At 48.3% G+C, this 61,181-nt stretch overlaps 2 protein-coding genes across 2 annotated transcripts; both read right to left on the bottom strand.

The window, feature by feature from the left end:
- Nucleotides 1–1,118: 1,118 nt before the first annotated feature.
- LOC144612215 (E3 ubiquitin-protein ligase TRIM39-like) lies at nt 1,119–14,731 on the bottom strand. The gene is made up of 5 exons (XM_078431773.1): nt 14,570–14,731; nt 12,417–12,737; nt 12,233–12,328; nt 8,101–8,236; nt 1,119–2,012 (listed from the first exon to the last, which is right to left on the bottom strand). The coding sequence occupies exons 1-5, from the start codon at nt 14,729–14,731 to the stop codon at nt 1,480–1,482; spliced, it is 1,248 nt and encodes a 415-aa protein (XP_078287899.1). The 3' UTR covers nt 1,119–1,479.
- A 2,954-nt stretch (nt 14,732–17,685) lies between these two features.
- LOC144612214 (zinc-binding protein A33-like) lies at nt 17,686–48,315 on the bottom strand. The gene is made up of 13 exons (XM_078431772.1): nt 48,249–48,315; nt 45,354–45,577; nt 45,169–45,264; nt 44,445–44,672; nt 43,729–43,751; nt 40,356–40,471; nt 37,266–37,563; nt 28,957–29,200; nt 28,773–28,868; nt 27,014–27,247; nt 25,798–25,820; nt 24,649–24,767; nt 17,686–18,562 (listed from the first exon to the last, which is right to left on the bottom strand). Exons 1-13 carry the CDS (start codon nt 48,313–48,315, stop codon nt 18,030–18,032), a joined length of 2,301 nt encoding a protein of 766 aa, XP_078287898.1. The 3' UTR covers nt 17,686–18,029.
- Between the last annotated feature and the right edge of the window lie 12,866 nt (nt 48,316–61,181).

Genomic DNA, 61,181 nt, shown 5'->3' with positions numbered 1-61,181 from the left:
AGGGAAGGGGAGGTGGGGCGGGTCTGTACGAAGGGAAGGGGAGCAGTCTTGCCCGGGGTAGAGATCAGTCCACAGCGAGGGGGAGAGAATCCCTGTACATGGGGAGGGAGAGAAAACGAGAGAGAGAGAGAGAGTTAACATTGACACACACCCTCCCTCCGCACCGTCCCCTCCACAATCCCCCAGTCACACATACGCACAAACAAACAAACACACGTAGAAAAAAAATCCAGTAGATTAGCCAAGCACGATTTCCCCTTCGTAAATCCACGCTGACTCGGAACGATCCTGTTACTGTGATCCAAACGCTCCGCAATTTCGTCTTTTATAATTCACTCCAGCATCTTCCCACCACTGATGTCAGACTAACTGGTCTTTAATTTCCCATTTTTCTCTCCCTCCTTTCTTGAAAAGTGGGATAACATTAGCTACCCTCCAATCCACAGGATCTATAGAACATTGGAAAATAATCACTAATGCGTCCACATCAGGCCCTGGGGATTTATCAGCCTTCAGTCCCATCAGTCTACCCAAAACTTTTTCCTGCCTAATGTGGATTTCCTCCAGTTCCTCTGTCACTCTAGGATCTCTGGCCACTAGAACATCTGCTTGTATCTTCCTTAGTGAAGACCCCACACCTTTCAGTCTGAAGATGCGTCCCGACCCGAAACGTCACCTATCCATGTTCTCCACAGATGCTGCCTGACCCGCTGAGTTACTCCAGCACTCTGTGAAACGTCAACTATCCATGTTCTCCAGAGATGCTGCCTGACCCGCTGAGTTACTCCAGCACTCTGTGAAACGTCACCTATCTGCGTTCTCCACAGACGCTGCCCGACCCGCTGAGTTACTCCAGCACTCTGTGAAACGTCACCTATCCATGTTCTCCACAGATGCTGCCTGACCCGCTGAGTTACTCCAGCACTCTGTGCGTCTTTTTCCTTTTGTAAACCCAGTATCCACGGAGCCTCGTGTCTGCTGTTTGAAGAGATCTCTGTACCGTGACGCGGGGACGCGGAGAGAACTCAAACGCGGGTTATTTTTTAAAGACTTTATTAAAGGTCAAGTTAAAGGTGAAGAGTTACAAACGTGAGCGGAGCCACAGCGGGTGATGTGCGCGCCGGCGGGTCGCAGACTGGAGCCCGCGATGTTGTAATGAGGTGTTGCATTTTGTGACGTGGAACAAGGGCAGGACCCACACAGTGAACGGTAGTCCTCTGGGGAGTGTTGTAGAGCAGAGGGATCTAGGAGTTCAGGGGCATGGTTCCTTGAAGGTCGAGTCGCAGGTGGATAAGGCGGTCAAAAGGCTTTTGGCACATTGGCCTTCATCAGTCAGAGTATTGAGGATGGAAGTTGGGAGGTCGTGTTGCAGTTTGGGGATTAAATGGGAGCCGTTCAGCGCCGACCTGTTGTCCACCGGGTTTCTGCCCCACAGCCCCTGAGCCCCGCTCCTGACGCCGGTCCCGGGACCCGACCCTTTTACACACCCGGAGCGGAACCGGAGCAGATTCTCACCCACTTGTCTACATCCCAAGGCCCGAAGAAAGGATAAAGTTTCCCCGTGAATTTATTCCCAGTGAAGGTGTGGAGATGGGACTTGGTGGCCGCGTCGTAAAATGAAACTGTCCCGGACTCGTAACTGAGATAAACTCCCACCCTCCCGGGGATGGGACGGGCGGGGAGAGGGGATCGAGGGGAGGTGAATGCTTCAAACTCGTCATCCACCCGCCAGATGCTCCAGACTCCAGTCTCCGGGGCCAGTGTGACCCATCCCTTCCTGTCCACAGACTCTGCGGCGACTCCCAGACTCCAGTCCTCACTCCCCGCCACCTCCACCTCCCAGTAATGTCTCCCCGATGTGAACCCCTCCGATCCCAGCACACACGGACTGTCTGTAAACCTCTTCCCGGTGTCAGGGAGACGCCTCTCTGTCCGGGTCCGTCTCACCCTCTTCCGATCCTCAGACACCTCGAGCCGCGCATGCGCTGTTTCCACATCCAGGGTGACGGAGACTGGGGGGAGAAGCAGAGAATCAGAGAGTCCCCGGGGGGGGGGGGGGGGGGTCGGGGGGAGACTCGGGCAGCGCGGCCCCGGGACCGGGGGGAGAGGCCGCTCGGCCTCAGGCACAGGCGGGCGGACAACTGAAACCCTGCCCGGGGTTTCACCCACGACCACATCGGGGGGGGGGGGACAACAGACATCTCCCCAGGAGTTTTTATCCGGGGATGGAGAGGTGAATTTCGTGAGGTGGGGGGGGGGGTGGACGGGGAGGACGGGTGCGGAGAGTGAGGAGGATTGGGAGATTGCGGTGGTGAAGGAGAAACGAAGGGGGGGGGGGGGCTACTCACATATGGAGGCAGATCGGAGCAAGAGGATATTGAGGTTAGCAGTCATTTGAGGAGTTTATAGAGGAGGTAGAGGTGCGTGGTGGGGTCATCATGATCACAGTGAAAGGGGGCAGACACGAGGGGCCAGATGACCTGCCCCCTGTTTCTATGAGTGGAGGGTGAGAGAGAGGGAGGGGTGGCTTGGACCATGGAAGGAAGCAGAGGTTGAATGATCGGGTGTTGGACAGAATGGGTGGAGACTTGTGGTTGTGGGGTCGTTGAAAGAGAGCGGATTCACGGGTGGATTTGATGGGTGTGTACAACTAACTCACTGATCTCATTGTAAACCAATATATGAACTTCACTGAGGGACTTGACAATGTTCCGCGTGCAAAGGCTGGTCCAGAAAGCCAAGGCAGGTGGGATCCAAGGCGAGCTGGTGAAATGGATCCACGTGGCTTGGCGGTTGGAGGTAGAAGGTAGCGGTAGAAGGATGATTTTTCTGCTTGGAGGTCTGTGGCTTGTGGTGTGTAGCAGAGATCGGCGCTGCAACCTTTGCTGTTCATGTTATATGATCATGGCTTCGATGTGAATGTGGGAGGTGTGATTAGTAAGTTTGTGGAGGAAGCAAAAATTGTGGATCGTGGGGAAGGTTGTCAAAGTCTGCAGCAGGATGCAGGGTAATTATCTAAACCTTATTCTCCATGCAGGGATATCAAATCACGAGAGTGCAGGTTTATATTGAGAGCAAAGAATTTTAAAGTATATCTGAGATTTAGGTTTTAATGGACCCAGGAGATTGGCTGAGAAGCTGCTGGAACTGGGGCTTTGCACCCCTCTGTGTGCCTGGGTCCTGGACTTTCTCACCGCCAGGCCCCAAGTGGTCAGGATGGGGGAACACACATCAAGCTCCCTCACCCTGAACATAGGATCCCCCCAGGGTTGCGTCCTTAGTCCCCTACTGTACTCCCTGTACACACATGACTGTGGGGCCAGGTTCAGCTCAAACTCCATCATCAATTTTGCTGATGACACTGTGGTGGTGGGCCGGATCTCCGACAATGATGAGAAGGCCTACCGGGAGGAGGTGGCTGATCTGGCACTCTGGTCACTAAAGTCACTAATGCCACTAAAACTAAAGAGCTGATTATGGACTTTAGAAGGGCTCAACATCCAAGGACGTACACGCCACTGGAGATAAATGGGTCTACTGTGGATAGGGTGAGCAGTTTTAAATACTTGGGAGTCCACATCACACAGGATCTGACATGGGCAACGCACATTGCAGCACTGGTGGGTAAGGCAAAGCAGCGCCTTTACCACCTTAGACAGCTGAGGAAATTCAGAGTGTCTCTGAGAATCCTTCAGTGCTTCTATTCTGGGGCTGTAGAGAGCATCCTGTCCGGTAACATTACAGTCTGGTTTGGGAACAGCTCTGCCCAGGACAGGATGGCCCTGCAGAGAGTAGTGCGTTCGGCAGAACGCACCGTGGGAACTACACTCGCCCCCCTGCAGGACCTGTACATCAGGAGGTGTAGATCGAGAGCAAGCAAGATTATGAGGGACCTCTACCACCCCAGCAACGGACTGTTCCAGCTGCTACGGTCAGGCAAACACAGCAGAGATCGGCGCTGCAACCTTTGCTGTTTATGTTATATGATCATAGCTTGGATGTGAATGTGGGAGGTGTGATTAGTAAGTTTGGGGAGGAAGCAAAAATTGTGGATCGTGGGGAAGGTTGTCAAAGTCTGCAGCAGAATGCAGGGTAATTATCTAAACCTTATTCGCATGCAGGGATATCAAATCACAGGTTAGTCGGGAAGTGGTGTTAGGTAAATTAAATGGATTAAAGGCAGTTAAATCCCCAGGGCCTGATAAGCTGCATACCAGAGTGCTTAAGGAAGTAGCCTCAGAAATAGTGGATGCATTAGTGATAATTTTTCAAAACTCTTTAGATTCTGGAGTAGTTCCTGAGGACTGGAGGGTAGCTAATGTAACCCCACTTTTTAAAAAGGGAGGGAGAGAGAAAACGGGGAATTATAGACCAGTTAGCCTAACATCGGTAGTGGGGAAAATGCTAGAGTCAGTTATTAAAGATGTGATAGCATTACATTTGGAAAGTGGTGAAATCATCGGACAAAGTCAGCATGGATTTACCAAAGGCAAATCATGTCTGACGAATCTTATAGAATTTTTCAAGGATGTAACTAGTAGAGTGGATAAGGGAGAACCAGTCGATGTGTTATATCTGGACTTTCAGAAGGCCTTCGACAAGGTCCCACATAGGAGATTGGTGTACAAACTTAAAGCACACGGTATTGAGGGTTCAGTGTTGAGGTGGATAGAAAATTGGTTGGCGGACAGGAAGCAAAGAGTAGGAATAAACGGGTCCTTTTCGGAATGGCAGGCAGTGACTGGTGGGGTACCGCAAGGCTCAGTGCTGGGACCCCAGTTATTTACAGTGTATATTAATGATTTGGACGAGGGAATTGAATGCAACATCTCTAAGTTTGCGGATGACACGAAGCTGGGTGGCAGTGTTAGCTGCGAGGAGGATGCTAGGAGGCTGCAGAGTGACTTGGATAGATTAGGCGAGTGGGCAAATGCATGGCAGATGCAATATAATGTGGATAAATGTGAGGTTATCCACTTTGGCGGCAAGAACAAGAAAGCAGAGTATTACCTGAATGGTGACCGATTGGGAGAAGGGGAGATGCAACGTGACCTGGGTGTCATGGTGCACCTGTCATTGAAAGCAAGCGTGCAGGTGCAGCAGGCAGTGAAGAAAGCGAATGGTATGTTGGCATTCATAGCAAGAGGATTTGAGTTTAGGAGCAGGGAGGTTCTGCTGCAGTTGTACAGGGCCTTGGTGAGACCGCACCTGGAGTATTGTGTGCAGTTTTGGTCTCCTAACCTGAGGAAAGACGTTCTTGCCTTAGAGGGAGTACAGAGAAGGTTCACCAGATTGATCCCTGGGATGGCGGGACTTACATATGAGGAAAGACTAGATAGACTGGGCTTGTACTCGCTGGAATTTAGAAGACTGAGGGGGGATCTTATAGAAACATATAAAATTCTTAAGGGGTTGGAGAGGCTAGATGCGGGAAGATTGTTCCCAATGTTGGGGGAGTCCAGAACCAGGGGTCACAGCTTAAGGATAAGGGGGAAGTCTTTTAGGACCGAGATGAGAAAACATTTCTTCACACAGAGAGTGGTGAGTCTGTGGAATTCTCTGCCACAGAAGGTAGTTGAGGCCAGTTCATTGGCTATATTTAAGAGGGAATTAGATGTGGCCCTTTTTGTTAAAGGGATCAGGGGGTATGGAGAGAAGGCAGGTACAGGCTACTGAGCTGAATGATCAGCCATGATCATATTGAATGGCGGTGCAGGCTCGAAGGGCCGAATGGCCTACTCCTGCACCTATTTTCTATGTTTCTATGTTTCTATGAGAGTGCAGGTTTCTATTGAGAGCAAAGAATTTTAAAGTATATCTGAGATTTAGGTTTTACTAGACCAAGTGGACCCGCTGGGCCCAACTTCTCCTGCATTGGTGCAGCACCTTCTCCTCCCCCCTGCCTCCCTCACTCTCCCCCCCTCTCTCCCTCCATCTACCCTACCTCCCTAGGAGATAGGTTTAAGCTTTAAAATGTGGAATAACTTTAAAATTATAACACCGATTTCAATGAAACTTCTTCCATTAGCACCAAAGGGATGACGGTGAGTAAGGTGGGCTTAAAATCGTCATGCTATCATGTACCGTTTTCGCTCTAGTTCCAGAACAAACAAACAAACGAGAGGTTTAGTACATAGATTTACACTGAGAGTGGGTGATATCTGGAACATGCTACAGAGGAGGTGGTGGAGTGAGATATCATCAATATATTGGAGGTACTTAAATAGGTGAGGTGCAGAAGAATGCCAATGGAATGTGGGCAAATCGATTCGTATAGCTGGACAAAAGATGGTCATGGACACGATGGGCCGAAGGGCCAGACTCTGTAATGTACAACCATTGCTCTCAGCTCCAAGAGCACTGAATGACTGAGTCTCCACAGCCACCGGTGCAGGGTCGTTCCCCAGCCTCTGCATGCAGTAATGTCTCCTTATCTCTGTGCTACACGGTGCAGCCCACATTCTGAGAGAGTGCCCGCTCTCCAGACACCTCTGACAGGGGAACCATCCTCCCTGCATCCAGCCCACTGAGCCCTGTAATAACTCTGTGTTTCACTGAGATCCCCTCTAATACACCCAAACACTCGAGTACACAGGCCTGGTCTACTCAATCTCACCCCGCACAGCAAACTCATTGTCCCAGGGACAAGTATTGTTAATCTTTGCTGCATTCCCTCTGTGTCAAGTATGTCAATTTATCGGTACACAGGAGGAAAGGAACACAAGAAAACAGGAGCAGGATTAGGACCCACTCCTCAGGCTTGTCCCTCCATTGAATGTGATCATGGCTGATCTAAGCTGGCACCAATTCCTCTTCTGTGTGAGTTCCCCATCATCTTATATTTTCGATCTATCAAATATTTATTTGTAGCCAAATTGCATGTATCCAACATCTCAGCTTTTTACCATCACCCTGGGCACAACATGCCAGATATTCACTGCCCTCCGAGAGATGCAACTTCTACACACCGCATGGGAGGCCGCTCTGGAAGGTTGGATCTCATGGAATCCGGGGTGAACTAGCGGATGTAACACAACATTACCTGAAGGTCGCAGAGGATGTTGGTAGAGGGTTGTTTTTCAGACTGGAGACAGAGCCCACTGTTGTCCCTTATTTATATACACGATTGTGTGTGTATGTAGGCTGCACGGTTCGTCAGTTTGCAGATGGAAGTAAAATTGGTGACATTGTGGAGAGTGAAGAATGTTACCTGAGAGTAAATGTGATCCCTGTGAACTGGACCAATGGGCTCAGGAACGGCAGGTGGGATTTATTCATGTGAAGGTGAGGCGATGCACTTTGCTGAGACAAACCAGGGCAGGACATACACAGTAAACGGGGAGCTTTATAGAACGGAAAGATGTCGGGGTGCAGGTACACAGTGCCATGGAAGATGCAACGGTGACAGGCAGGGAGGTGTAGAATGTGTTTGTCGCTCATGCTTTCACAGGTCAGGATATTAAATACAGCGTTTGACACAATGAGGTTGTGTGTAAATTGGAGAGGGTGCAAAAGGGTTTACGCCAATTTCATCAGGTCTGAAGGGAGACGTTGGACAGGCAGGGACATTTGTCTTTGGAGCCCATCAGGGTGCTTTAACAGTTGTGTATAAGATCTATATAAGGTGCACAGATGAGGTGAATAGCCACAGTATTTTAGCCAAAGGTAGGAGAGTCTAAACCTCGAGTGCATCAGTTCAAGGTGAGAGTGGAAACAGTAAAAAGGAGCAGTTTTTCCAGTCAATGCGTTGTGTAAGTATGGAACGAACTGACAGAGGAAATGGTGGAGGGAGGTACAATGACGAACATTTACAGACAGTTGGGTGGATACGTGGATCAGAAAGACTTGGAAGAATATGTGTCAAACTCAGGCAGGTGGGACAAGCTCGGTTGGGCAGATTGGTTGGCATGGTCGTGTCGAGTCAAAGGGCCTGTTTCTGTGTGACACAGCTCTCTGACTTTGTGATGCTTTTCTGTAGCTATGTTTGGTGGTAGATCAAATCTTCAATTTCCCTTCAGTCCAAAATACCATTAATGCTTGCATCTACACATTACTTAAAGATGTCAGAAACAAGAACAATGGAAAAGGTGTAAGCTTTACCTTGCTTGATGGCATCAGATGCTTCTGCCAATACCGTGTTGTACAAAAAAGGAGTTTCAAACTTTTCAAGCAGCAAGTGACCATCTACCACCAACTGTGGTTTGGCTTCAACACCAACTCTGCAAATATTTAACAGCTGGTTATAAACTGAGCGTTAGAAATATATTGGGCTGTTCAACAAAACAATAGACAATATACAATATGTGCAGCAGGAGGCCATTCGGCCCTTCGAGCCAGAACCTCCATTCAATGTGATCATGGCTGATCATTCTCAATCAGTACCCCTTTCCTGCCTTCTCCCCATACTCCCTGACTCCACTATCCTTAAGAGCTCTATCTAGCTCTCACTTGAATGCATCCAGAGAACTGCCCTCCACTGCCTTCTGAGGCAGAGAATTCCACAGATTTACAACTCTCTGACTGAAAAAGATTTCCCTCACCGCCGTTCTAAATGGCCTACCCTTATTCTTAAACTGTGGCCCCTAGTTCTGGACTCCCCCAACATTGGGAACATGTTTCCTGCCTCTAACGTGTCCAACCCCTTAATAATCTTATATGTTTCAATAAGATCCCCTCTCATCCTTCTAAATTCCAGTATATACAAGCCTAGTCGCTCTAGTCTTTCAACATATGACAGCCTCAAGCTCATCCACTTTATTTTTTATACTTCGCGCATTTAAATACAACACTTTACCTTCGGTATTCACCTCCCCTCTCACACCTGTTACAATTTGCCCTGACCTTACTCTCTTATCCCATCTAGAACTTCCCTTCCCATTTATTCAAGAGTCCTTTACAGTTTCTCATGTATTCGCTTCCCCTTTAACTCCATCTTCATATTCCCAATTTGTCAACCCCTCCCCCTCACTACTCAGTTTAAAGCCACACATGCAGCACCAGCAAACCTGCCTGCCAGAATGTTGGTCCCCCTGCTGTTAAGGTGCAATGTTACAATGAGGTGCAATGTTACAATGTTACAATGAGGTGCAATGTTACAATAAGGTGCAATGTTACAATAAGGTGCAATGTTACAATGTTACAATGAGGTGCAATGTTACAATAAGGTGCAATGTTACAATGTTACAATAAGGTGCAATGTCACAATAAGGTGCAATGTTACCAAACCTTACAATGTTTCCGTCAAGAGCATGTCCTACCTTCGCTTGCGACCAGCTTCCTCCTGAAAGAAATAAAACACAAACCTCAATTGACTGAGATGGACCGTCCTATTCCCGACAGCGGGAATTTGTCCATATTTCTACAACCCTCTGATAATTCCCATTCCCCAACTCTTATCACCGCTGTCATGCAGATAGAAAGCGGACATTACCATCGAGACGTAGAACGAAGGGGGAAAGCATAAGGAATGTTCATGAGAATGACGCCATAACTGAGAGGATGGAACTCAATGCAAAGACTGGGCAGGTTGTGGGAGTTTATCTGGGCAAGATGTCAGGAATGATGAGATAAGATTTAAGTTTATCGGTGGATTTAAATGGGTGAGGATGAAATAATATGTCTAATCGATGGGAGAGCAAAAATCAAACCTGAAATGTAACGCGGTCTTTAACAAATACCAAAAGGAATGCAGTCATGAGAACATGGACCTCACTTGCATTGGAGGGACTCAAGCCAACAGCAGAGATAATTTAAGGGCAAGTGGGATAATCACGTGAGCACTCCTGGAATTCGGGGTATTGTTACGGAGTGCGGTGAGTAGATGGGAGGGATTTTGAATGGAGCAGAAATCTTGACTGGATAGGATGGGCTGAATGGCCTGTCTATGATGTAGAATGGGAAGTCATTCTATGGTGAACAAAGGTGGGTAAAACAAACAGAGCAAATTCCCCCAAGGTGACCGCCCACTGCTGATGGGAACTGGATGTAGATGATCAATCTGCTGTGTGCGCCACGTTCTAGATTTCAATGTTAATCCCCACACTGTGGTCATGGCTGATTTAGCCCAGGACTGAACTCCTCCGCTTTGTCCCATTCCCTTTGATTTCAGTTCCCTGAACTTTCAAAAATGTATCTTCCTCTAGTGTAAATACGTCTAACAGGTTAAACCTCTCAGAGTCTCTTGGTTGGAGAGTCCCAGAGATTTACTGCCCTCTGTCCATTCAGCGATCAGATATAGGATCACCCGTCGTAGTTCTAAACTCCACAAACACCTCTCTACATTCCGGCCAGGCAGTCCTGAGATCCCATAGATTATGCGGGAGACAATTTAGTTTGGGAACAACGACAGCTGGAACAGAAAGACCATTTACCCAGTTCTCAATTACTGGTAAAGGCAGCATTTATTTCTGAAATGTCACCACCGTTTTGTGACTGTGCCCTTTCACTTCATCAGAGTGTAGTGTCACCCCTCACCTTCAGAAACACCACATTGTCCTTTTGATCCATCTGTTGCTGGAACTTAAAGAGTTCCTCCTGAATAGATTTTAAATTCTCTTCGATCTCCCCAAGATTTTTCTTCATTCTTTTCAGAATCCTCTTTTCTTCCTCCCGGATATCTGCCAGTACCCGCTGCTCTTTCTTAGTGAGAACCTGGTGCAGTTCAGCAAATTGGGATGTGATCTTGGACTGAAGGTTGTGTGACTGTTCCTGTGAAATGAAAGGTGAAGATCAATATTTCATGTCACTGATTATGGTTCCTCGCGTCTTTACTGGTGACATTTGACCTGTGCATTTTTATTTGCTTTGGCAATTCAATAGTTTTTCTAAATGCTTCTAAAATATCGTGAGGGTAATCTTACAACCCATCAATCCTCTACCCCTAATGCAATTCCCAGCTGCCTATTCCTTCTCACGTGTCCATTAATTCCCATTTATCCATCCACCACCCCCTAGTGGGGTGCCGCAAGGCTCATTGCTGGGACCGCAGTTATTTACAATATATATTAACGATTTAGACGAGGGAATTAAATGTAATATCTCCAAGTTTGCAGATGCCACAAAGCTGGGCGGCAGTGTGAGCTGCAAGGAGGATGTTGTGAGGCTGCAGGGTGAGTTGGATAGGTTGGGTGAGTGGGCAGATGATGGCAGATGCAGTAAAATATGGATAAATGTAACGTTATGCACTTTTGTGGCAAGAACAAGAAAGCAGATTATTAGATTGGGTGTCCTTGTTCATCAGTCACTTAAAGTTAGGATGCAGGTACATCAGGCAGTGAAAGTAAGCATGCAGGTAGAGCAGGCAGTGAAGAAACCTAATGGCATGTTGGCCTTCATTGTGAGAGGATTTGGGTTTTGGAGCAAGGAGGTCCTACTGCAGTTGTGCAGGGTCCTGTTGAGACCACACCTGGAATATTGTGTGCAGTTTTGGTCTCCTAAATTAAGGAAGGACATTCTTGCTATTGATGGAGTGCAGTGTAGGTTCATCAGGTTAATTACTGGGATGGCAGGACTGACACATAATGAAAGAATTGGTCGACTGGGCTTGTATTCACTGGAATTTCGAAGGATGAGAGGGGATCTTATAGAAACATGTAAAATTCTTAAGGGATTGGAGAGGCTAGATGTGGGGAAAAATGTTCCTGATGTTGGGGGAGTCCAGAACCAGGGGTTATAGTTAAAGAATAAGGGGTAGGTCATGATCATATTGAATGGTGGTGTTGGCTCGAAGGGCCAAATGGCCTACTCTTGCACCTATTTTTCTATTTTCTGTTTAGGACTGATATAATAATAATAATAATAATAATATATTCCTTTATTCGTCCCACACGGGTGAAATTTACAATGAGGTGAGGACAATTATTTCACCCAAAGAGTTGTGGATCTATGGAATTCTCTGCCTCGGAAAGCAGTGGAGGCCAATACCCTGGATGTTTTCAAGCGTTAGATGTAGCTATTTGGGCTCATGGAATCAAGGAATATGGGGGAAAAGCAGAAACGGGGTACTGAATTTGGATGATCAGCCATGATCATACTAAATGGCGGTGCTGGCTTGAAGGGCCGAATGGCCTACTCCTGCACCTATTGTCTCTGCAGCGCCGGAGGCCAGGATCGAACCCGGTCCCCAGAACTGGGAGACAGCAGCAATACGTGTGTCACTGCGCTGCCCTGTTATTACACACATCACAGGGATCAAACCTGCACAAGATCAGGAAATCGAAACTTAAAGCCTCACCAGAACTCCAGAAATCTTCTCTTTCTGTTGCTGCTCCATTTGCTGGATCCCTGATTTATCTTTTGTGAGAGACCGGATGGAAGATTTCACCTGATCCTGGAATTGTGTTTGGAATCAGAAAATTAAATGGTTGAACAGTAAAAATGGAATTAAAATGATGCGATTAAAATCGGTTTGCTTTTACCTTGTGGTTTTCAACAGCTTCTTTAACCGGCATGAAGCTGTGAGACTTGTGTTCCCGCCCAGCTGCACAAACCAGGCAGATCAGCTTCTTATCAGTTTCACAAAACAGCTTCAGTTCTTCCTGATGTTCCTCGCAGTGAAGTTTACTTTCCTTCTCTGTCTGATTCAGGCTCAGTGTTCGAGCTTTCTCAGCCAGTCTCGCCAGGGCCCGATTCACCCTGAGGGTGCGGTCTGTAAACTCCTCTCTACATTCCGGGCAGGAGTTTCTCTCCTCCCTGTCCCAACTCTGTGTGATACAGGAGCGGCAGAAGTTGTGCCCGCACTCCAGTATAACCGGATCGGTGAAGAAATCCAGGCAGATGGGACAAACTGCCTCCTCCGCTAAACTCTCGACCTGGTCTTTCGAAGCCATTGTAACTCCGCCACTTCCTGGTTCAAATTCTTTGGCGCAGCTGCTGAACCCTTGCAGTATCGGGGCACGGCTGAGGGGAGGCGGAGCTCAGCCCCGTCAATCACAGCCCTGACCAGTAAGTGGATGCTATTTGATACAAGCTGCCTGTAAATTTCATTCCCTTAAACTAAATACATCAGTGTTTCCCATTGTGAATTGTTCATTATATTAGGCTGCACAATGATATTATATCCACAGCAAACACTGTTATTTCATTTAACAGTCTCATGTGCAAACTTGTCGTATGTTGAAAGGCTGGAGCGATTGGGCTTGTATACACTGGAATTTATAAGGATGAGGGGGGATCTTATTGAAACATATAAGGTAATTAGGGGATTGGACACATTAGAGGCAGGAAACATGTTCCCAATGTTGGGGGAGTCCAGAACAAGGGGCCAAAGTTTAAGAATAAGGGGTAGGCCATTTAGAACGGAGACTAGGAAGAACTTTTTCAGTCAGCGAGTGGTGAAGGTGTGGAATTCTCTGCCTCAGAGGGCAGTGGAGGCCAGTTCGTTGGATGCTTTCAAAAGAGAGCTGGATAGAGCTCTTAAGGATAGCGGAGTGAGGGGGTATGGGGAGAAGGCAGGAACGGGGTACTGATTGAGTGATCAGCCATGATCGCATTGAATGGCGGTGCTGGCTCGAAGGGCTGAATGGACTACTCCTGCACCTATTGTCTATTGTCTATTGAATTCAACTCAATGAGCCAATTATACTCTATCGTCACATGAAACTTGCAATCCGGTAAAATACAGACCTCCCCCAGGCAGTACAGAGAGAGTCGCCACGTTTCTGGGGCCGACAAAGTTGCGGGATGTTTAAGGAACTGTCTATATTTCCCCGCAGCGGCGAACCAGGTCCCGCCGCATGAGGCAGCAGGCGACCCCGCGCCGCCCCCCTTCCCTCTCGGCTCTGATTTTTGCACAGTGGGGGTAAATTTCAAGGGTCATGTTTTATCACACAGGGTGGTGGGTGCCTGGAACGTGCTGCTGGAGTGGTGGCATTGCATAGTCTGATCTGGGCTGAAGGGACTGATCTAGTTCTTTGTGGCCATCAACTAAACCGACAGGTTCATTATAGCTCCCATTCCCAGCTCTGCCCCCACAACCATTAGGTTGTTGGACCGACCTGCAGTGCCCGCGTTTGGCCCATATCCCTCCAAACCTGTCCTATCCATGTATCTATCCAACTACTTCGTAAACGTTGTGATAGTCTCTGCCCAACTACCCCCTGCAGCAGCTCGTTCCATATACCCACCACCCATATTGTGTTACCCCTCAGTTTCCTATTAAATCTTTCCACCCTCACCTTAAACTTATGTCCTCTGGTTCTCGATTCCTCTACTCTTGGCAAGAGACTGTACATCTTCCAGATCTGTTCCTCTCGTGTTTTTTTAGTCCTCTCTAAGGTCACCCCTCATCCTCCTGCGCACCAAGGTAGAGAGTTCCAGCCTGCTCAACCTCTCCTGATAGCTCGAGCCCTTGAGTCCTGGCAACATCCTCGTAAAACCTCTTTCCCTCTGATTATGCGCACTCATTATTGCAATAACAGGACGTTGCATTGTCGATAAACCGCCGTTCATCACAGATGGGAATGTTTAGAATTGCACAACGCTCAGGTTTGTTGACTTCCCATCAGCGTCTGAAGCAATGGAAGCCTGATTGGGGCAGGCACTCCACCAGCAGGCGCAGTGGAGGACAAGCCCATGTCAGCATCAAACACCCTGATGTGGAAATGGTGAAGGGCATCAGGCTCCTTGGCGTAAATATCATCAACGATCTATGGCGGGCCAACCACACTGAAGACACAGCCAAGACGCCACACCAACACCTGTACTTCATCAGTGGACTGAGGCAATTCGGCATGTCGCCAAACATGTGGTCAGGACAAGACAGTCCGAGCTATAGGCAGAGATTGAGTAGGTTGGGACTCTATCCCTTGGAGTGCAGGAGGATGAAGGGTAACCTTATAGAGCTGTATAAGGTCATGGGAGGAATAGATTGGGTGAACAGTGTCTCTTGCCCAGAGTAGGCAATTCGAGGACTAGACGACTTAGGTTTAAGGTGAAGGGGAAAAGATTTAATAAGAACCTGAGCGGTAACTTTTTGGCACAATGAGTGGTGGATTTGTGGAACAAACTACCAGAGGATGTGGTTGAGGCAGGGACTATCCCATCATTTAAGGAGCAGTTAGACAGGTACATGGATGGGCCTGGTTTGGAGGGATATGGACCAAAAGCTGGGACTAGTGTAGCTGGGACATGTTGGCCGCTGTCTCACTCTATCATTCTATTACTCTGGCAAACCTCCAAGATTCACCATAAAATGCGCACTGTCTGTTTGCGTCACAGCTTGGTTTGGGAAAAGAGCGCAAGAAATTTCAGAGAATTGTGGATGAGGCCCTGACCAGACTCCATCTGCACTTATTTATGTCTCGGAGAAGTAGACAACATAATCAAATACGTCCCCTCCCCCGGCCATTCCCTATTCTCCCTGCTCTTGTTGGGCAGAAGGTACAGAACCATGGAAGGGCGCACTGCCAGTCTCAGGAGCAGCCTCCTCCCCTCTGTTATCGAGCTTCTGAACGGTCTTTCCATCAGCTCGTCATTAGGTGTTGAAGGGTCATTTTTTGTGCTGCACTGATCTGTATCTTGTTTTCTCTGTTGCGTGGTAGTTGGAGGTTATTTTTCTGACGAGAGAGATGTTTACAGTGGACCTTACTTTACTTTAGACATACAGCATGGAAACAGGCCCATCGGTCACCAATTCACTCCTTTTCTTGAGAGATGCTGTCAGACCCGTTGAATTCCTGCAGCTTTTTGTGTCTGTCATCAATTCACACTTATTCTCTGTTGTCCCATTTCCCCATCTACTCCCCACACACTTGGGGCTTTTACAGAAGGCCAATAAACATACAAACCGGCATGTCCTTTGATTGTGGGAGGAAACCAGAACACCCGGAGGAAATCCACGAGGCCACAAGGAGAACGTGCAAACTTAGAACAGTCAGCAGCTGAGGTCAGGATCGAACCCGGGTCCCTGGCCTTGAGGCAGCGGCTCTTCCCGCTGCTCCACAATACCTCAGAAATATTAAGCCTTCTCTTTCCAAATACCCCATACTGCCGCCAAGGCTTTCTGTTTTTTTCTCTTGGCAGTTTATGGGCAGACTCACATTCCAATCGCCCATTGAACTGGAAAAACTAAAATAAAAACCCAGATGCTGAAAATCCAAAATGAAGACGTACAGTAAGATGCAAGAAATACTCAGAAGGTTGGTTAGCGTTTGTAGAGAAAGAAACGGAATTAATGACTCAGGTTGAACACCATTCGTCATCAGTATTTGATTTGGAATGTAAGGTCTGTTTCACCTTGCTGTTGCTGCCTGACCTGCTGAGTATTTGGGCCAATTTTTGCTTCTATTGCACATTTTAAAGCCTCAACGTTTTAAGCCATGCATTTGGTTTGGGCTTCGGGTGTGGTAACAGGTGACAAAAGTCACTTTTGGGCTTCGGGTGTGGTAACAGGTGACAAAAGTCACTTATTCAACCAGATTCCCGCTGTTTCTGCAATTGTCAAAGTGAATTCTCAAAGTTACAGCTGGTCTGTGGTCGCACCGCGTGGCGTTGCTGCCATCTAGTGGCAGAACCAAGATGTGCAAACAGTCCTGTTCCCGATTAACAGAACACGGTTTGGTGCAGAGATACAGCACGGAAACAGGCCTTTCGGCCCCCCGAAGATAGACACAAAAAGCTGAATTAGGTCAGCGGGTCAGGCAGCATCTCTGGTGAACAGGATTAGGAAACGTTTCGGGTTGAGACCCTTCTTCTGATTGGGAAAGTGAAACGAGATATATCGACAGTGGTACAAAGATTGTCAACAAATGAAAGAAAGATACGTGAACAAATAATGATGATAAAAGAAGCAGGCCATTGTTGGCTGTGAGCTCGGTGAAAACGAGTTACAGGCAATGAAACTCACCAGGACGACAGTGAAACTAGTACAACGACCAGGGTGGGGGAGGGACTGAATCCACGACCACCATCGATCACCCGTTCACACCAGTTCTATGTTATCCCACTTTCTCATCCACTCTCTATACATCAGGGGCTACTTCACAGGGGCCAACTAACCTACAAACCCGCACGTCTTTGGGATGTGGGAGAAAAGCGGAGCAACTAGAGGAAACAGAGATTAGCTTGGCATTGTACTGTTCCACGTTCTATGTGGGCCGAAGAGACTGTTCTAGTTCTACATGGCCATCAACACCGAGAGACCCATTGTATCTTCCACTCCCAACATTCATCTTTATTCTTCTGCCTTCAAGTAATTTCCGATTTAATTCCTCCCTCCTATTTACACCTCCAGAGTCAGACCTTTACCGCCCTCTTCCGAAGGACATCAACACCAATTCATTCACTCTGATATAACAGACTGTAGCTCTTGGAAATCCTCCTTCAGACCAAACAAGGGTCCCGACCCTGAAGCGTGATCTGTCCATTTCCATCCACAGATGCTGCCTGACCCGCTGAGTTACTCCAGCACTTTGTGAAACGTCACCTATCTATGTTCTCCACAGATGCTGCCTGACCCGCTGAGTTACTCCAGCACTCTGTGTGTCTTTTTCCTTTTGTAAACCCAGTATCCACGGATCCTCGCGTCTGCTGTTTGAAGAGATCTCTGTACCGTGACGCGGAGACGCGGAGAGAACTCAAACGCGGGTTATTTTGTTGAAGACTTTATTAAACGTCAAGTTAAAGGTGAAGAGTTACAAACGTGAGCGGAGCCACAGCGGGTGATGTGCGCGCCGGCGGGTCGCAGACTGGAGCCCCCGATGTTGTAATGAGGTGTTGCATTTTGTGACGTGGAACAAGGGCAGGACCCACACAGTGAACGGTAGTCCTCTGGGGAGTGTTGTAGAGCAGAGGGATCTAGGAGTTCAGGGGCACGGTTCCTTGAAGGTCGAGTCGCAGGTGGATAAGGCGGTCAAAAAGGCTTTTGGCACATTGGCCTTCATCAGTCAGAGTATTGAGGATGGAAGGTGGGAGGTCATGTTGCAGTTTGGGGATTAAATGGGAGCCGTTCAGCGCCGACCTGTTGTCCACCGGGTTTCTGCCCCACAGCCCCTGAGCCCCGCTCCTGACGCCGGTCCCGGGACCCAACCCTTTTACACACCCGGAGCGGAACCGGAGCAGATTCTCACCCACTTGTCTACATCCCAAGGCCCGAAGAAAGGATAAAGTTTCCCCGTGAATTTATTCCCAGTGAAGGTGTGGAGATGGGACTTGGTGGCCGCGTCGTAAAATGAAACTGTCCCGGACTCGTAACTGAGATAAACTCCCACCCTCCCGGGGATGGGACGGGCGGGGAGAGGGGATGGAGGGGAGGTGAATGCTTCAAACTCGTCACCCCCCCGCCAGATGCTCCAGACTCCAGTCTCCGGGGCCAGTGTGACCCATCCCTTCCTGTCCACAGACTCTGCGGCGACTCCCAGACTCCAGTCCTCACTCCCCGCCACCTCCACCTCCCAGTAATGTCTCCCCGATGTGAACCCCTCCGATCCCAGCACACACGGACTGTCTGTAAACCTCTTCCCGGTGTCAGGGAGACGCCTCTCTGTCCGGGTCAGTCTCACCCTCTTCCGATCCTCAGACACCTCGAGCCGCGCATGCGCTGTTTCCACATCCAGGGTGACGGAGACTGGGGGGGAGAAGCAGAGAATCAGAGAGTCCCCGGGGGGGGGGGGGGGGGGTCGGGGGGAGACTCGGGCAGCGCGGCCCCGGGACCGGGGGGAGAGGCCGCTCGGCCTCAGGCACAGGCGGGCGGACAACTGAAACCCTGCCCGGGGTTTCACCCACGACCACATCGGGGGGGGGGACAACAGACATCTCCCCAGGAGTTTTTATCCGGGGATGGAGAGGTGAATTTCGTGAGGTGGGGGGGGGGTGGACGGGGAGGACGGGTGTGGAGAGTGAGGAGGATTGGGAGATTGCGGTGGTGAAGGAGAAACGAAGGGGGGGGGGGGGCTACTCACATATGGAGGCAGATCGGAGCAAGAGGATATTGAGGTTAGCAGTCATTTGAGGAGTTTATAGAGGAGGTAGAGGTGCGTGGTGGGGTCATCATGATCACAGTGAAAGGGGGCAGACACGAGGGGCCAGATGACCTGCCCCCTGTTTCTATGAGTGGAGGGTGAGAGAGAGGGAGGGGTGGCTTGGACCATGGAAGGAAGCAGAGGTTGAATGATCGGGTGTTGGACAGAATGGGTGGAGACTTGTGGTTGTGGGGTCGTTGAAAGAGAGCGGATTCACGGGTGGATTTGATGGGTGTGTACAACTAACTCACTGATCTCATTGTAAACCAATATATGAACTTCACTGAGGGACTTGACAATGTTCCGCGTGCAAAGGCTGGTCCAGAAAGCCAAGGCAGGTGGGATCCAAGGCGAGCTGGTGAAATGGATCCACGTGGCTTGGCGGTTGGAGGTAGAAGGTAGCGGTAGAAGGATGATTTTTCTGCTTGGAGGTCTGTGGCTTGTGGTGTGTAGCAGAGATCGGCGCTGCAACCTTTGCTGTTCATGTTATATGATCATGGCTTCGATGTGAATGTGGGAGGTGTGATTAGTAAGTTTGTGGAGGAAGCAAAAATTGTGGATCGTGGGGAAGGTTGTCAAAGTCTGCAGCAGGATGCAGGGTAATTATCTAAACCTTATTCTCCATGCAGGGATATCAAATCACGAGAGTGCAGGTTTATATTGAGAGCAAAGAATTTTAAAGTATATCTGAGATTTAGGTTTTAATGGACCCAGGAGATTGGCTGAGAAGCTGCTGGAACTGGGGCTTTGCACCCCTCTGTGTGCCTGGGTCCTGGACTTTCTCACCGCCAGGCCCCAAGTGGTCAGGATGGGGGAACACACATCAAGCTCCCTCACCCTGAACATAGGATCCCCCCAGGGTTGCGTCCTTAGTCCCCTACTGTACTCCCTGTACACACATGACTGTGGGGCCAGGTTCAGCTCAAACTCCATCATCAATTTTGCTGATGACACTGTGGTGGTGGGCCGGATCTCCGACAATGATGAGAAGGCCTACCGGGAGGAGGTGGCTGATCTGGCACTCTGGTCACTAAAGTCACTAATGCCACTAAAACTAAAGAGCTGATTATGGACTTTAGAAGGGCTCAACATCCAAGGACGTACACGCCACTGGAGATAAATGGGTCTACTGTGGATAGGGTGAGCAGTTTTAAATACTTGGGAGTCCACATCACACAGGATCTGACATGGGCAACGCACATTGCAGCACTGGTGGGTAAGGCAAAGCAGCGCCTTTACCACCTTAGACAGCTGAGGAAATTCAGAGTGTCTCTGAGAATCCTTCAGTGCTTCTATTCTGGGGCTGTAGAGAGCATCCTGTCCGGTAACATTACAGTCTGGTTTGGGAACAGCTCTGCCCAGGACAGGATGGCCCTGCAGAGAGTAGTGCGTTCGGCAGAACGCACCGTGGGAACTACACTCGCCCCCCTGCAGGACCTGTACATCAGGAGGTGTAGATCGAGAGCAAGCAAGATTATGAGGGACCTCTACCACCCCAGCAACGGACTGTTCCAGCTGCTACGGTCAGGCAAACACAGCAGAGATCGGCGCTGCAACCTTTGCTGTTTATGTTATATGATCATAGCTTGGATGTGAATGTGGGAGGTGTGATTAGTAAGTTTGGGGAGGAAGCAAAAATTGTGGATCGTGGGGAAGGTTGTCAAAGTCTGCAGCAGAATGCAGGGTAATTATCTAAACCTTATTCGCATGCAGGGATATCAAATCACAGGTTAGTCGGGAAGTGGTGTTAGGTAAATTAAATGGATTAAAGGCAGTTAAATCCCCAGGGCCTGATAAGCTGCATACCAGAGTGCTTAAGGAAGTAGCCTCAGAAATAGTGGATGCATTAGTGATAATTTTTCAAAACTCTTTAGATTCTGGAGTAGTTCCTGAGGACTGGAGGGTAGCTAATGTAACCCCACTTTTTAAAAAGGGAGGGAGAGAGAAAACGGGGAATTATAGACCAGTTAGCCTAACATCGGTAGTGGGGAAAATGCTAGAGTCAGTTATTAAAGATGTGATAGCATTACATTTGGAAAGTGGTGAAATCATCGGACAAAGTCAGCATGGATTTACCAAAGGCAAATCATGTCTGACGAATCTTATAGAATTTTTCAAGGATGTAACTAGTAGAGTGGATAAGGGAGAACCAGTCGATGTGTTATATCTGGACTTTCAGAAGGCCTTCGACAAGGTCCCACATAGGAGATTGGTGTACAAACTTAAAGCACACGGTATTGAGGGTTCAGTGTTGAGGTGGATAGAAAATTGGTTGGCGGACAGGAAGCAAAGAGTAGGAATAAACGGGTCCTTTTCGGAATGGCAGGCAGTGACTGGTGGGGTACCGCAAGGCTCAGTGCTGGGACCCCAGTTATTTACAGTGTATATTAATGATTTGGACGAGGGAATTGAATGCAACATCTCTAAGTTTGCGGATGACACGAAGCTGGGTGGCAGTGTTAGCTGCGAGGAGGATGCTAGGAGGCTGCAGAGTGACTTGGATAGATTAGGCGAGTGGGCAAATGCATGGCAGATGCAATATAATGTGGATAAATGTGAGGTTATCCACTTTGGCGGCAAGAACAAGAAAGCAGAGTATTACCTGAATGGTGACCGATTGGGAGAAGGGGAGATGCAACGTGACCTGGGTGTCATGGTGCACCTGTCATTGAAAGCAAGCGTGCAGGTGCAGCAGGCAGTGAAGAAAGCGAATGGTATGTTGGCATTCATAGCAAGAGGATTTGAGTTTAGGAGCAGGGAGGTTCTGCTGCAGTTGTACAGGGCCTTGGTGAGACCGCACCTGGAGTATTGTGTGCAGTTTTGGTCTCCTAACCTGAGGAAAGACGTTCTTGCCTTAGAGGGAGTACAGAGAAGGTTCACCAGATTGATCCCTGGGATGGCGGGACTTACATATGAGGAAAGACTAGATAGACTGGGCTTGTACTCGCTGGAATTTAGAAGACTGAGGGGGGATCTTATAGAAACATATAAAATTCTTAAGGGGTTGGAGAGGCTAGATGCGGGAAGATTGTTCCCAATGTTGGGGGAGTCCAGAACCAGGGGTCACAGCTTAAGGATAAGGGGGAAGTCTTTTAGGACCGAGATGAGAAAACATTTCTTCACACAGAGAGTGGTGAGTCTGTGGAATTCTCTGCCACAGAAGGTAGTTGAGGCCAGTTCATTGGCTATATTTAAGAGGGAATTAGATGTGGCCCTTTTTGTTAAAGGGATCAGGGGGTATGGAGAGAAGGCAGGTACAGGCTACTGAGCTGAATGATCAGCCATGATCATATTGAATGGCGGTGCAGGCTCGAAGGGCCGAATGGCCTACTCCTGCACCTATTTTCTATGTTTCTATGTTTCTATGAGAGTGCAGGTTTCTATTGAGAGCAAAGAATTTTAAAGTATATCTGAGATTTAGGTTTTACTAGACCAAGTGGACCCGCTGGGCCCAACTTCTCCTGCATTGGTGCAGCACCTTCTCCTCCCCCCTGCCTCCCTCACTCTCCCCCCCTCTCTCCCTCCATCTACCCTACCTCCCTAGGAGATAGGTTTAAGCTTTAAAATGTGGAATAACTTAAAAATTATAACACCGATTTCAATGAAACTTCTTCCATTAGCACCAAAGGGATGACGGTGAGTAAGGTGGGCTTAAAATCGTCATGCTATCATGTACCGTTTTCGCTCTAGTTCCAGAACAAACAAACAAACGAGAGGTTTAGTACATAGATTTACACTGAGAGTGGGTGATATCTGGAACATGCTACAGAGGAGGTGGTGGAGTGAGATATCATCAATATATTGGAGGTACTTAAATAGGTGAGGTGCAGAAGAATGCCAATGGAATGTGGGCAAATCGATTCGTATAGCTGGACAAAAGATGGTCATGGACACGATGGGCCGAAGGGCCAGACTCTGTAATGTACAACCATTGCTCTCAGCTCCAAGAGCACTGAATGACTGAGTCTCCACAGCCACCGGTGCAGGGTCGTTCCCCAGCCTCTGCATGCAGTAATGTCTCCTTATCTCTGTGCTACACGGTGCAGCCCACATTCTGAGAGAGTGCCCGCTCTCCAGACACCTCTGACAGGGGAACCATCCTCCCTGCATCCAGCCCACTGAGCCCTGTAATAACTCTGTGTTTCACTGAGATCCCCTCTAATACACCCAAACACTCGAGTACACAGGCCTGGTCTACTCAATCTCACCCCGCACAGCAAACTCATTGTCCCAGGGACAAGTATTGTTAATCTTTGCTGCATTCCCTCTGTGTCAAGTATGTCAATTTATCGGTACACAGGAGGAAAGGAACACAAGAAAACAGGAGCAGGATTAGGACCCACTCCTCAGGCTTGTCCCTCCATTGAATGTGATCATGGCTGATCTAAGCTGGCACCAATTCCTCTTCTGTGTGAGTTCCCCATCATCTTATATTTTCGATCTATCAAATATTTATTTGTAGCCAAATTGCATGTATCCAACATCTCAGCTTTTTACCATCACCCTGGGCACAACATGCCAGATATTCACTGCCCTCCGAGAGATGCAACTTCTACACACCGCATGGGAGGCCGCTCTGGAAGGTTGGATCTCATGGAATCCGGGGTGAACTAGCGGATGTAACACAACATTACCTGAAGGTCGCAGAGGATGTTGGTAGAGGGTTGTTTTTCAGACTGGAGACAGAGCCCACTGTTGTCCCTTATTTATATACACGATTGTGTGTGTATGTAGGCTGCACGGTTCGTCAGTTTGCAGATGGAAGTAAAATTGGTGACATTGTGGAGAGTGAAGAATGTTACCTGAGAGTAAATGTGATCCCTGTGAACTGGACCAATGGGCTCAGGAACGGCAGGTGGGATTTATTCATGTGAAGGTGAGGCGATGCACTTTGCTGAGACAAACCAGGGCAGGACATACACAGTAAACGGGGAGCTTTATAGAACGGAAAGATGTCGGGGTGCAGGTACACAGTGCCATGGAAGATGCAACGGTGACAGGCAGGGAGGTGTAGAATGTGTTTGTCGCTCATGCTTTCACAGGTCAGGATATTAAATACAGCGTTTGACACAATGAGGTTGTGTGTAAATTGGAGAGGGTGCAAAAGGGTTTACGCCAATTTCATCAGGTCTGAAGGGAGACGTTGGACAGGCAGGGACATTTGTCTTTGGAGCCCATCAGGGTGCTTTAACAGTTGTGTATAAGATCTATATAAGGTGCACAGATGAGGTGAATAGCCACAGTATTTTAGCCAAAGGTAGGAGAGTCTAAACCTCGAGTGCATCAGTTCAAGGTGAGAGTGGAAACAGTAAAAAGGAGCAGTTTTTCCAGTCAATGCGTTGTGTAAGTATGGAACGAACTGACAGAGGAAATGGTGGAGGGAGGTACAATGACGAACATTTACAGACAGTTGGGTGGATACGTGGATCAGAAAGACTTGGAAGAATATGTGTCAAACTCAGGCAGGTGGGACAAGCTCGGTTGGGCAGATTGGTTGGCATGGTCGTGTCGAGTCAAAGGGCCTGTTTCTGTGTGACACAGCTCTCTGACTTTGTGATGCTTTTCTGTAGCTATGTTTGGTGGTAGATCAAATCTTCAATTTCCCTTCAGTCCAAAATACCATTAATGCTTGCATCTACACATTACTTAAAGATGTCAGAAACAAGAACAATGGAAAAGGTGTAAGCTTTACCTTGCTTGATGGCATCAGATGCTTCTGCCAATACCGTGTTGTACAAAAAAGGAGTTTCAAACTTTTCAAGCAGCAAGTGACCATCTACCACCAACTGTGGTTTGGCTTCAACACCAACTCTGCAAATATTTAACAGCTGGTTATAAACTGAGCGTTAGAAATATATTGGGCTGTTCAACAAAACAATAGACAATATACAATATGTGCAGCAGGAGGCCATTCGGCCCTTCGAGCCAGAACCTCCATTCAATGTGATCATGGCTGATCATTCTCAATCAGTACCCCTTTCCTGCCTTCTCCCCATACTCCCTGACTCCACTATCCTTAAGAGCTCTATCTAGCTCTCACTTGAATGCATCCAGAGAACTGCCCTCCACTGCCTTCTGAGGCAGAGAATTCCACAGATTTACAACTCTCTGACTGAAAAAGATTTCCCTCACCGCCGTTCTAAATGGCCTACCCTTATTCTTAAACTGTGGCCCCTAGTTCTGGACTCCCCCAACATTGGGAACATGTTTCCTGCCTCTAACGTGTCCAACCCCTTAATAATCTTATATGTTTCAATAAGATCCCCTCTCATCCTTCTAAATTCCAGTATATACAAGCCTAGTCGCTCTAGTCTTTCAACATATGACAGCCTCAAGCTCATCCACTTTATTTTTTATACTTCGCGCATTTAAATACAACACTTTACCTTCGGTATTCACCTCCCCTCTCACACCTGTTACAATTTGCCCTGACCTTACTCTCTTATCCCATCTAGAACTTCCCTTCCCATTTATTCAAGAGTCCTTTACAGTTTCTCATGTATTCGCTTCCCCTTTAACTCCATCTTCATATTCCCAATTTGTCAACCCCTCCCCCTCACTACTCAGTTTAAAGCCACACATGCAGCACCAGCAAACCTGCCTGCCAGAATGTTGGTCCCCCTGCTGTTAAGGTGCAATGTTACAATGAGGTGCAATGTTACAATGTTACAATGAGGTGCAATGTTACAATAAGGTGCAATGTTACAATAAGGTGCAATGTTACAATGAGGTGCAATGTTACAATAAGGTGCAATGTTACAATGTTACAATAAGGTGCAATGTCACAATAAGGTGCAATGTTACCAAACCTTACAATGTTTCCGTCAAGAGCATGTCCTACCTTCGCTTGCGACCGGCTTCCTCCTGAAAGAAATAAAACACAAACCTCAATTGACTGAGATGGACCGTCCTATTCCCGACAGCGGGAATTTGTCCATATTTCTACAACCCTCTGATAATTCCCATTCCCCAACTCTTATCACCGCTGTCATGCAGATAGAAAGCGGACATTACCATCGAGACGTAGAACGAAGGGGGAAAGCATAAGGAATGTTCATGAGAATGACGCCATAACTGAGAGGATGGAACTCAATGCAAAGACTGGGCAGGTTGTGGGAGTTTATCTGGGCAAGATGTCAGGAATGATGAGATAAGATTTAAGTTTATCGGTGGATTTAAATGGGTGAGGATGAAATAATATGTCTAATCGATGGGAGAGCAAAAATCAAACCTGAAATGTAACGCGGTCTTTAACAAATACCAAAAGGAATGCAGTCATGAGAACATGGACCTCACTTGCATTGGAGGGACTCAAGCCAACAGCAGAGATAATTTAAGGGCAAGTGGGATAATCACGTGAGCACTCCTGGAATTCGGGGTATTGTTACGGAGTGCGGTGAGTAGATGGGAGGGATTTTGAATGGAGCAGAAATCTTGACTGGATAGGATGGGCTGAATGGCCTGTCTATGATGTAGAATGGGAAGTCATTCTATGGTGAACAAAGGTGGGTAAAACAAACAGAGCAAATTCCCCCAAGGTGACCGCCCACTGCTGATGGGAACTGGATGTAGATGATCAATCTGCTGTGTGCGCCACGTTCTAGATTTCAATGTTAATCCCCACACTGTGGTCATGGCTGATTTAGCCCAGGACTGAACTCCTCCGCTTTGTCCCATTCCCTTTGATTTCAGTTCCCTGAACTTTCAAAAATGTATCTTCCTCTAGTGTAAATACGTCTAACAGGTTAAACCTCTCAGAGTCTCTTGGTTGGAGAGTCCCAGAGATTTACTGCCCTCTGTCCATTCAGCGATCAGATATAGGATCACCCGTCGTAGTTCTAAACTCCACAAACACCTCTCTACATTCCGGCCAGGCAGTCCTGAGATCCCATAGATTATGCGGGAGACAATTTAGTTTGGGAACAACGACAGCTGGAACAGAAAGACCATTTACCCAGTTCTCAATTACTGGTAAAGGCAGCATTTATTTCTGAAATGTCACCACCGTTTTGTGACTGTGCCCTTTCACTTCATCAGAGTGTAGTGTCACCCCTCACCTTCAGAAACACCACATTGTCCTTTTGATCCATCTGTTGCTGGAACTTAAAGAGTTCCTCCTGAATAGATTTTAAATTCTCTTCGATCTCCCCAAGATTTTTCTTCATTCTTTTCAGAATCCTCTTCTCTTCCTCCCGGATATCTGCCAGTACCCGCTGCTCTTTCTTAGTGAGAACCTGGTGCAGTTCAGCAAATTGGGATGTGATCTTGGACTGAAGGTTGTGTGACTGTTCCTGTGAAATGAAAGGTGAAGATCAATATTTCATGTCACTGATTATGGTTCCTCGCGTCTTTACTGGTGACATTTGGCCTGTGCATTTTTATTTGCTTTGGCAATTCAATAGTTTTTCTAAATGCTTCTAAAATATCGTGAGGGTAATCTTACAACCCATCAATCCTCTACCCCTAATGCAATTCCCAGCTGCCTATTCCTTCTCACGTGTCCATTAATTCCCATTTATCCATCCACCACCCCCTAGTCGGGTGCCGCAAGGCTCATTGCTGGGACCGCAGTTATTTACAATATATATTAACGATTTAGACGAGGGAATTAAATGTAATATCTCCAAGTTTGCAGATGCCACAAAGCTGGGCGGCAGTGTGAGCTGCAAGGAGGATGTTGTGAGGCTGCAGGGTGAGTTGGATAGGTTGGGTGAGTGGGCAGATGATGGCAGATGCAGTAAAATATGGATAAATGTAACGTTATGCACTTTTGTGGCAAGAACAAGAAAGCAGATTATTAGATTGGGTGTCCTTGTTCATCAGTCACTTAAAGTTAGGATGCAGGTACATCAGGCAGTGAAAGTAAGCATGCAGGTAGAGCAGGCAGTGAAGAAACCTAATGGCATGTTGGCCTTCATTGTGAGAGGATTTGGGTTTTGGAGCAAGGAGGTCCTACTGCAGTTGTGCAGGGTCCTGTTGAGACCACACCTGGAATATTGTGTGCAGTTTTGGTCTCCTAAATTAAGGAAGGACATTCTTGCTATTGATGGAGTGCAGTGTAGGTTCATCAGGTTAATTACTGGGATGGCAGGACTGACACATAATGAAAGAATTGGTCGACTGGGCTTGTATTCACTGGAATTTCGAAGGATGAGAGGGGATCTTATAGAAACATGTAAAATTCTTAAGGGATTGGAGAGGCTAGATGTGGGGAAAAATGTTCCTGATGTTGGGGGAGTCCAGAACCAGGGGTTATAGTTAAAGAATAAGGGGTAGGTCATGATCATATTGAATGGTGGTGTTGGCTCGAAGGGCCAAATGGCCTACTCTTGCACCTATTTTTCTATTTTCTGTTTAGGACTGATATAATAATAATAATAATAATAATATATTCCTTTATTCGTCCCACACGGGTGAAATTTACAATGAGGTGAGGACAATTATTTCACCCAAAGAGTTGTGGATCTATGGAATTCTCTGCCTCGGAAAGCAGTGGAGGCCAATACCCTGGATGTTTTCAAGCGTTAGATGTAGCTATTTGGGCTCATGGAATCAAGGAATATGGGGGAAAAGCAGAAACGGGGTACTGAATTTGGATGATCAGCCATGATCATACTAAATGGCGGTGCTGGCTTGAAGGGCCGAATGGCCTACTCCTGCACCTATTGTCTCTGCAGCGCCGGAGGCCAGGATCGAACCCGGTCCCCAGAACTGGGAGACAGCAGCAATACGTGTGTCACTGCGCTGCCCTGTTATTACACACATCACAGGGATCAAACCTGCACAAGATCAGGAAATCGAAACTTAAAGCCTCACCAGAACTCCAGAAATCTTCTCTTTCTGTTGCTGCTCCATTTGCTGGATCCCTGATTTATCTTTTGTGAGAGACCGGATGGAAGATTTCACCTGATCCTGGAATTGTGTTTGGAATCAGAAAATTAAATGGTTGAACAGTAAAAATGGAATTAAAATGATGCGATTAAAATCGGTTTGCTTTTACCTTGTGGTTTTCAACAGCTTCTTTAACCGGCATGAAGCTGTGAGACTTGTGTTCCCGCCCAGCTGCACAAACCAGGCAGATCAGCTTCTTATCAGTTTCACAAAACAGCTTCAGTTCTTCCTGATGTTCCTCGCAGTGAAGTTTACTTTCCTTCTCTGTCTGATTCAGGCTCAGTGTTCGAGCTTTCTCAGCCAGTCTCGCCAAGGCCCGATTCACCCTGAGGGTGCGGTCTGTAAACTCCTCTCTACATTCCGGGCAGGAGTTTCTCCCCTCCCTGTCCCAACTCTGTGTGATACAGGAGCGGCAGAAGTTGTGCCCGCACTCCAGTATAACCGGATCGGTGAAGAAATCCAGGCAGATGGGACAAACTGCCTCCTCCGCTAAACTCTCGACCTGGTCTTTCGAAGCCATTGTAACTCCGCCACTTCCTGGTTCAAATTCTTTGGCGCAGCTGCTGAACCCTTGCAGTATCGGGGCACGGCTGAGGGGAGGCGGAGCTCAGCCCCGTCAATCACAGCCCTGACCAGTAAGTGGATGCTATTTGATACAAGCTGCCTGTAAATTTCATTCCCTTAAACTAAATACATCAGTGTTTCCCATTGTGAATTGTTCATTATATTAGGCTGCACAATGATATTATATCCACAGCAAACACTGTTATTTCATTTAACAGTCTCATGTGCAAACTTGTCGTATGTTGAAAGGCTGGAGCGATGGGGCTTGTATACACTGGAATTTATAAGGATGAGGGGGGATCTTATTGAAACATATAAGGTAATTAGGGGATTGGACACATTAGAGGCAGGAAACATGTTCCCAATGTTGGGGGAGTCCAGAACAAGGGGCCAAAGTTTAAGAATAAGGGGTAGGCCATTTAGAACGGAGACTAGGAAGAACTTTTTCAGTCAGAGAGTGGTGAAGGTGTGGAATTCTCTGCCTCAGAGGGCAGTGGAGGCCAGTTCGTTGGATGCTTTCAAAAGAGAGCTGGATAGAGCTCTTAAGGATAGCGGAGTGAGGGGGTATGGGGAGAAGGCAGGAACGGGGTACTGATTGAGTGATCAGCCATGATCGCATTGAATGGCGGTGCTGGCTCGAAGGGCTGAATGGACTACTCCTGCACCTATTGTCTATTGAATTCAACTCAATGAGCCAATTATACTCTATCGTCACATGAAACAAGGGACAGTGAAATGCTTTGGTTTTACTTGCAATCCGGTAAAATACAGACCTCCCCCAGGCAGTACAGAGAGAGTCGCCACGTTTCTGGGGCCGACAAAGTTGCGGGATGTTTAAGGAACTGTCTATATTTCCCCGCAGCGGCGAACCAGGTCCCGCCGCATGAGGCAGCAGGCGCCCCCGCGCCGCCTCCCTTCCCTCTCGGCTCTGATTTTTGCACAGTGGGGGTAAATTTCAAGGGTCATGTTTTATCACACAGGGTGGTGGGTGCCTGGAACGTGCTGCTGGAGTGGTGGCATTGCATAGTCTGATCTGGGCTGAAGGGACTGATCTAGTTCTTTGTGGCCATCAACTAAACCGACAGGTTCATTATAGCTCCCATTCCCAGCTCCTCCCCCACAACCATTAGGTTGTTGGACCGACCTGCAGTGCCCGCGTTTGGCCCATATCCCTCCAAACCTGTCCTATCCATGTATCTATCCAACTACTTCGTAAACGTTGTGATAGTCTCTGCCCAACTACCCCCTGCAGCAGCTCGTTCCATATACCCACCACCCATATTGTGTTACCCCTCAGTTTCCTATTAAATCTTTCCACCCTCACCTTAAACTTATGTCCTCTTGTTCTCGATTCCTCTACTCTTGGCAAGAGACTGTACATCTTCCAGATCTGTTCCTCTCGTGTTTTTTTAGTCCTCTCTAAGGTCACCCCTCATCCTCCTGCGCACCAAGGTAGAGAGTTCCAGCCTGCTCAACCTCTCCTGATAGCTCGAGCCCTTGAGTCAATAGACAATAGACAATAGACAATAGGTGCAGGAGTAGGCCATTCAGCCCTTCGAGCCAGCACCGCCATTCAATGCGATCATGGCTGATCACTCTCAATCAGTACCCCGTTCCTGCCTTCTCCCCATACCCCCTCACTCCGCTATCCTTAAGAGCTCTATCCAGCTCTCTCTTGAAAGCATCCAACGAACTGGCCTCCACTGCCTTCTGAGGCAGAGAATTCCACACCTTCACCACCCTCTGACTGAAAAAGTTCTTCCTCATCTCCGTTCTAAATGGCCTACCCCTTATTCTCAAACTGTGGCCCCTTGTTCTGGACTCCCCCAACATTGGGAACATGTTATCTGCCTCTAATGTGTCCAATCCCCTAATTATCTTATATGTTTCAATAAGATCCCCCCTCATCCTTCTAAATTCCAGTGTATACAAGCCCAATCGCTCCAGCCTTTCAACATACGACAGTCCCGCCATTCCGGGAATTAACCTAGTGAACCTACGCTGCACGCCCTCCATAGCAAGAATATCCTTCCTCAAATTTGGAGACCAAAACTGCACACAGTACTCCAGGTGCGGTCTCACCAGGGCCCGGTACAACTGTAGAAGGACCTCTTTGCTCCTATACTCAACTCCTCTTGTTACGAAGGCCAACATTCCATTGGCTTTCTTCACTGCCTGCTGAACCTGCATGCTTCCTTTCATTGACTGATGCACTAGGACACCCAGATCTCGTTGAACTCCCCCTCCTCCTAACTTGACACCATTCAGATAATAATCTGCCTTTCTATTCTTACTTCCAAAGTGAATAACCTCACACTTACCTACATTAAACTGCATCTGCCATGTATCCGCCCACTCACACAACCTGTCCAAGTCACCCTGCAGCCTTATTGCATCTTCCTCACAATTCACACTACCCCCCAACTTAGTATCATCTGCAAATTTGCTAATGGTACTTTTAATCCCTTCGTCTAAGTCATTAATGTATATTGTAAATAGCTGGGGTCCCAGCACCGAACCTTGCGGTACCCCACTGGTCACTGCCTGCCATTCTGAAAGGGACCCATTTATCCCCACTCTTTGCTTTCTGTCTGTCAACCAATTTTCTATCCATGTCAGTACCCTACCCCCAATACCATGTGCCCTAATTTTGCCCACTAATCTCCTATGTGGGACCTTGTCGAAGGCTTTCTGAAAGTCGAGGTACACCACATCCACTGACTCTCCCTTGTCAATTTTCCTAGTTACATCCTCAAAAAATTCCAGTAGATTTGTCAAGCATGATTTCCCCTTCGTAAATCCATGCTGACTCGGAATGATCCCGTTACTGCTATCCAAATGCTCAGCAATTTCGTCTTTTATAATTGACTCCAGCATCTTCCCCACCACTGATGTCAGACTAACTGGTCTATAATTACCCGTTTTCTCTCTCCCTCCTTTCTTAAAAAGTGGGATAACATTTGCTATCCTCCAATCCACAGGAACTGATCCTGAATCTATAGAACATTGAAAAATGATCTCCAATGCTTCCACTATTTCTAGAGCCACCTCCTTAAGTACTCTGGGATGCAGACCATCAGGCCCTGGGGATTTATCAGCCTTCAGTCCCATCAGTCTACCCAAAACCATTTCCTGCCTAATGTGGATTTCCTTCAGTTCCTCCATCACCCTAGGTTCTCCGGCCCCTAGAACATTTGGGAGATTGTGTGTATCTTCCTCAGTGAAGACAGATCCAAAGTAACGGTTTAACTCGTCTGCCATTTCTTTGTTCCCCATAATAAATTCCCCTGCTTCTGTCTTCAAGGGACCCACATTTGCCTTGACTATTTTTTTCCTCTTCACGTACCTAAAAAAACTTTTGCTATCCTCCTTTATATTATTGGCTAGTTTACCCTCGTACCTCATCTTTTCTCCCCGTATTGCCTTTTTAGTTAACTTTTGTTGCTCTTTAAAAGAGTCCCAATCCTCTGTCTTCCCACTCTTCTTTGCTATGTTATACTTCCTCTCCTTAATTTTTATGCTGTCCCTGACTTCCCTCGTCAGCCACAGGTGTCTCTTACTCCCCTTAGAGTCTTTCCACCTCTTTGGAATAAATTGATCCTGCAACCTCTGCATTATTCCCAGGAATACCTGCCATTGCTGTTCTACCATCTTCCCTGCTAGGGCCTCCTTCCAATCAATTTTGGCCAGCTCCTGCCTCATGCCTCTGTAATCCCCTTTGCTATACTGTAATACCGACACTTCCGATTTTCCCTTCTGCCTTTCCATTTGCAGAGTAAAACTTATCATGTTGTGATCACTGCCTCCTAATGGCTCTTTTACCTCTAGTCCCCTTATCAGATCAGGATCATTACACAACACTAAATCCAGAATTGCCTTCTCCCTGGTAGGCTCCAGTACAAGCTGTTCTAAGAATCCATCTCGAAGGCACTCTACAAACTCTCTTTCCTGGGGTCCATTTCCAACCTGATTTTCCCAGTCCTGGCAACATCCTCGTAAAACCTCTTTCCCTCTGATTATGCGCACTCATTATTGCAATAACAGGACGTTGCATTGTCGATAAACCGCCGTTCATCACAGATGGGAATGTTTAGAATTGCACAACGCTCAGGTTTGTTGACTTCCCATCAGCGTCTGAAGCAATGGAAGCCTGATTGGGGCAGGCACTCCACCAGCAGGCGCAGTGGAGGACAAGCCCATGTCAGCATCAAACACGCTGATGTGGAAATGGTGAAGGGCATCAGGCTCCTTGGCGTAAATATCATCAACGATCTATGGCGGGCCAACCACACTGAAGACACAGCCAAGACGCCACACCAACACCTGTACTTCATCAGTGGACTGAGGCAATTCAGCATGTCGCCAAACATGTGGTCAGGACAAGACAGTCCGAGCTATAGGCAGAGATTGAGTAGGTTGGGACTCTATCCCTTGGAGTGCAGGAGGATGAAGGGTAACCTTATAGAGCTGTATAAGGTCATGGGAGGAATAGATTGGGTGAACAGTGTCTCTTGCCCAGAGTAGGCAATTCGAGGACTAGACGACTTAGGTTTAAGGTGAAGGGGAAAAGATTTAATAAGAACCTGAGCGGTAACTTTTTGGCACAATGAGTGGTGGATTTGTGGAACAAACTGCCAGAGGATGTGGTTGAGGCAGGGACTATCCCATGATTTAAGGAGCAGTTAGACAGATACATGGATGGGCCAGGTTTGGAGGGATATGGACCAAAAGCTGGGACCAGTGTAGCTGGAACATGTTGGCCGCTGTCTCACTCTATCATTCTATTACTCTGGCAAACCTCCAAGATTCACCATAAAATGCGCACTGTCTGTTTGCGTCACAGCTTGGTTTGGGAAAAGAGCGCAAGAAATTTCAGAGAATTGTGGATGAGGCCCTGACCAGACTCCATCTGCACTTATTTATGTCTCGGAGAAGTAGACAACATAATCAAATACGTCCCCTCCCCCCCGGCCATTCCCTATTCTCCCTGCTCTTGTTGGGCAGAAGGTACAGAACCATGGAAGGGCGCACTGCCAGTCTCAGGAGCAGCCTCCTCCCCTCTGTTATCGGGCTTCTGAACGGTCTTTCCATCAGCTCGTCATTAGGTGTTGAAGGGTCATTTTTTGTGCTGCACTGATCTGTATCTTGTTTTCTCTGTTGCGTGGTAGTTGGAGGTTATTTTTCTGACGAGAGAGATGTTTACAGTGGACCTTACTTTACTTTAGACATACAGCATGGAAACAGGCCCATCGGTCACCAATTCACTCCTTTTCTAGAGAGATGCTGTCAGACCCGTTGAATTCCTGCAGCTTTTTGTGTCTGTCATCAATTCACACTTATTCTCTGTTGTCCCATTTCCCCATCTACTCCCCACACACTTGGGGCTTTTACAGAAGGCCAATAAACATACAAACCGGCATGTCCTTTGATTGTGGGAGGAAACCAGAACACCCGGAGGAAATCCACGAGGCCACAAGGAGAACGTGCAAACTTAGAACAGTCAGCAGCTGAGGTCAGGATCGAAGCCGGGTCCCTGGCCTTGAGGCAGCGGCTCTTCCCGCTGCTCCACAATACCTCAGAAATATTAAGCCTTCTCTTTCCAAATACCCCATACTGCCGCCAAGGCTTTCTGTTTTTTTCTCTTGGCAGTTTATGGGCAGACTCACATTCCAATCGCCCATTGAACTGGAAAAACTAAAATAAAAACCCAGATGCTGAAAATCCAAAATGAAGACGTACAGTAAGATGCAAGAAATACTCAGAAGGTTGGTTAGCGTTTGTAGAGAAAGAAACGGAATTAATGACTCAGGTTGAACACCATTCGTCATCAGTATTTGATTTGGAATGTAAGGTCTGTTTCACCTTGCTGTTGCTGCCTGACCTGCTGAGTATTTGGGCCAATTTTTGCTTCTATTGCACATTTTAAAGCCTCAACGTTTTAAGCCATGCATTTGGTTTGGGCTTCGGGTGTGGTAACAGGTGACAAAAGTCACTTATTCAACCAGATTCCCGCTGTTTCTGCAATTGTCAAAGTGAATTCTCAAAGTTACAGCTGGTCTGTGGTCGCACCGCGTGGCGTTGCTGCCATCTAGTGGCAGAACCAAGATGTGTAAACAGTCCTGTTCCCGATTAACAGAACACGGTTTGGTGCAGAGATACAGCACGGAAACAGGCCTTTCGGCCCCCCGAAGATAGACACAAAAAGCTGAATTAGGTCAGCGGGTCAGGCAGCATCTCTGGTGAACAGGATTAGGAAACGTTTCGGGTTGAGACCCTTCTTCTGATTGGGAAAGTGAAACGAGATATATCGACAGTGGTACAAAGATTGTCAACAAATGAAAGAAAGATACGTGAACAAATAATGATGATAAAAGAAGCAGGCCATTGTTGGCTGTGAGCTCGGTGAAAACGAGTTACAGGCAATGAAACTCACCAGGACGACAGTGAAACTAGTACAACGACCAGGGTGGGGGAGGGACTGAATCCACGACCACCATCGATCACCCGTTCACACCAGTTCTATGTTATCCCACTTTCTCATCCACTCTCTATACATCAGGGGCTACTTCACAGGGGCCAACTAACCTACAAACCCGCACGTCTTTGGGATGTGGGAGAAAAGCGGAGCAACTAGAGGAAACAGAGATTAGCTTGGCATTGTACTGTTCCACGTTCTATGTGGGCCGAAGAGACTGTTCTAGTTCTACATGGCCATCAACACCGAGAGACCCATTGTATCTCCCACTCCCAACATTCATCTTTATTCTTCTGCCTTCAAGTAATTTCCGATTTAATTCCTCCCTCCTATTTACACCTCCAGAGTCAGACCTTTACCGCCCTCTTCCGAAGGACATCAACACCAATTCATTCACTCTGATATAACAGACTGTAGCTCTTGGAAATCCTCCTTCAGACCAAACAAGGGTCCCGACCCTGAAGCGTGATCTGTCCATTTCCATCCACAGATGCGGCCTGACCCGCTGAGTTACTCCAGCTCTCTGTGAAACGTCACCTATCCATGTTCTCCACAGATGCTGCCTGACCCGCTGAGTTACTCCAGCACTCTGTGTGTCTTTTTCCTTTTGTAAACCCAGTATCCACGGATCCTCGCGTCTGCTGTTTGAAGAGATCTCTGTACCGTGACGCGGAGACGCGGAGAGAACTCAAACGCGGGTTATTTTGTTAAAGACTTTATTAAACGTCAAGTTAAAGGTGAAGAGTTACAAACGTGAGCGGAGCCACAGCGGGTGATGTGCGCGCCGGCGGGTCGCAGACTGGAGCCCGCGATGTTGTAATGAGGTGTTGCATTTTGTGACGTGGAACAAGGGCAGGACCCACACAGTGAACGGTAGTCCTCTGGGGAGTGTTGTAGAGCAGAGGGATCTAGGAGTTCAGGGGCATGGTTCCTTGAAGGTCGAGTCGCAGGTGGATAAGGCGGTCAAAAAGGCTTTTGGCACATTGGCCTTCATCAGTCAGAGTATTGAGGATGGAAGTCGGGAGGTCGTGTTGCAGTTTGGGGATTAAATGGGAGCCGTTCAGCGCCGACCTGTTGTCCACCGGGTTTCTGCCCCACAGCCCCTGAGCCCCGCTCCTGACGCCGGTCCCGGGACCCGACCCTTTTACACACCCGGAGCGGAACCGGAGCAGATTCTCAGCCACTCGTCTACATCCCAAGGCCCGAAGAAAGGATAAAGTTTCCTCGTGAATTTATTCCCAGTGAAGGTGTGGAGATGGGACTTGGTGGCCGCGTCGTAAAATGAAACTGTCCCGGACTCGTAACTGAGATAAACTCCCACCCTCCCGGGGATGGGACGGGCGGGGAGAGGGGATCGAGGGGAGGTGAGTGCAACAAACTCGTCATCCACCCGCCAGATGCTCCAGACTCCAGTCTCCGGGGCCAGTGTGACCAGTCTCTTCCTCTCCACAGACTCTGCGGCGACTCCCAGACACCAGCGCCGACTCCCCCCCACCTCCACCTCCCAGTAATGTCTCCCCGATGTGAACCCCTCCGATCCCAGCACACACGGCCAGACTGTAAACCTCTTCCCGGTGTCAGGGCGACTCCTCTCTGTCCCGGTCAGTCTCACCCTCTTCCGATCCTCAGACACCTCGAGCTGCGCATGCGCTGTTTCCACATCCAGGGTGACGGAGACTGGGGGGAGAAGCAGAGAATCAGAGAGTCCCCGGGGGGGGGGGGGGGGGGTCGGGGGAGACTCGGGCAGCGCGGCCCCGGGACCGGGGGAGAGGCCGCTCGGCCTCGGGCACAGGCGGGCGGACAACTGAAACCCTGCCCGGTGTTTCACCCTCGACCACATCGGGGGGACAACAGACATCTCCCCAGGAGTTTTTAATCCAGGGATGGAGAGGGGAATTTCGTGAGGTGGACGGGGAGGACGGGTGCGGAGAGTGAGGAGGATTGGGAGATTGCGGTGGTGAAGGAGAAACGAAGGGGGGGGGGGGGGGTACACACATATGGAGACAGATCGGAGCAAGAGGATATTGAGGTTAGCAGTCATTTGAGGAGTTTATAGAGGAGGTAGAGGTGGGTGGTGGGGTCATCATGATCACAAAGGGGGCAGACACGAGGGGCCAGATGACCTGCCCCTGTTTCTATGAGTGGAGCGTGAGAGAGAGAGGGAGGGGTGGCTTGGACCATGGAAGGAAGCAGAGGTTGAATGATCGGGTGTTGGACAGAACGGGTGGAGACTTGTGGTTGTGGCGTCGATGAAAGAGAGCGGATTCACGGGTGGATTTGAAGGGTGTGTACAACTAACACACTGATCTCATTGTAAACCAATATATGAACTTCACTGAGGGACTTGACAATGTTCCGCGTGCAAGGCTGGTCCAGAAAGCGAAGGCAGGTGGGATCCAAGGCGAGCTGGTGAAATGGATCCACAAGTGGCTTGGTGGTTGGAGGTCGAAGGTATCGGTAGAAGGATGATTTTTCTGCTTGGAGGTCTATGGCTTGTGGTGTGTAGCAGAGATCGGCGCTGCAACCTTTGCTGTTTATGTTATATGATCATGGCTTGGATGTGAATGTGGGAGGTGTGATTAGTAAGTTTGTGGAGGAAGCAAAAATTGTGGATAGCGGGGAAGGTTGTCAAAGTCTGCAGCAGGATGCAGGGTAATTATCTAAACCTTATTCGGATGCAGGGAAATCAATTCACGAGAGTGCTGGTTTATATAGAAAGCAAGGAATTTGAAAGTGGATCTGAGATTTAGGTTTTACTGGAACAAGTGGACCCGATGGGCCCAAACCTCTCCTGCATTGGTACAGCACCCTCTCCTCCCTCCCTCTCCCCGTCCCTCCATTCCATCCCCCTCAACCCCACTTTTTTCTTCCCTCCTCCTCCCTCCCTCCCACCTCCCCCTCCCTCCCTAGGAGATAGATTTAAACATGAAAATGCGAATAACTTTAAAAATATAACACCGATTTCAATGAAACTTCTTCCATTAGCACCAAAAGGATGACGCTGAGTAAGGTGGGCTTAAAATCGTCACGCTATCGTGTACCGTTTTGGCTGTAGTTCAGGAACAAACAAACAAGATTTACACTGAGAGCGGGTGATATCTGGAACATGTTATAGAGCAGGGGGTGGAATGAGATATCATCACTATATTTGAGGCACTTAAGTAGGTGAGGTGCAGAAGAATGCCGATGTAATGTGGGCAAATAGATTAGTGTAGCTGGGGAAAAAATGGTCAGGGTCGGACTCTGTAATGTACAACCATGGCTCTCAGGTCCAAGAGCACTGAATGACTGAGTCTCCACAGCCACTGGTGCAGGGTCGTTCCCCAATCTCTGCGTGCAGTAATGTCTCCTTATCTCTGTCCTGCATGGTGTAGCCCACATTCTGAGAGGGTGCCAGCTCTCTAGAGATCCCTCAGACAGGGGAACCATCCTCCCTGCATCCAGCCCACTGAGCCCTGTAAAAACTCTGTGTTTCACTGAGATCTCCTCTAATACACCTGAACTCTCGAGTAAACAGGCCTGGTCCACTCAATCTCACCGCGCACAGCAAAATCAGTGTCCCAGAGACAGGTATTGTCAATCTTTGCCGCATTCAACTCTGTGTAAGGATTATCATGCTGTAGGTATGAAAAAACTAAAGATCACAAGAAAATAGCAGGAGTAGCCTTCACTCCTCAGACCGGCTCCGCCATTCAATGTGATCCTGACTGATCTAAGATGGCACCAATTCCTGTTCTATGTGAGTTCTCCATAACCGCCAATTTCTCGATCCTTCAAATATCCATCTGTGTTCACTTTGCCTATTGCCAATAATCTGACCTATCACTACCTCCTAGGGCAGAACATCTCGGATGTTCACTGCTGTTTATGTTATATTTCTAAGGCTTGGATGTGAATGTAGGAGGTATGATTAGCAATTTGACAGCAGCAACCTCTGTCGTCGGCTGATCAGGAAGGATGGAACGTATGGAATCCAGGGTAGATAGCGAATAAATAAACATGTGGCCGGAAGGTGGGAGGCAGAGTTGTTTTTCAGACTGGAGGCCTGTCGCAAGTGGTGTCCCACAATGCTCAATGCTGAGTCCCCTGTTGGTCCCTATTTAAACAAATGATTAGATAAATGACGTGTATGTGGGTGGCATGTCTAGCAGGTTTGTGGATGAGACTAATATTCATGAGACATCATGGAGAGTGAAGAAGGTTGTCTAAGATTAAACTGGTCAAAATGAACTGGGCCAACAGACTGAGGAATGGGAGATGTAGTCTTCTAAACTTCGAGGGCATCGGTTTAAGTTCTGAAGGGAAAGTCTAAAATGTTCTTCAACGGCAACGTTTTCAGGCACTGGGTGGCAGAGAGCTAGCTGCCATAGGAGGTGTTAGAGGCGAATACAATTTCTATCGGCAATGTTAGCATCTGTGTTACTAAAAGGCGTTATAAACAAGAAGAGAGGAAACTGGACATGTTTTACCTCGCTTAATGACGGATGTTTCTCTCCACAGCGTGTTCATCAAAAAGTGGTGATCGAATTTTTCAATCGACAAGGCACCGTCTGTCACTGTGAGTGCTTTATCTTCATCACTAACCCTGCAAGTATTTAGCAGCTGGTGATAAACTGAGCCTCAACAATTTCTTTGAGCTGATCCACACAAACATGCAGTATTTCAGACAAGAGCATGTCATAGAAACATAGAAACATAGAAAATAGGTGCAGGAGTAGGCCATTCGGCCCTTCGAGCCTGCACCGCCATTCAATATGATCATGGCTGATCATCCAGCTCAGTAGCCCGTACCTGCCTTCTCTCCATACCCCCTGATCCCTTTAGCAAAAAGGGCCACATCTAACTCCCTCTTAAATATAGCCAATGAACTGGCCTCAACTACCTTCTGTGGCAGAGAATTCCACAGACTCACCACTCTCTGTGTGAAGAAATGTTTTTTCATCTCGGTCCTAAAAGACTTCCCCCTTATCCTTAAGCCATGACCCCTGGTTCTGGACTCCCCCAACATCGGGAACAATCTTCCCGCATCTAGCCTCTCCAACCCCTTAAGAATTTTGAATGTTTCTATAAGATCCCCCCTCAGTCTTCTAAATTCCAGCGAGTACAAGCCCAGTCTATCCAGTCTTTCCTCATATGAAAGTCCCGCCTTCCCAGGGATCAATCTGGTGAACCTTCTCTGTACTCCCTCTAAGGCAAGAACGTCTTTCCTCAGGTTAGGAGACCAAAACTGCACACAATACTCCAGGTGCGGTCTCACCAAGGCCCTGTACAACTGCAACAGAACCTCCCTGCTCCTAAACTCAAATCCTCTTGCTATGAATGCCAACATACCATTCGCTTTCTTCACTGCCTGCTGCACCTGCATGCTTGCTTTCAATAACTGGTGCATCATGACACCCAGGTCACGTTGCATCTCCCCTTCTCCCAATCGGTCACCATTCAGGTAATACTCTGCTTTCCTGTTCTTGCCGCCAAAGTGGATAACCTCACATTTATCCACATTATATTGCATCTGCCATGCATTTGCCCACTCGCCTAATCTATCCAAGTCACTCTGCAGCCTCCTAGCATCCTCCTCGCAGCTAACACTGCCACCCAGCTTCGTCTCATCCGCAAACTTAAGAGATGTTGCATTCAATTCCCTCGTCCAAATCATTAATATACACCGTAAATAACTGGGATCCCAGCACTGAGCCTTGCGGTACCCCACTAGTCACTGCCTGCCATTCCGAAAAGGACCCGTTTATTCCTACTCTTTGCTTCCTGTCCGCCAACCAATTTTCTATCCACCTCAACACTGAACCCTCAATACCGTGTGCTTTAAGTTTGTACACCAATCTCCTATGTGGGACCTTGTCGAAGGCCTTCTGAAAGTCCAGATATAACACATCGACTGGTTCTCCCTTATCCACTCTACTAGTTACATCCTCGAAAAATTCTATAAGATTCGTCAGACATGATTTGCCTTTGGTAAATCCATGCTGACTTTGTCCGATGATTTCACCACTTTCCAAATGTGATGCTATCACATCTTTAATAACTGACTCTAGCATTTTCCCCACTACCGATGTTAGGCTAACTGGTCTATAATTCCCCGTTTTCTCTCTCCCTCCCTTTTTAAAAAGTAGGGGTACATTAGCTACCCTCCAGTCCTCAGGAACTACTCCAGAATCTAAAGAGTTTTGAAAAATTATCACTAATGCATCCACTATTTCTGAGGCTACTTCCTTAAGCTCTCTGGGATGCAGCCTATCTGGCCCTGGGGATTTATCTGCCTTTAATCCATTTAATTACCTAACACCACTTCCCGACTAACCTGGATTTCCCTCAGTTCCTCCATCTCATTAGACTCCCGGTCCCCCGCTATTTCCTGCAGACGGTTTATGTCTTCCTTAGTGAAGACAGAACCAAAGTATTTGTTCAATTGGTCTGCCATCTCCTTGTTCCCTATGATCAATTCACCTGTTTTTGACTGCAAGGGACCTACATTTGTCTTAACTAATCTTTTTCTCTTGACATATCTATAAAAGCTTTTGCAGTCAGTTTTTATGTTCCTTGCCAGTTTTCCCTCATAATCTATATTTCCTTTCCTAATTAAGCCCTTTGTCCTCCTCTGCTGGACTCTGAATTTCTCCCAGTCCTCTGGTATGCTACTTTTTCTGGCTAATCTGTATGCTTCATCTTTTGTTTTAATACTATCCTTGATTTCCCTTGTTAGCCACGGATGCACTACCTTTCCTGGTTTGTTCTTTTGCCAAACTGGGATGAACACTTGTTGTAGTTCATCCATGCGACCTTTAAATGCCTTCCATTGCATGTCCACCGTCAACCCTTTCAGCACCAATCGCCAGTCTATCTTGGACAATTCACGCCTCATACCCTCAAAGTTACCTTTTTTTAAGTTCAGAACACTTGTTTCTGTATTGACTTTGTCACTCTCCATCCTAATGAAGAACTCTACCATATTATGATCACTCTTGCCCAAGGGGCCTCGCACAACAAGACTGCTAACTAACCCTTCCTCATTACTCAATACCCAGTCTAGAATGGCCTGTTCTCTCGTTGGTTCCTCGACATGTTGGTTTAGAAAACCATCTCTCAAACATTCCAAGAAATCCTCTTCCTCAGCACCCCTGCCAGTTTGGTTCACCCAATCTATATGTAGATTGAAATCACCTATTATAACTGCTGCACCTTTAGTGCACGCATTTCTAATTTCCTGCTTGATGCCATCCCCAACCTCACTACTGCTGTTAGGTGGCCTGTACACAACTCCCACTAGCGTTTTCTGCCCCTTGGTGTTTCGCAGCTCTACCCATATCGATTCCACTTCCTCCAAGCTAATGTCCTTCCTTTCTACTGCTTTAATCTCCTCTCTAACCAGTAATGCTACCCCACCTCCTTTTCCTTTCTGTCTATCCCGCCTGAATATAGAATATCCCTGGATGTTGAGCTCCCAGCCTTGGTCACCCTGGAGCCATGTCTCCGTAATCCCAACTATATCATAATCATTAATAACTATCTCCACATTTAATTCATCCACCTTATTACGTATACTCCTTGCATTGAGACACAAAGCCTTCAGGCTTGTTTTTACAACTCTCTTACCCCTTATACAATTATGTTGAAAAGTGGCCCTTTTTGATTTTTGCCCTGGATTTGTCTGCCTGCCACTTTTACTTTTCACCTTGCTACCTGTTGCTTCTACCCTAATTTTACACCCCTCTGTCTCTCTGCTCCTGCTCCCACCCCCCTGCCACATTAGTTTAAATCCTCCCCGACAGCACTAGCAAACACTCCCCCTAGGACATTGGTTCCATTCCAGCTCAGGTGCAGACCTACCTCCTCTTCCTCCCAGCTTCATCCTGCAAGAAATAAAACACAAATCTGAGCAGACTGAGACGGGACATCCACATCCCGACAACAGGAGTTTCACACAAATCACAACAAGCCCCAGAAATGTTCCATTGCCCAGCATTTATTGTCATCGTCACAGAGACAAATATTGGATATTGCCCGAGAGATCCTACAAGTGTATTAACAGCAAAATAATATCTAGGGGGATAATAGGTTCCTTTAAGAGCAAAGGGATAATTAGGATAGGATAGGATAGGTCCCCTTAAGTGCTGGCGACCTCAAGGCATGTTAAGGTGGGTAAATCACAGGACTTGATGAAGTGTATCCGAGAGCAAGCCTTCAACAGATCGGTTTAACGCCGCGTAATACTTTCCCACTAAAGGGGAACATAGGACAAACTTTCCACGTGATCTTTTGATTTCCTGGAGATTTCCCATCTTTTCAGGGAAATATCAAACATTCGCTATCTCAGTGACAGGATCACAGTAACTCATCCCAAGGAGACTGCAGGCAGTGCCGAGATCCCGCAGATTATACGGGAGGCCATTTAGTTTGGGAACAACAGCAGCACAGCTCTGGAACAGACAGAGCATTTACCCAGTTCTCAATTAGTGGCAAATGCAGCATTTATCTCAGAAATATCCCCCACCATTTTGTGACTGTGCACTTTCACTTCGCCAAACTGGAGTGTCACCTCTCACCTTCAGAAACACCACACTGTCCTTTTGATCCATCTGTTGCTGCAACTTTAAGAGATCCTCCTCAATGGAATTTAAATTCTCTTCAATCTCTTCAAGTTTTTTCTCCATTGTATTTAGAATCTTCTTCTCTTCCTCCCGGATATCTGCCAGTAGGCGCTGCTCTTTCCCAGTGAGAATCTGGTGCAGTTCAGCAAACTGGGATGTGATCTTGGACTGAAGGTTGTGTGACTGTTCCTGTGAAATGAAAGGGGAAGATCAATATTTCATGTCACTGATTGTGTATTCTCACGACCTTGACCGTAACATTTGTCCTGTGCATTTTTATTTGCTTTGACAATTCAATAGTTTGTCTAAATGCTTCTGAAACGTCGAGAGGGTAATCTTATTACCCATTAATCCTCTACCCCTCAATACAATACCCTGCTTTCCTTTTCATCTGCCCTTTAATTCCTATTTATCCGTCCACCACCCACTTTCCCAGGGATAATTTTACAGTCCCCGATTGACCATTGAACCAGCGTGTATTGGGGACGTGGAAGGAATTCGACGCGGTCACAGGGAGAAGGCGTGAACCACACGGGCAGCGCCCGAGGTCTGGATCGAACCCAGTCACCAGAACTAGGAGACAGCAGCACTACATGTGTCACTGCGCTGCCCTGTTATTACACACGTCACAGGGATAAAACCTGCACAAGATCAGGAAATCGAAACTTAAAAGCCTCACCAGAACTCCAGAAATCTTCTCTTTCTGTTGCTGCTCCATTTGCTGGATCTCTGATTTATATTTTGTGAGAGACTGGATGGAAGTTTTCACCTGATCCTGGAATTGTGTTTGGGAATCAGAAAATTAAATGGTTGAACAATAAAGATGGAAATAAAATGATGCGTTTAAAATCGGTTTGCATTTACCTTGCATATTTGAACAGCTTCTTTAACCGGCATAAAGCTGTGAGACTTGTGTTCCCGCGAATCACGACAAACCAGGCAAATCAGCTTCTTGTCAGTTTCACAAAACAGCTTCAGTTCTTCCTGATGTTCCTCGCAGTGAAGTTTACTTTCCTTCTCTGGAATTATTTCCCGATTCAGGCTCAGTGTTCGAGCTTTCTCAGCCAGTCTAACTGAGGCCCGATTTACTTTGAGGGTGCGGTCTGTAAACTCCTCTCTACATTCCGGGCAGGAGTTTCTCTCCTCCCTGTCCCAACTCTGTGTGATACAGGAGCGGCAGAAGTTGTGCCCGCACTCCAGTGCCACCGGATCGGTGAAGAAATCCAGGCAGATGGGACAAACTGCCTCCTCGGTGAAACTCTCGACCGGGTCTTTCGCAGCCATTGTAACTCCTCCACTTCCTGGTTCAGTGTTTCCCACTGCGCGCGCTGCCGTCTCGGGCAATGACCTTATTTGGCTGCAAGTGTTCAGTGTGAAGGTGTCCTGGCCACTTCCAACTAATCACTCGAGGGAGGGGTCAGTTAGACATTAAACCGGCCTGAATATAGACGAAAGGGGAGAGATTGCCCTGGGATTGTGTAAGGCAGGACAGAAAGGGACAGGGACCAGCGCTAAGGAGGTGTAACTGAGGAGGCGTTGCACCTGTTGGCCAGTGGAACCCGCCGCCCGCAACTCCGTTCACAGCCCGGGATCAGGATGGAAATAATATTATTAAAACATATTTTAATCCACATCAGTTCACTCGTCTCTCGCGCTCCAGTCTTCAGGTGCATCTATATTTGGGTAAGCCGTGCATCATTTCAAATTAAGGATGTCCAGTGTGGACTAATGTGTTCAGTTTTGTTCACTCTGCTGTTTGAAGAATGTGGATACATTGGAAAGGATGTAGAGATACTTATGAGGACGTTGCCAGGGTCTGAGGGCCTCACTGTAGGGAGAGATTGGGCAGACTAGGACCTTATTCCTTGGAGCGCAGGAGGATGAGGGGTGATCTTATAAAGGTGTGTGAGATCGTGACGGGAATAATCCCGGTTTTGGACATGGTTATTAACTGAAGGGCCGCAATCCCACAGGAACTGGTGAACTGCTGAGAGCGGCGCGGTCACTCTGCAAACCAGCGGGACAGTCCGGCTTCCGTCTTTCTTTCTCTCTTTCTTACATTCGTTCCTTCCCTAAACTCAAATTAACACATTTCCCATGCGGGAGATCGTGCACATACAAGCCGGCCGATGTGGCAACCAGATCGGAGCCAAGGTAATTATTGTATCCGAGACTTCTATTGTTGTAATTTTTTTAAATCCCCGGCGGTTTGCATATTAGGCTACTAAATTACATATTAGGCAACTAAATTTATGTCAGCTCTTCGTCTCCAAGAAGCCCTTCTTGCTTAAGTCCATACTCCGCCACCTCCAGTTTAAATTCCATTTGGAATATTTTGGAGGACCAAGAAATAAGAACTCGAGGCATCAACTAGAGGTTGGGGTGCGGTGGCGAGGCACCGATTTAATTATCGAACGAGGAATCCAGTGGCACAATCCAGGGACACAATGTAAATTATTTTTCCGCACCTTAAATACAGTTAATCGCCTCGAATACTTGAAACAAATAAACTGTCTGAAAAACGATGAGCGCAACACTCTTATTTTGTTAAAGATCCAACTCGGTTGAAGATCAAATGTCCTTGGAAATGGCCAAGCGATCTACTCAGAGGGCAATTAGTGATGTGCAATAAATGCTGTTCGTGCCGCGACATCTACGTCCTAAGAAATTGATCACCGACTTACATTAATTCCTTAAAAAGAAGGTTAAGTTTTGTTTATTAAGAACAGCCTTGTATTAACTCACGAAGCTGATGAAAAGCAATGCAAATAATAGCACAATGTATTACTCAAGTTATTCAACCAGGTAGATCTTGCGGACTCTCCTTTTCATTTCTCTCGTCATACCGGATTGTGTTTCAGTCACCGCCACCGTCCTTTTATTCCAATAGACATGATACATATTCTAGAATAGATCTATTTTTGATTTCAGCTCAATTAAGGGGTAGAATAATACAAATAGATTATAAGGCTAGATTGTTATCTGATCATTCACCATTATTAATGAAAATTACGATGCCAGATAAAGAACAGTCAGTATATAGATGGAGACTCAACTCTTTACTATTGAAAAGGCAAGACTTTTGTGATTTTATTCGAGGACAAATTGGATTATTTTTGGAAACATTTAAATTCAGTTAATGATAAATTTATTGTATGGGATGCAATGAAGGCTTATTTGAGAGGCCAAATTATAAGCTACTCGTCTAAGATAAAGAAAAACTATAGGAAGGAATCTGAAAGATTAGAAAAAGAAATCACCGTACTGTGGTATTATGGGAATAAGAGTGTAAGGAATGCGGTGGCCGGTGGTGACGTGGGGACGGGGGGGGTGGCGGTGAGGGGGTTGCCCGGGCATGCAGACAAGCAGGCGGCTGCTGTACAGAGTTGCTAATTAAAGGTATACTCCGTTTACGTCGTGGTACGAGCTTTATTATGCAAATAAACGCGACATGGTGTCAGAAGAGGGATCCTTGTAAGCAAAAATATATTTTAAAAAAAAGAGGAAGGGGTATCGTTTGGCGCGAGATGGGAGACGAGCCTGCAGATATGGCGCAACCCACACCAACTGCTACGTTCACAATACAACCTCCAGAGCCATTCGATTTCACCAAGCCTCAAGAATGGGAGCGTTGGTGTAGATGATATGTGTGTACTCCTTTAATTGATAGTGACGATGTCCATGTTAACCACTCCCTCACCGGTTAGTATAATTGTAGCTTCCCCACCCCTAGCTCCCTCTCTTGTGATCGTGACAGACCATGTACAGCCAGGGCAGTGTATGTGTTAATAAAAGCAGTTAAAGTTACATGGTGTCCGAGAACCATCTTTACATGGCGTCAGAAGTGGTTCTTCCTGCGTCTTCAGTTTGTTGGGTTTTGTTTTTTTAGTTCCAGTTCCCCCTCCCTGTGCCGTGATGGCCTCTGCCTGTCGCAAACCTGACATCTTGGTCTTTGATGCGGACATCACTCATCGCTGGAGTGTGTTTCGACGTGACTTTGAGCATTATGCCACAATCGCTCACCCTGCCGTGGCCCCTGCGGTCAAAGCCTCCCTTTTACTGAACCTGGCTGGTCCCGAAGCGCTTGAACGGTCGGAGTCATTCGTCTATGGACAAGGCGAGAGTGTCGAGGACCCGGTATGTCTGCTTGCTAAATTTACGGCTATGTGTGACCTCCCCACGAACCACATTTTAGAGCGTTTTAAACTGTTCTCCCGACGCCAAAACCCTGGGGAATCTGTTGACAATTTCGTGGCCGCACTGCGCCGCATGGCTCGCCGATGCGACCTGCACGTCCTGACCCCTGAGACTCTAACCCGCGACATCTTGGTCTTTGGTCTACGGGATGACAAGCTGCGCTCAGAGATGCTACGTAAGCCTGATCTGACATTCAATGAGGCGTTGCATGCCTCTCGTTTAGCTGAGGCTGTCTCCTCTGCTGTACAGCCACCGGACCCTGTGGTCCACGCAGCTAGCTTCACCTCTGCTCCTCAGCGACACAGGGCAAGCCCGACGCCGAGCTCTAGGCTGCGCCAACGCTGTCCGAACTGCAACTTTACTTCCCATCGTTTTAATGTCTGCCCGGCGTTGGGGAAAACCTGCAATCTCTGCAATAAGCCCAACCACTTTTCGGCGGCCTGCCGTTCCCGTGGGAACCCTGCACGGCCACGGCAGCAACCCTCTCGATACTTGACACGTGATGATACCGCGTCTGGTTCTCATCTCCAGCATGATGAACTCCCCCTGTCTGACTCTGGCTCTTCCAAGAGCGAAATGAGTGTGTTTTTACTGAGAGGTGCACCTGCTCTGATAAGAGACCCAACCGTCCGAGTCACGGTGAATGGCATGGCCTTCTCTGCTAAGGTGGACACGGGGGCTGCTGCCAATGTTATGTCAACAAGCCTATTCAAGAAGATAAGAAATAATGAGCTCGTTTCCACAGACAGTGCTGTTTTGCGTGCATATGGGGGCGGTGTACTTGTTCCTGTGGGGAGGGCCACTCTTCACTGCAAGGTGCTGAAGACCTCTCGGCCCCTTTCCTTCTTTCTGCTAGATGGTAAATGTGTCCCCCTGCTCGGCGTGGAGGCCTGCCAGGACCTCGGATTGGTGAGATTCCACAGCGATGTCCACATGGTGGAGGCAACCCTAAACCCGCTGGCCGAATACCCGGACCGTTTTGACTCGAAGCTGGGGAAATTACCCTGCAGCTACAAGATTGCCCTCAACCCCGACATCACGCCGGTGGTCCGTCCCCCGCATCGGATATCCTTCGCCATGAGAGACAAGGTCGAGTCCACTCTTCTCGAGATGGTGGCCACGGGCATCCTGAAGCCAGTAACGGTCCCCACCCAGTGGGTCTCCACTATGGTCGTCGCTGCGAAGAAGGATAAGAGTGAACTACGGATCTGCATCAACCCTAAGGACTTGAACTTGGCTATCAAGCGCCCGCATTACCCTATGCGGACAGTGGAGGATGTTGCTGCACAGGTCGGCCCTGCCACTGTGTTCTCGGTTCTCGATGCCAAGAGCTCGTTCTGGCAGATACCTCTGGACGAGCGATCCTCGCACCTGACGACCTTCAGCACGCCTTTCGGCAGGTACCGCTTCCTCCGCATGCCGTTTGGGATCAACTCTGCCAGCGAAGTGTTCCAAAGGACCATGGAACAACTGTTTGCTGGGCTCCCGTGTGCCATCATTGTCGACGACATTCTGGTTTACGGGAAGAATGTCGCGGAACACGACCACCACCTTCGCCAGGTGCTACAGCGGGCCCGAGAGGTCAACCTGAAGCTCAACCCGAAGAAATGCCGGTTCCGGGTCCCTGAGGTCACCTACGTGGGACACGTCTTCACAGCATCAGGGCTGAAGCCCGACCCGCAAAAGACAGCCGCAATATCCGAGATGCCTGCACCTGCTGACGTGCCTGGCCTACAGCGCTTCTTGGGCATGGCCAACTACCTGGGAAAGTTCATCCCCGACCTGAGTGAACTGAGCGCCCCTCTGAGGGACCTGGTGAAAAAGGACGTTGCCTGGGCCTGGTTCCCGCAACACCAGAAAGCATTCGACACCCTCAAATCTAAGCTGATCAGCATGCCTACGCTGAAGTACTTTGACCTACAGCGCCCAATCGTTCTCACATGTGATGCATCGAAGTTTGGCCTAGGGGCCGCCTGCCTGCAGGTCCACGACGGGGTGCAACTACCGGTGTCCTATGCATCCCGCACGATGACGAACGCGGAACAACGCTATGCCCAGATTGAGAAGGAGCTGCTGGCAGTTGTTTTTGCCTGCTCCAAATTCAAGGACTATATCCTGGGCACTTGCTTCACTGTTGAAACGGACCACCAGCCTCTGGTTACCATCCTCAACAAGCCGATACACGTGGCCTCCTCCCGGCTCCAGCGCATGATGCTCCAGCTACAACGTTTTACTTTCACCGTGGTTTATCGAAAGGGCAAGGACATGTTTGTTGCGGATACGCTGTCTCGGGCGCCCCTCCCATCCACAACCCGACATCCATACGAGGCGTCCGACCTGATAGTCCTAAACGTCAATTTCGTGCCCTCCAGCCAGTTGAAGTCCCTGGCCAAGCACACGGCAGCTGACGCTTCGCTACAACAGCTGGCCGCGATCATCAAGCGGGGCTGGCCAGGCCGCCGTTCTTCCCTGCCGGCCGCAGCGGTGCCTTACTTCCTGGTTCGTGACGAGTTGGTGCTGCGTGAGGGTGTGATTGTGAAGGGGCACAAGGTGGTGGTGCCCGCAGCACTACAAGAACAATATTTTGAAACTGCTCATCGTGGCCATCCCGGGGCCGAAGCGACCCTTTCCATCGCTCAGAGTCAGTTCTTCTGGCCTGACATGCCTCGCTATTTCCGAGATAGAGTCTCCGCATGCCCTACCTGCAACAGCCTCGCTCCACAGCAACAGCGGCAGCCGCTCCTGCAGCAGCCAGCCCCTCACCTGCCCTGGTCCGCGCTGGCAACCGACATCTTCGAATGGCACGGAAAGCACTTTCTGGTGCTAGTTGACTCTTACTCGAGCTGGTTTGAAGTTGACCAGCTCCACTCCCTATCTTCCACCGCGGTCATCGAGAAGCTACGCCGCCACTTTGCAACTTTCGGGTCCCCAGCCAGCATGCAATCGGACAACGGCAGCCAGTTCACCAGCGCCGAATTCCGTGCTTTTGCTGAACAGTGGAATTTTCGGCACTACACCAGCAGCCCGGAATACCCGCAGAGCAACGGCCTTGCCGAGCGTGCGGTCCGCAGCGCTAAGGGACTGTTGGAACGTTGCCGCCTGTCCCGCTCCGACATTTACCTGGCCCTGCTAAACCTCCGCAACATCCCCCGCGATCATGCCCTGGGTTCCCCGGCTCAGCGTCTCATGTCCCGTGTCACGCGGCCCACGGTCCCGGTGTCCCAACAGTCCCTGTCTCCCTCTGCACTTAAACCTGCCTTAGTCCGGGAACGCATTGCCCGCAGACACGGTATTCAGAAGCGCTCCCACGACGAGTCCTGCCGTGTCCTCCGCCCTCTTCTTCCCGGACAGGTCGTCCGCATGAGGTCCATTTCCGGCCGCTCCAGACTGGCAGTGGTCATCGGTTCTGCTGGCTCCCCCCGTTCGTACCTGGTCAACCATGACGGCACGGTGTACCGCCGGTCCCGCCAGCATCTCCAGCTCGTGAACGAGCCCATCCCTCCCCCGGCGGATCCGTATGCCCCTCCCCTGCAACTTTCGCGGCCCAGTGCCTTGCCAGCTCCTCTGGGGGCAACCCCTCCCCCCCCCCCTGGTACTTCTCCTGTCCGTCTTCCGGCTGCGGTCCCGTTTTCTCCGGCTTCCCCGTACTCCTCCACTTCCTCGCAGCCACCACCGCTGCCTTCATCGCCCAGGGGTTCTCCCGTCCGTAGCCCACCCCGTGCCCCGGCGCCGTTCCCGCTGGTTCCCGTCGGGGAAGGAGGTGATGGCGAGGTTCGGACCAGGTCTGGTCGCGTGGTCAGGCCGCCTGTCCGTTACGGCGATTACGTATGATTCCGTATTCCTGTGCCTTACTGTCTGCATTTGCCCTAGCGCATGAGACATGGTCGCCCTGTCACTCACTGTTTGTTTTGTAGAGGAAGGATGTAGATGATATGTGTGTACTCCTTTAATTGATAGTGACGATGTCCATGTTAACCACTCCCTCACCGGTTAGTATAATTGTAGCTTCCCCACCCCTAGCTCCCTCTCTTGTGATCGTGACAGACCATGTACAGCCAGGGCAGTGTATGTGTTAATAAAAGCAGTTAAAGTTACATGGTGTCCGAGAACCATCTTTACAGTTGGATCAGGAGATTCGACCGCTTCCGGCTTGCAAGCAATTTAAACGCGACGTCAGCAGAAAACCAGGTGAACACGTTAGTGTATTGCATGGGCGATGAAGCTGAAGATGTGCTAAAGGGGCTAACGCTAACTGCAGATGAGAGGAGGGAGTACACAGATGTCAAGGCGGGCTTTGATGCATTTTTTGTACCTAAAAAGAATGTAATCTATGAAAGAGCCAAGTTCAATCAGCGTGTGCAACTGCCAGGTGAAACGGTGGATTCCTTCATCACTGCTCTGTACGGATTAGCTGAACACTGCAACTATGGACAGTTACAGAACGAGCTGATCCGCGACAGGTTAGTGGTCGGGCTGAGAAACGTCTCATTGTCAGAAAAGCTACAGCTAGACAGAGACCTAACCCTTGCAACTGCAATAACAAAAACAAGGCAGTCTGAACAAGTTAGACGACAGTGGTCTGACTTAAGAGGAGAAAATAGCGGTGCTAGCAAGTGCTCTAATGTTGATGCAGTATATGCTAAAAGCTACAGAAAACCCAAATTTCCCTCAAAGCCTCAGCCACAAGCACAAACACCAAGCAAAAATAGACTTAATACACGGCCTCAGCCAGGTTCAAAGGCCTGTTATAGATGTGGAAAAATGCCCTCGCATGGGAAATGGGAATGCCCTGCTAAAGATGCTGTGTGTCACAACTGTGGCAAAAAGGGACATTATGGTAGAGTGTGCAGAAACAGTGCAAAATCTCTCAATGCTGTCACTACAGAGGAAGAAGAGAGCTTTTTCCTGGGAGCCGTGGATGCTGGAAAAGACCCGTGGACGGTGCAGCTAGAAGTGAGACAAAAAAAAGTGTGCTTTAAAATAGATACTGGTGCTGATGTCACCGCCATGCCAGCCGAGGTGTACTATGACATTACAGGGGGGCATGATGTGAAACGCCTGGCAGTGTCGACACGCCCATTGTTTGGGCCAGGGGGCGATGCACTCTCTGTCCTGGGTGTAGCCAGAGAAACACTGCGCAGAGGCAGAAAGAAAGCCATAGAGAACATTTATATAGTAAAAGACCTGCACACTGCACTGTTGGGAAGGCCTGCCATAGAACGACTTCAGCTTGTGTGCAGGGTTAACGGCATCACCGTGGAATCAGTGAAACAACAATATCCGAAGCTGTGTAGCGGCTTGGGTCTTGTCCGGAGGCCATACTCAATTAAATTGAAGCCAGAGGCTGTGCCCTTCTCTCTCCGCACGCCACGCAGAGTCCCTCTGCCGCAGATGGGAAAAGTGAGGAAGGAGATAGACCGTATGGAGAAGATGGGCGTAATCACCAAGATTGAGGAGCCGACTGATTGGTGTGCCGGGATGGTGGTGGTGGTGCCGAAGAAAACAGGTGATGTTCGCATTTGTGTGGACTTCACAATGATGAATGGATCAGTATGCAGAGAAAAGTTTATCCTGCCTTCTGTCGAGCACACTCTGGGCATGCTAGCTGGCGCAACAGTATTCAGCAAATTAGATGCCAACATGGGCTTTTGGCAAGTACCATTGACAAAAGAGTCTGCCAAATACACCACCTTCATCACGCCTTTTGGGCGCTACTATTTTAACCGTCTACCCTTTGGCATAGCATCAGCACCCGAGCACTTTCAAAGGATGATGATGACAGAAGTGACCGGTGGCCTGGAGGGGGTACTGTGTCACATGGATGACATCCTGGTCTGGGGACAGACGCAGGAGGAGCATGATGTGCGGCTGCATGCGGTGCTAGAGAAGGCATATAAGGCCGGCATTACGCTCAACATGGACAAATGTGAGCTCACACGCCACACAGTCAGATTCCTGGGTCATGTGATTTCAGCAGATGGAGTGAAGCCAGATCCAGAGAAGACGAGAGCAGTACAAGAAATGGATGCACCCAAAAATGTCAGCGAACTCAGGAGTTTTCTGGGCATGGTCAATCAGCTGGGCCGCTTCTTGCCTAACCTGGCCGAAAAAGACAAAGTGCTACGAGACCTGCTGTCCAAGAAGAACCACTGGTACTGGGGGACAGAGCAGCAGGCCGCCTTTGATCGGTTAAAAACAGAGCTGTCATCCACACCAGTGCTCACATTATACAACCCAAACAGTGCTCTAAAGATCTCTGCTGATGCTTCTTCCTTTGGCCTGGGGGCAGTCCTGCTGCAGAAAAGCGATGCCATGTGGTCACCTGTGGCATATGCGTCCAGGTCAATGACACCGACAGAGCAGCGTTATGCTCAAGTAGAGAAGGAGGCATTGGCTGCGACATGGGCATGTGAAAGGTTCAGCTGTTTCATCCTGGGAAGACCATTCGAGCTGGAAACTGACCACAAGCCGTTGGTGAGTCTGCTGGGAGGGAAAGCTTTGGATGACCTCCCACCAAGAGTCCAAAGATTTAGGATGAGACTCATGAGGTACAACTATACAGTCAATCATGTCCCTGGCAAAAGCCTGGGGACAGCCGACACCCTATCGCGTGCTCCTCTGAGAGCCGCAAAAACACACGCAGACACAAGCCTATTAGAGGACACCAACATCTATGTAAACTCTGTCATCAGCAACATTCCTGTCAGAGGAGATTATCTGAGCAGCCTACGTGAGCACCTGCGGGCAGACAGCACATGCTCTGCACTGATGGAGTACTGCACAAACGGCTGGCCCGACAAAAGCCAACTGCGGGGAGTGCTGAGACATTACTGGGCTGAAAGAGCAGTGCTGATTGTGCACGATGGGCTGCTGCTGCGGGGCACGAGGCTCGTCATCCCATCAGCCTTACAAGGTGATGTGCTGCAGAGACTACATGAGGGACACCTGGGGGTGACAAAGTGCAGGGGCCGGGCCAAACAGACGGTATGGTGGCCAGGACTCAGCAGCCAGCTGAATGACATGGTGCTGAAATGTAGAACCTGCATCCAAGAGAGAAGGAATGTCAAAGAGCCGCTGATGCCAACGGAGATGCCAGACAGGCCTTGGCAAACCTTGGGAGCTGACCTATTCACGCTGAAAGACAAGACTTATCTACTAGTAGTTGATTATTTCTCAAGGTATGTGGAAGTTGCGCTGCTGACACACACAAGGTCCACAGATGTGGTGGTACACCTGAAATCCATGTTTTCTCGTCATGGAATTGGGGAAGTTCTTAAAAGTGACAATGGGCCCCAGTTCTCAGGTAGCCACTTTAAAGCCTTTGCAGCAGAGTATGGCTTTGTGCACATCACGAGCAGCCCCAGGTGGCCTCAGAGCAATGGTGAGGCGGAACGCGCTGTACAAACCGTGAAAAACCTGCTAACAAAGGCGTCAGACCCATATCTTGCATTGCTGGCCTACAGAGCAACCCCTCTACAGAACGGCTATAGCCCGGCCGAGCTGTTGATGGGGCGCCGCCTCCGCACTACTGTTCCTGCCCTTCCAACCCTGCTGAATCCAGTTTTGCCTGACTACAACGCGCTGGGGGCCAAGGAAAGGGAGAAGAGGTGGAACGACGCAAGATCCTTCAACAAGAGGCACGGAGCGAGAAATCTGGAGCCACTAGTACCTGAGGAGGAGGTGTGGGTCACCGATGCACGAGTCGAGGGCAAAGTGCTATCTACACACAATACCCCTCGCTCTTATATCGTCCAGGTGCCTCAGGGCACACTGAGAAGGAACCGGCAGCACTTGGTGCCGCTGCAGACCAACAGTGGGGTAGTCGACGCTGATGAGCCACCGGTGGGAGAAGATTCAGCTCCACCAGAGCCAGCTCCGCCAGTAACAACATCACCCAGCAGAGAGGGCCCCACCACAGAGACTGTGCGGACCAGGTGTGGGAGAGAGGTTAGAAAGCCGAAGAGACTTGATTTGTGATTTATTGATCTGTTTTCTATAATAAAGGAAAAGAGAGGGTGAAAATGTTCGGTAAACCTGGTACATTTACCTGAAACCTGAGAGTTTAAGTTTTGAAGAACACAGCCTGCTAAAGTAATAGTTCACAGTATGGTAACGCGGAAGTTATTTTATTTCTATTTTGCATGCTTGAATCAGGGACAGGTCTTCCAGCAAAAGGGCAGAATAAACCCCTTAAGACCTGCAGAGACAAAGGTAGTCCACCCTTTGTTCTCAAAGAAAGGGAGATGTGGTATTATGGGAATAAGAGTGTAAGGAATGCGGTGGCCGGAGGTGACGTGGGGACCCGGGGTGTGGCGGTGAGGGAGTTGCCCGGGCATGCAGACAAGCAGGCGGCTGCTGTACAGAGTTGCTAATTAAAGGTATACTCCGTTTACGTCGTGGTACGAGCTTTATTATACAAATAAACGCGACAGTACCTGCATGCTTCCTTTCAGTGACTGAAGCACTAGGACACCCAGATCTCGTTGTACGTCCCCTTTTCCTAACTTGACACCATTTAGATAATACTCTGCCTTCCTATTCTTACCACCAAAGTGGATAACCTCACACTTATCTACATTAAACTGCACCTGCCATGTATCTGCCCACTCACACAACCTGTCCAAGTCACCCTGCAACCTCATAGCATCTTCCTCACAGTTCACTCCGCCACCCAGCTTTGTATCATCTGCAAATTTGCAGTCTGCAGTCGCTCCAGTCTTTCAACATACGACAGTCCCGCCATTCCGGGAATTAACCTGGTGAACCTACGCTGCACGCCCTCAATAGCAAGGACGCCCTTCCTCAAATTTGGAGACCAAAACTGCACGCAGTACTCCAGGTGCGGTCTCACCAGGGCCCTGTACAACTGCAGAAGGACCTCTTTGCTACTAAACTCAAACTAGGAGACCAAAACTGGTCTATTGTGTACATGGTTGGAGGTGTGAATGTAAAACAAGGGCCGAAGCTGCCTTCATGTCTGGTTACTCCAATGTGATCATCGCTTCTATTGTGTAGCCCTGAGCTCTGGAATAAAGTGGAGATAGTTTTAGAGAGTTTGAGAAAGGGAGGGAGGGAGGGAGAGAGAGGGAGGGAGGGAGAGAGAGGGGGAGAGAGAGAGATTCACCCACGTGCAAACAAACTGAAAAAGCTACGAGCTTTAATTTATAGAAACAGAAACATAGAAAATAGGTGCAGGAGTAGGCCATTCGTCCCTTCGAGCCTGTACGCACCGCCATTCAATATGATCATGGCTGATCATCCAGCTCAGTAGCCTGTACCTGCCTTCCGTAAAAGGGACCACATCACCCCGATGATTCTGGCCTCTCTCCACTGGCTCCCTATACGGTACAGAATCAACTTCAAGCCCCTCCTATTCACATACAAAGCCCCAAATGGGCACTCCCCCCCCACATCAAAAATCTTCTAATCCCCCTCTCTAACTCCAGGCCCCTCAGGTCGGCCGACTTGGGGCTACTCACTATCCCGCGGTCTAGGCTTAAGCTCAGGGCTGACCGCGCTTTTGCGGTTGCAGCTCCTAGACTGTGGAACAGCATCCCTCTCCCCATCAGAACTGCCCCCTCCATCCAGTCCTTTAAGTCCAGGCTCTAAACCTATTTCTACTCCCTAGCGTTTGAGGCTCATTGAGGAGGCGCTGGGAACTGTTTGTGTGCTACTGTATGTTTCATTTATTTTCTATTGGAATCTAATCAAATGCACAGCACTTTGGTCAACGTGAGTTGTTTTTAAATGTGCGACACGAATAAAATTGACTTGACTTGACTTGACTTCTCTCCAGACCCCCTGATCCCTTTAGCCACAAGGGCCACATCTAACTCTCTCTTAATGCACGGCGGGATTTGCTTACTAAAATGGCGGGGTAGCTTACTGAAATGGCTGGGGCAGAGCGCACAGCGGCGGGGTTTGCTTACTAAAATGGCGGGGCAGAGCGCACAGCGGCGGGGTTTGCTTACTAAAATGGCGGGGGTTCTTACTGATATTACGGGTTTGCTTACTAAAATGGCGGGGTTTCCTTACTGAAATGGCGGGGTTGCTTAGGATTCCTAAATTGAACTGATACAATCTGCATTTTGGAATATGTGGCAACTGGAATAAATATAGAGAGTCAGAGAGAGAGAGAGAGAGAGAGAGAGAGGGAGAGAGAGAGCACTTGCCTCTTTTATTGATTATGGGATAAAGAATAAACAAGAGTTGTGTGTTTTATCCAAAATATTTATTAATGTAGGATTCATAACTTGAACAAATACAATCTGCATTTTGGAATATACAGCAACTTATATAAATATTTATTTATGTAGGATTCAGAAATTGAACTAATTCAATCTGCAATTTGGAATATGCAGCAACTTAAATATTTATTGATGTAGGATTCATAAATTGAACTAATACAATCTGCAGTATAAGAAAATAACTGCAGATGCTGGTACAAATCGATTTATTCACAAAATGCTGGAGTAACTCAGCAGGTCAGGCAGCATCTCGGGAGAGAAGGAATGGGTAAAGTCTGAAGAAGGGTCTCGACCCGAAACGTCACCCATTCCTTCTCTCCCGAGATGCTGCCAGACCTGCTGAGTTGCTCCAGCATTTTGTGAATAATACAATCTGCATTTTGGAATATGTAGCAGCTGGAATAAATATAGAGAGTCAGAGAGAGAGAGAGAGAGAGAGAGGGAGAGGGAGAGAGAGTAAGGCAGAGACAGGGGACAATGCTAACATCCATCCATCCATCCACAGAACAGAGGGACAACTGGTTGAAACTTGCCTCATTATCTGTAGTTGCTTCCAAATCAGTAGATACTGGGATCTGAAGGCTACGCTCCAAACCCCCCATTCTGACCACAACTGACAGTGAAAGGCCAGTTTCACTAAAGGAAACCAATGAGAAAGTGTAAAGTGTGATCAAATGTCTGTGGTTAAGGATGCAAGAAGCAATATCGAACTCAGGTCCGTGCTACATGTTACAAGCGTGTGAAGATCTCAGGATAGTTTATGGAAATCTCACAAATAGGCTGCAGTGAATGGATCTGCAAAATGCACATTTTTATATTTTACAACCAGAATGCAGAAACGTACCAGGATAGGAACGGGACTTACAGCCAATTAATTCATCCAAATGAAACTGCTTCCTGCAGCTTTGCTAAGATGTTGATGTCTTCAGGTGAAGCTGCTACTGCGGTTGCATTGGGCTTGAGTTAAGGGAGAGAGCTCCAATGACAATGAAAGGCGTGACAACCCAGAGACCCTGAAAAATGCATTTTACATATAACGTCTAATTCGTGGTTTAGTTGTGATTTATTGATTTCTGTCGTTTGAATATAGCACGTCCCTGCTCAACATTTATATTCTGTTCCGCACCATGGAGATAAAGAATGTAGATACAAGGAACAGGAGATGTTGGTTTACATTGAACACACAGCCGGTCACGAGAGATTCATGGAATCTACAAACCGAATTAACCATTCCACACTTTATAATAATAATAATAATAATAATATATTTATTTTATATAGCGCCTTATCACATGCTCAAAGCGCTTTACAAATACATTTAACATAGAGACAAACAGACAAACTATCCTGACGGAAAAGCGGCGAATACTCAACGCCAGCGTCCTCTCACGTCAGGGTCCGGCAGCAGACATCAAAAAGCACAAGACACACAGATACAATTTTTTACACAAAACAGCCATCACAGTGATTGCTCTAAGCATACCCTCACTGTGATGGAAGGCAAAATCTTATCTCCTCCTCATTTTTCTCCCGTGGCGCCACGAGGCGATCGAGGCTCCCAACCCCTTGAAGCCCCCACCGGGCGATGTAAAGTCCCAGGGCCGTGACTATTGACATACACAGCCGTGGAACAATTGCTGTCTGTCATCTATATCAACGAATTGATTCAGATGGTGCAAGGAATGATTACTAACTTTACAAATATAATTATAAAGGCAGGTGGGATGGTAGATTGCCAAGATGCATATTAAGAATTACGTTGGGATTTTGATCGGCTGGGGAAGTGGGCGGTGGAATAGTGTGCGGCATTTAGGATGGATATCTGTGAAGTTTGGGCACGATGTCTTTCATTTGTTACGGTATTAAGTGCAGATGTTGGGGCGTTATATCACAGTTTACAAGGTGTTGGTGAGGGAGGCCACGCTTGTTTGCAGTTCCCTTGCCGTCCACTTGATGTCGCCATTACTCTACATGATTACAATCGAGCCGCCCAGATAGAAAGAGAGAGACTGAGAGAGAGAGGTGCAGTGAGAGTGAGAGGGGAGGGAGGGGTAAGGGGTGAAAGGTTGACAGAGACAGAGGGGCAGAGAGAGAGAGAGAGAATAGAGAGGGTAGGAGAGAGAGTCACAGTACAAAGAGAGGACAGCAGTAAGGATGGAGGGAGAGAGAAAGGGAGGAGGGAGAGAGAAAGGGAGGAGGGAGAGAGAAAGGGAGGAGAGAGAAAGGGAGGAGGGAGAGAGAAAGGGAG

Source organism: Rhinoraja longicauda, chromosome 43 (assembly GCF_053455715.1).
Source record: "Rhinoraja longicauda isolate Sanriku21f chromosome 43, sRhiLon1.1, whole genome shotgun sequence".
In the NCBI taxonomy this organism is placed as follows: domain Eukaryota; kingdom Metazoa; phylum Chordata; class Chondrichthyes; order Rajiformes; family Arhynchobatidae; genus Rhinoraja; species Rhinoraja longicauda.
Note: the sequence above shows the minus strand (reverse complement) of the source record. Positions and strands in the feature narration are given on the sequence as shown.

Bases quoted from the DNA above. Each gene is read 5' to 3' on its own strand.
- LOC144612214 (XM_078431772.1), bottom strand. From the start codon at position 48,315: ATGGTTCTCGGACACCATGTAACTTTAACTGCTTTTATTAACACATAC. The intron at 43,752-44,444 runs GTGAGAGGTGAC...TATTTCTTGCAG, and splicing joins ACAGTGTGGTGTTTCTGAAG to GATGAAGCTGGGAGGAAGAG. The intron at 25,821-27,013 runs GTGAGGGGTGAC...TATTTCTTTCAG, and splicing joins ACAATGTGGTGTTTCTGAAG to GAGGAAGCCGGTCGCAAGCG.
- LOC144612215 (XM_078431773.1), bottom strand. From the start codon at position 14,731: ATGCCGAATTGCCTCAGTCCACTGATGAAGTACAGGTGTTGGTGTGGC. The intron at 12,329-12,416 runs GTAAAAGCAAAC...ACACAATTCCAG, and splicing joins AAGCTGTTGAAAACCACAAG to GATCAGGTGAAATCTTCCAT. The intron at 8,237-12,232 runs GTGAGGCTTTAA...GTTTATAACCAG, and splicing joins AGAAGATTTCTGGAGTTCTG to CTGTTAAATATTTGCAGAGT.